The sequence below is a fragment of the Lycorma delicatula genome, chromosome 10, assembly GCF_047948215.1.
Source record: "Lycorma delicatula isolate Av1 chromosome 10, ASM4794821v1, whole genome shotgun sequence".
Classification (NCBI taxonomy): Eukaryota; Metazoa; Arthropoda; class Insecta; order Hemiptera; family Fulgoridae; genus Lycorma; species Lycorma delicatula.
Window position 1 is genome coordinate 7,915,812 of NC_134464.1, and position 61,921 is coordinate 7,977,732.

The 61,921-nt window shown below is 28.4% G+C and overlaps 1 protein-coding gene across 1 annotated transcript; it reads right to left on the minus strand.

Moving 5' to 3' along the window:
* Positions 1 to 6,845: 6,845 nt before the first annotated feature.
* On the minus strand, positions 6,846 to 58,295 carry LOC142331652 (dynein heavy chain, cytoplasmic-like). The gene is given in 29 exon segments (XM_075377675.1): positions 6,846 to 6,980; positions 14,335 to 14,536; positions 15,119 to 15,278; positions 17,447 to 17,658; positions 17,859 to 18,070; positions 18,590 to 18,770; positions 19,870 to 20,061; positions 21,709 to 21,970; positions 23,676 to 23,869; positions 25,547 to 25,822; positions 27,102 to 27,112; positions 32,327 to 32,450; positions 34,192 to 34,375; positions 36,616 to 36,841; positions 37,129 to 37,261; positions 37,958 to 38,091; positions 41,011 to 41,293; positions 43,275 to 43,484; positions 43,759 to 43,875; positions 45,712 to 45,877; positions 46,058 to 46,225; positions 46,473 to 46,645; positions 47,268 to 47,474; positions 47,996 to 48,155; positions 50,362 to 50,573; positions 50,774 to 50,985; positions 51,505 to 51,685; positions 52,784 to 52,975; positions 58,197 to 58,295. Coding segments are annotated over 29 exon segments (5,094 nt in total). The 3' UTR covers positions 6,846 to 6,969.
* Positions 58,296 to 61,921: the final 3,626 nt, after the last annotated feature.

The window sequence follows — 61,921 nt, forward strand, 5'->3', positions numbered from 1 at the left end:
TTCTTAATTTACTTAATCTTTACTTTAATGTAGAACTGAATAATATTATTCAATGTTCAATTCAATTTTCTTGAAAAAATGAAGCACATCAAAGAAAAATGCTTTAATAAGTACTAGGGTTGTCCATAATGAAATCAAACCATGAAAAAATAAAACTAAATATAGAATAGCGAATACATAAATATATAAACATAAATTCTATTAAATAAACCACCTACTACAGAATATTGAGTTAAGACATATCTTAGGAGGATATGAATCCTAAAAAGTTTAATTTTAGTAAAATTATATATATATATATATATATATATATATAAAACTTCATTTGTATTTGGTAACATACATGTTATTCTGGCTTAACTCTTTAAAAGTACTCCTTATTTTTCGTTAAAATAGTTCTTGCAATTCTGAAAAGGATGAACGAGTCCCTTCTTGTCAAACAATATGATTGTACTGGAGTGAGCGTCATCATTTTTTTCCATCATAGTAATGTTTCCCACTCATTGTAGTGATTGTATTTATTTAAGTTTAAATTTTTACACAATTAAATGGTGTATCCATGTTCCATCAGCTGAAACATGGGCGAGAAGTGAAAGAATGTATAAATAAGAAAATATTTAGATTAAGGAACTTTGGTTATCAGCAAAGAATAAAGAAAGTCAAAGAAACAAAAGCAATGCTTTAAGTTAAGGTTGACAAGGTAAAAGCTCAAAAGACAGATGAAGAGGTATCAGAATAGAGTTGTGGAGTGAAAGACAATAAGAGGTCATTGTTCCATAAACTCTTGATCCAAAATCTATTTTATAAAAAGAAAGAAAATGATTACTGTTGGGAGAATTAAAAGTATCATAACAGCAGAGATATACCTGGATCAACAACAATTGATACATAGCAGAACCAATTGGGCTAAGAGGCTTTTCTTCTTCCCATAATCGTGGTACACAATTTTCAGGAGTACTTTGTTGAAGCCATGCACTGAATTCTGGCATATCTTGAATTTTCTTTGTCAAATTTTTAAATATAGACAATCTGAAATAATAAAAACAAACAGGAATAAATCAAATTGGTTTTAAGTAGAAAAACAGCATTACATATAAATATAAAATACAACTCAGGTCTTGTCATCCTTCATAACTCTTTTACTGACAGCTGATTTGTAATTGAAATTACAAATCTGCACGTACTGTATAGTGTTGTTAAAATACACAGTTTAGAAGAAAAAAAAACTCCTAATTTAACTGACAGCCGAAACAGCAATTACAGAAAAAAATGAACTGTTGGAAAAATTGTTTAAATACTTTTGACTAAAATTTCATTCTTAATTATATTAGATGAGCTAGCTCTAACTGCAGTTATTTGGTATTGTCTTTAATGCTGGTACTGATACTATTGCTGCTATAACTAGCATTACTATTGGTTGTGTATGTTATTATTCTTGTCTACTGTTGCCAGTTGTAAACTGTTCATGCTTCGGTGCAATATAGTTTTGTACTTTGTAGCTGGTTTTTCTAAAATACTTTATTCAATTGAAGAAAAAGGATTGCTGAAGTGGAAGCTTATATGTGTTCTGGATCCTTTCAAGAAACATATCAAATGTTCACAGAAAGATTTACTAATGTCAGTATCTCAGAAAAGAGTAATGCGCATCATTTTTTACCATTTGGGTTCGGTTTCAAAAACAAAACAAAATAAGCAACCGCCTGCTAGGACTCCATAGGCCTTAGCCAATATTTAAGAATTTTTGCCAGTCAAAAAAATTTATATGCAAGTTACTGCAACAAAGTGATGTAAAATAACATTTTGCCAAAAAAAATTCTTTATGATTTAAATTTGAAACCATTATTGTAGAACAAGAGAATTGAACTGAATGTCTTATATTGCGACTGGTTTTTCAAAACCATTTTTGGTGGACAGATTGATCTGCTGCCATATTTCATGTTTACTTGTTAAATATATTTTGTCAAATAAATTGCAATCCAAGAAGAAAGAAAAGGAAAAAGTTTTTTAATGTCATAAAAATAAATTTCTACCAACTGGTTTATAACTCTTCAGACACAATTTTTTTTATGATTTATTTTTATCAGTTACTTATTCACAATAGATATACAATCATTACACAACAACTACTACATTTAAAGATAACAAAGTAATTATCCTAATTCTTATAGATATAAGTCAAATTAATATTAAACATATAGTAAAGGGTCAATCAATTTGAAATGTCCCAAAAATAACATAAGCTGGTTGCTTGACAAATTAAAATAAAAATGAAACATACCCTCTTGTTTCATTCATGTCTCAGGACCTTAAAACTAATTTTTTTTAATTTTTTATTTAAGCTGTTTACTGGTGACGGCCATTTTTGTTATGGTGTGCACACCTATTTTGCGATTGTAAGGGTTTACAGAAAAAAATATAACTAAACAACTAACTATTGGTTCTGGAAGGATAAAACAAAAATCAATTTATTTAAATTTTCTCAAGGTAAAAGATTGGTCTAGTGGTTTATTTACCCATCTTTCTTCTTTCTATAAGAAAATTACCAATAAAGTTGAACATAAAAATGGTGAAATTTCACTTTTGGTAATTTTTTTCAAGAGGCAGGGTTGGCATACACAGTTTGAATTATTTTTTTATATGTAATATACGATAGTAGTTTTACCGTAAATAATATTAATGGTGCTATACTTACCACTAAATTTTTACAAATTTTTTGAAAACTAATTTTTTTTTAAATTTAATTTTGGCTTCAAATAACTCTGATGGGGCTGGTGATAAAAATCTCAAATTTGCAAAACTTGCAGTGTTTTTGTAGACATTTATGGCCAATAAAAAACTTTCTTGTATGTAATACTAATTAAAAAGTTATAACTTCTCAAAAATCGTGAAAAATCTCTTAAAAGTGATATCACTTTGACTTGCTAAATAAGTGCTCCAAGGGGAGCACTTGTCTTCTTTGCACTTTACACTTTTTATATTTAGTCCCTATGTTGTTGAAGTTGACATTTTCAATATTTATAAAATAGTTTTTTTTAAATTATTAATGATAGATCATAATTTAATGTTAACTTAACCAATAAGAGGACCTAATACAATTTTGATTCAAAAATGCCACATCTTTTTTCAAGAATTCATTTTTATTTTTATATTGGTCTATTTTTGTAAACACTAACAAAGAAAAAATAAATTATAAAAGAAAAATAACAAAATAAAAATAAATAAAATTTTATTTATTCGTTAATGAAGTAGCCTGGTTTTATACCGAAGAAAGTTTATTATTTACTGTGGTTAACCAACAGCTATGATATCTCTTCTGATAATTCTCTTGAAATTGTGTGAGAATGACCTGTCACTGTAGTTAGTTCAAGTGATGTTAACTTTCTTAGGACTTCGGAGATCGGTACCCATGCTTATCCTGTTGAGACTTTTGAAATGTGGTACATGGCCCAGGTAGGTGGAAAAAAATGAACCTTCACATCATCATTTTTGAGGCTAATATCTACTTCTCCTATCCACCGCTGATCATCATACATATAAGCAATAGAATCTTTTTCCTTAAGTGAAAGTGGTACAATACTTGGACTTCAGAGTTCTTGGAGTCTGAAGTAAAGTAACATCTTACAATGCCTTCTGACACAGGAACATACTTGTGATAGCTTCTAGTATCAACAACTCTTTCACAGTAGTCAAAATGGTTTTTTAGAGTTTCTGAAATCTTAGCTATCTCATCTGATTTAACAAAAAAATACTCGATGTTTTTCAGCTTGCAATTACTAAATGAATACATTTCATCAATGTTTAGTATCAGACAGTTTAATAGGCTATGCAGGCTTGCTTTTGCCAACTGTTATGAAATAGCCACCTGAAATGGAAAGTTTTCTGCGAAGTCTGCCAACACCAAACATTTTTCTTCACCTAATTCTTCTTGTAAAACTGAGCTTGAGATTTTGACACGAAATGGTGGGTTTTCAGCTTTTCCAATTTTGCCACTAATGATTAAAAAAACTCATCTTTGGTCTGAAGAACAGTAATAATCTCTGCTCTATCAGTTGTTATCCACTGTTTATTGTATCACATTATTTTATGTTTATTGTATCCACATTATTGTATCTGGCAACATATATTCTTCGGAAAAGTTGAGCATGTCAAACACTGCCTGTTTACCTGGACATTTGGTACAGACATTAATCATACAGCTGTAGTTATCCTTGTCACAAACAAAGCTGTCTACTGAAATTTGTGTCAAACAGAATTGAAGATTCTTTTTTAATTTTTTAGATACCTTATTTATTTTAAAATTTAATCTTATAATCAACATTAAGTTTGGGACCATCAATCTTGCGTTTGATATTCTGGTGGTGGGGACAGACACAAACTGTATCAGTCTCAGATGCAACTGCCAAGATACACCATTTTGGATGGAGTTCGCAAAACTTTGATTTTCCAATTTTTTTCTCAGGATTTTCACTTTAAAGGAGACATACAATTCATTCAAGTTTATCAGAACAAGGCGCTTTTGCTTATGCACTTTGACACCATCAACACGTGTGCTAACGCAATCCTTTTTACCAGGACATAGCCTGCTATTATTGTCATCTTCATAAAATAATGCAACTTTTTTAATTGGGTCATTACTAATTCCTGTTTTATGACTTTTACCTACCTCTGGTAGAATGCTTTGCTCATTAACTAATTCTCTAGTAAATCTAACCAAACACTCACACATATTGAACTCTGATATTATTCTAGATCTAGTCCAAGATTGGCGAAGTAAACTGATAATTTTAACCTTATCTTCTTTAAAGCAAGAACACATTTTTCTTTTAGTTATAAAATAAGATCGTCATATTCACGTGAGGAAGATTGAGCTGGATTTTCAATTTCAGAAATTTGTGTCAAACAGAATTGAAGATTCTTTTTTAATTTTTTTGATACCTTATTTATTTTAAAATTTAATCTTATAATCAACATTAAGTTTGGGACCATCAATCTTGCGTTTGATATTCTGGTGGTGGGGACAGACACAAACTGTATCAGTCTCAGATGCAACTGCCAAGATACACCATTTTGGATGGAGTTCGCAAAACTTTGATTTTCCAATTTTTTTCTCAGGATTTTCACTTTAAAGGAGACATACAATTCATTCAAGTTTATCAGAACAAGGCGCTTTTGCTTATGCACTTTGACACCATCAACACGTGTGCTAACAGAATTGAAGATTCTTTTTTAATTTTTTTGATACCTTATTTATTTTAAAATTTAATGCTGATGGCCTTTGATCTGTACTTCAATTTTTTCAATTTTGATGGAGGCAATAACCCAAAATGCTACAAGCAGCATCCAATTGTTCAATATTGTGATGTGGGGCAATGTATTGTTCTTGGTCTTCGCATTCATATAGTTAGTTCTTTGTTCTGCTGAGAAAAATACTTTGAAACAGCTAACACAAAGAGACTTTTAGGAACTAAATTTAAATAAATGTGTTCTTTAAGAGCTTGCATTAATGTTATTTTTCTAAGTTTTTTTTAACTTTTTTTTTTATGAGTTCTCAAAGGGTCACAACAAAACTGTCCATACAAGTGACTGAATTTTGACAATAACTTTTTTCATGATATTTACAAACACTAGTGATATCTGAATTAACATGTAAAAAAATAAGTTGTTGATTTTCATCACTAAATTCACAAATTTTAATGAGTTCTTTTGGCATTGTACCACTGTTTTACTTCATAAAATAACACAACTTTTTTAATTGTCTCATTACTAATTCCTGTTTTTTGTCTTTTACTAACTCCGGTAGAATGCCTTGCTCATTAACTAATTCTCTAGTATGTCTAACCAAATGCTCAGACACACTGAACTCTGATATTATTTTAGATCTGGTCAAGTTATTTTTGACTTGGCTGGGCAAAGATGAAAGTGAAACAAGTGAGCTGTAGTCTATTGCCACAGTCACTTTTAACAGTTATCAGCTTAGCTCAATAATATTATGTATCAGAAGAATATAAATTTCTATGGAACATTGTTCTTCCATTGTTTTATGTGAAATTACTTGAAAATAATGTAAAAATTTAACAGATTTTAAAATTTGCAAATATAATATTATTAAGTAAAACTTATTTATTTAATAAACACTTTCAAAAGCAGGATGAAATTTGAGGCATTCGGTAAAGATGTGTACAAGTCACTGACTAATGTCAGACTGATCAGTCTAATGCAATGCTAAATGATACAAAAGGCACAAATGAGCATGTTGCAACATGAATTTTCCTGATGACTGGAAATGACTTCAAGTGCCTGTGACATGAAGCATACAGTTGAATGGTTCAAACAAGTCTATTTCAACTACAGTAATAAGTATAAAAATATTAAAGTGCCAAGAAGAAAAGAAACCCCCATGGAACAATTATTTAGCGAGTCAAAATATCACTTTTAATAGGTTTTTCATTATTTTTGAGAAGTTATAACTTTTTTTTATTGGTTCAATATACAAGAAACTTTTTTATCTGCCATAAACATCTACAAAAACACTAAGTTGTGTAAATTTGAATTTAAAAAAAAAAATTAGTTTTCAAAAATTCATAAAAATTTAGGGGTAAGTATATTCATCATTGTATACCATAAAACATCTATGGTAAAACTACCAACATATACCTACATATAAAAAAATAATTTAAACTGTGCATGCTATCCCTGCCTCTTATATGGACTGATCCCAAAACAATACTGAAAAAAAAAAAATAATAGAAATCTTACCGAGTAGTTAGTCTTAACATAGCATCTAACTGTTCCTGTGAAAGACCTCCAATAGCTGGTGCTCTAGCATTTAGTACACCTTCTTTACCACATAAGAAAAACTGAAATTCTTGATCTAAAGATGGTTCGCTAGGTACTCCCTTTAGATGAATACGACATAGTAGTATAGCCAATGTCAATCTATCGGTATGTAACATACCTCTGGCAACTCGTTCATAACAAACCTAAGAGTAACAGAAAATGAAAGAGTGAAAAGTAAGGTATATGTAAAAATGGAAAACAATATATGTTCAGATAATTATAATTAACATCAATAGAATCTTGCTTAATTGGATTTAAAGATTATTCAGATAATTATTTATTTTTGAAAATTTAAATTTTTGGCATTGCCTTTGCAAAATTGATTTGGAAATGTTAAAAATCAACTAAAATCAGGTTTTTCTTACATAGAAAAAAAAAAATATATATGTACATATATATTGAAGGGTGAATGCTTTCACTCCCAAGTGAGCTGGAGAAAAGAGATAATAGTACATGTCAGGTTCTAACTAATATGTTACAAACATATTTATGTTCAACCAAAATTATAAATTGATGTCCAATTATGACTGCCTTTTTTTTTTTAGAAGGGATGAAAACTTTGTAAAATATGAAAAATGCTAAGTCTTACCAGGATTTGACCTTAGACCATTCTAGATGAAATGCAGACAATGTCACTCTGTCAATGAGGTTGGCATATATGAGATGTGGCTACTAAATAATGAGACTAATGCTGTTAAATATTTTATTTTGAATTTATACATATTTAGTTATTATTCCCTTCAATATACACCCCTCCTGTAACCCTACAACGCAATTAAATTTGCAATTAAATGCATTTTGTAAAAATGTTTATTAGTTTTAAAATTTAAAATTTATGTAAAGAATTACTTAAAACAAAAGAATATTCTTTACAGTAAAACTTTTGGAATCATGTACGTATATACACCGAATATATTATAGCTAGGAGGATGAGGTGACTACAGCCTAACATGCAGCAGCTTAGAAACATATATATCTGAGAAGGGAGGAGTGTAAAATAAATTAAGTATATTTATTATCTATCTAATAAAACAGGCGTTATGATTAAAAAACACACTTAAGATCTTCACTATTAAAGTTGACGATAGTAGAAATGAAGTTTTCACGCATGATGACAGATCTTATTGTTTTCCAATCGGCCGGAGATGTAGTACCTTCCCCGAGTAGAAGACATATCGACTCTAATGTCACTTTCACTATTGCTGGCGGGTTCGCCATCGAACGAACCTCTACCAGATGTTGTTTCTTTATTGACTTGACAGCTGTCAATAATATGTACAAAACCAAAATTTAATTTAAAAAAATTATTAATTTAAATTTATTGAGAATGCTCAATGTAAAGGCAGGCTCTTTCAATTCTTTTAATGAGTAGATATTTCAAAAAATTAAAATTAAATTATTATGCAAATACCACAAAATAAAGAAATCCAGTTATGTTTAACTATGACTGAATTAAAAAAGTTTAGTCTTAAATTATATGAAGGGTAACAACCTGCCTGTATAAAACATATTTTAATTTATACTGATATACAAAAAATTAAATAAAATTTTTAAATTGCTGCCTACAAATGGTTTAGATATATCAGAATATATATATATATAAATTAAAAGTGAAATATATAATGAGGTATTAGGCACGTACATCTAACAACAAGTTAAAAAACATACGTCAACTTGTTGTACAGGATCATACTTGTTGTACGTCAACTTGTTATAAGAGTAAACGGATAAAACTGAAGGTTGAATGCACAGAGGAATGAAGAAAGTATTGTCTAATATAAAGAAAAGGCTACTACTGGAGGACTGTCTATTAACTTGCAACAACAAAAAATAGTGTCACTGAAAATCTACAGAAGTTTAATCCTGGAAGCAGCAACTGCTGATATTTTGAGATATAATGCATTTCAAACAGCGAAGTCAAAAAACTGACACTGGTTATTTCTACTAATATAAGTATTAGCACTTCAGTAAATGTTCATATTTTTTTTGTTAATTTTTGTCTTGACTGAACCAACTACTATTGATATCTGTGTTCTTATGAATGTATTAATATTTTGAAAATGTTACCATAACAGCTGCTCATTATACAAATTAATTTCCATTTCTGTACATTTCACTGTTTTTTTTTAACTTTTAGTTATGAAAATATAAAATTAATATTTAAAAGCCAATGAAGATGCATTTATATTACATGAATTTAGAAACATACATATTGAAATAATTCAGATTTCTAGTATTAGTGAAGTTGAGGATGGTAACTCAAATTATGGATTAGCTATAACATCTGCAAGAATTTCAGGTTATTTACTAAATAACAATAAGAATCTATGGGCTCACTTTTTAAATTTCCTTGTTACAACTGTTCAGTTTAATTCTAAAAACAAATTTTTGATTTGCCATATTTTTATCGCTTATCTTTGTACTTTCTCAAATTTAACAGAACTGATATTAAAAATTATAGCTATTATTAAAGGATAATACATAAATTATTAATAAATGATATGTAAACTATCTACACAGAACTTTGCCACCGCTGCTTCTAGAATTAAGGTAAAAACATTTAGGTGGATCAAAGATGAAAGAAAAAAAAACTGTCTGAAAACATGATATAACTAAGAGAAAGTCCTTGTTCAGATCTCAAAATCCAGTGAGGAAGTAAAGGTACAATCATTTATAGCTCCAAGTATAAATGTTTAGAAACCTAATTAAGATAAACTACTACTGTGAGAATCTAGAGATGAAGGAATGTTTTTAGGGGTTTTGAATTATTTCTCTTCAGTCCTTTTTGACTGTTACATATTAATTCAATCAGGAAGGTATGTAATATGCTATAACTGTGGCATTAAGATTGATAAGCAGTATAAGGTCATGGGAAGAGAACAAAATTCCTCATTACTGATGCACTTCACGTAAACTTACCTTTTAAAAGCCGAAATCTATATATGATAAAATTTAAAAGTTCACACTCAATCTAAGCCTGCCTTAACACCTATGTGGCTTAATTAAATGGATTTAACAGTAAAAATATACAAAGAACAATAATTATAGCAACTGATCAAGTTATAAAATTAATTACATTTAAATCACCTAGTACAGAATAACATGATAAGACATACTCTCATATCTTACATTAATTCTTCATGAAAGTACTTTAGTGGAATCCCACATCCTGTCATGATTAAAATAATTTTATGGCATAGTAAAAATTTAAAAATAAAAATACTAAATAATGAGAATTGCATATTAATTTATGAGTGCTGTTATCTGTTGCAGTTTATATAGGACTGTCTTCCTCAAACACTGTCTGATGGTATATCAAATTGAAATTTTGTTTGTATTTATATATGTAATTTTCATTGTAAAGTTTAGGATTGAACTTTTTTAACTTTTCTCCAAAATAACAACTTTAACAAAAGTCAGATTGAGCCTCCATGAGGTGCGCCTGGATATATCCGAAACAAATAGGAGAAATTTGTCCTGTGAACTGAATCTAAACAAATTTCATACCTTCATTTATCATCAAGACATACCTCACTAGATCACATCTAGAGTTGTAACTCAGCACAAAGTCCTACCACAGGTGACCTTTTGACAGTCAACCGTGAATATATATTTCAGGAATACACCACTGGCTGAATCAAGCAACACTAGAATTTCGAGAAGGCAGCACTTGGATACAGTAGGCTGCTACTTAAAAGATAACATGCAATGAGAAACATTGGAAAGCCCTAACCTAACATCCCACACGTGAACAAGAACAATAAAAAAATCCAAAATCAAATCAAAGCAAATCACCTACTCTCCACAAACAAGGTAAACTCACTCATGCAGACTGGTAAACTAAAAATAATAACCGACCTAATGGACCAACACAAAATTTTTTCTTCCACCTCAATGAACAATCTAAGACTGACAGAGTCCTGATAATCAAAAGAATTGGAAGAACCTGCATAACAAAAAGTACCAGAAAGACAGGCAGTGGTGGAGCGGGCTTAACTAAGTCATGTTTAAGTAGGTAGAATTCATCACTGATACCATGTGTAAAAGAATACTATGATTCTTTGAACACATCATGAGGATGCAAGATTCAAGACTTCTGAAACAACACTCAAAAATACCAACACAGAATGCAAATGGATTAGAGAAATAAGAGAGGATCTGAAGGAAATTGGCCTTAACGCAGAAGATACCAAAGACAAGATAAATTTAAACAAAAAAATCAAGACACAAACACTCGCATCACAATTATAAGAAAGAAACTGACAACATGAACATTTTCAACATCAGAAAGGGCACAGATATTGCAACATATGAAAAAGTACTGGGAGGACCATAAGGCCCAAGCAGTCCAATCAAACAGACTTGGATAATGGACTGGCTAAAAAAATCCATGCCGTCATAAAAGATGAGGAAAAAGAAGTAATATTTTTCTATTATAATAAATTTTTATGTAACCTTTATTAATTTCTAATATTTCTAAATTTGAGTTAATTTCAGAAATAGAATGTTTATGGTTTATTAGATGGTTTGCCATATTAGATAAGCCTAATTTAATACTTTTGTAATTTCTAAAATATTCAAGAAATTTAGTTTTAAAGGATCTATTTGTTTTTTATATATAAATATCATCATAATCATTACATTTCATTTTATAAATTCCACACAGATTGTATAATTTATTATTATTTGGTTATTAGGTTTCTATGCTAGTTTAAATACAGGATCATTGAAAAAGGTTGCAACAAAAAAAAACATATGTAATTGAAATAAAGTATTAATTGGAACTGCAAAATAATCGGGATATCATCCAAGTGTTTTTAGATGTGGCTGACCGTTTTTAGATGTGGCGATGCACACAAGAGCACAACTAACAACACCTCTGTGCCACTGTTGGTCAGTGCAATGGGGACAGTTCAGCAGTAAGCACAATGTGTTTTATGGTTAGCGTTTTGTGAGTATAAATTAGTTATAACTGTTCAATGGACTTTTCAGTATGTTTATGGCAATGATTCCCCTCAAACATCAAACAAACATCATTAGACAATGGTACGAGCAGTTAAAGGAATCTGGCAATGTGGAATGAAAGTCCCCTGGACAGCACAAAACAAGTGATGAAGCAGTTGAGCATAGACAATCTACAACTGTACATTTCCCCACAAGTTGACCAAACTGATCAAGAAAGTAATGCTGCTGTAATGTTTCAACAAGATAGTGCGCCCCCACACTTTAGCCTAGGTGTTTGATGCACTCCCAGTGAATAACCTAATTGTTGGAATTGATCAGGGCTGGTCCTTTGCTTTTGCCTCATAATTTATATCCCTAGACTTTTTTCTATGGGGATAAGTAAAAACATTGTCTAGAGTGAAAAAATCAGGGATGTACAACATTTAAGACAATAGATCACAACTCTTATTGCCACAGTTACAGCTGCGATGAACCAGCAGAGCTGGGCAGAAGTCGATTATTATGAGTAACCAAAGGAGCTCATATTGAAACATTTTAAGGTATGTACAAAAACTTTTTGACTTGGTGAATTTTTAAAAAATACTAGTTTTATTATTTCTAGTAGTTTCTGAGATAGATGATATTTTTAAACTGCTGCAACCTTTTCAATAACCCTGTATTTAAGTTTTAATAATGCTATCAGTGATGTTATTAGTGTACAAATACTTTTGTATATTTCATCTTTTGTATCATATATTGGTTGTAGATAGTTATTTCGTTTTTTTATAAAAATTATTAAAGTAGTATCATGTCCATTTTCAACCACAATATGTTTTATGATATTTATTTCCTTATTTAACTTTTATATATATATTTGATTGCCTAATTAATCATATTCGTATAAATGTTAATTTTATGAGAAGTAGGATAATTTGATTTTTGATGAATATTATTAGAAGTAGGTTTCCTATATACTGATTGTTTCAGTTTGGTTATCCTTGTTTATTTCAATACTGACATCTAAATAATTTAACATTCTATTATTTATCTATTTCAAATGTGAATTTTGAACTCTTATTATATAAATTTAATTTGTTTAATATTATTAGATGTTCACTGATCATCAACATACCATGCCCATATTATAACTAAATGTGTACGAGTGATGTCATGTACTAATTTACTCTCAAAATTATGTAAATATATTTCTGACATAATTGCTGATAGTGGACATCCCATAGGTAAGGTATTTCTTTGTATATAATATTTTTTATTAAATTCAATAACTATATTATTAAAAAAATTTAAATAAAAAAAATAAGAATTATTATTATTACTTATGTTATAACGAGCCCTTCTAGTGTCTTTACTTACATTTAAGCTACCTAATTTATTCATTAATTTGTAACCATTTTGAACATAAAAAATAACCTTTTTTTTAAACACCCAAATAAAGGAAGATCAAGAATATTGAACCAACCAAAAAATTGTTATTTCTATAACAAAAAGTAACCTTAGGATGTTATAGTCTGAAAGTATATGTACATTCCTGCCTTGATGAAACCAGTTAAAAAAAATTATGAGTAGATAATATTCTGAATTGTCTTTTTTTTATTAAACTTAAAAAAGAATGAGCCTATCATGTCAGCAGATTAACTATACCCCAGCCACTTGTTCCATTCATTCATGCAATTGTCAAGAATTTTTCAACTTTTATGATTCAGAATTTTAAATAGATGAGAATATAAATCTTAATAAGAAAAACTTATCTTTATCTTAGATGCAGAAACGGATTAGTGCTATTGAATGGTGTTTAGTTGAATGCATTAGATTATGCAAATTATTAGACTAACAGCACCAATGTACTCTGGATTATATAAGTTCTTTCATCTGTGGAATGAGCATTATGGATGATGACACTATCGTCATTCTGGTCTAGATCCAAATATCTACCTAGCAGCCTTGTAATAGCAAAACTGTACAGTAACCATGATGACTAATTGTTTTGCATCAGGAAAATAGCAAGCTTACACATGGATACACATAGTACAATCTCTTTTCTTCCAATATAACTGAATACTGCATGTTCTAAAATCACTTGTCCCAAAGTAAATTCTGAATTACAGTAATTGAGTTATGTACCACATTTTATATAGTTTAACTAAAGCACACAAATACTGAATTGAAATCATATGAAAGAATATTTGACAATGAAAATATGGGAAATATAGGTTATTCCAGATAATAAGTTATCAAGACAATTACTTTATTCCTGATTTAAAAATCCATCTCTTCAAAATGCAAAGGTCAATTTAAAAAATAATGGGTCGTAGGTTGACACATTACTATTCGAATAAAACATCACTAAATGTTAAAACAACAAAACAGATGGAGAACAATAATAATTATATCAGAATAGATCTATAAGCAGACATGTTTCAATGGTTGTTTGGATATATATATAACACTTACTGCATTATAATAAACTACAGAAAATGGTTAAAATGGGAATAAGTATTTGATAAAATATATTGTATTAAAAAATAGCAATACCTTGCTGAGCTTCAATAACAGCTGGCTCAACTTTATCAAGATCAGCCATAACATCTTCTCTTTTTTGTGCAATCTGTATGGTTTGCTTTTCTATTTCAGGCTGTATTTCTTGACTTTGAACTTTTTTCTTTTCAGCTTCTTGCTGATCTTGAAGCATCTGACGTAATTTTGCATTAGCAGCTTCATTTTTAGCTTGTAATTCCTAAATTAAAAATAAACAAAATTATTTTTTAATATAAAAATAATACAAATATTTAACAGATAAGAATTAAAAATAAATAAATAGAATTCACAGTAATTCATAAACATAAATCGTAAAATAAAACTGACAGCAGGTGAATGAAAATTTTTAAATAAACTCCTTTCCTCATAGCTCATCAATAACTTGAAATATTTTTCATTGTTATTCTGCATTCTATATAAAATATCAATGATATATTTAAAAATAAAGTAAGATTACTACGAGGAAATGAGGGTACAAGGAAAATTAAGGTATAACTAATGCCAAAAAATATAACAGATACCTATCACAAATTACCATCTTTTTATATTGCTTTAAATTAATGAAACAAGTAAATAACATTTACTTACATAACTACATATAAATGGTACAGTCCGAGATCACATAAAAAATGAAGAAGCAAACCACTTTTCTTTGGTTTGTAGATCCTTTGTTTTTGTTGGTTTTCTCTTCTTGAGGGAGGAAGTACAGTTGAATACAATACTAAGTAATAAAATTAAATCTAAAATGAAAACAATTACCTTCTACAGAAAATACAATTACCTGAGATTTTATGGCTAATGATTTTTGCATTTCTTCAACCTGTTCAACAGTCTCTGCAATTTTACCAAGACCAACATTGAGATGCAACTGCTGTTCCTCCAATTCAGAACATTTTTCACGATGCAATTTTACAAAATGATTTATAAAGTCCAAATAATGACTGAAAACAAAAGTAAAATTTTATTTTTTAATCTGTAAACACAAAAATATATGATACCGAACTTAACCTTGAAAGCCAAAAAAATTTATAATAAATGAATAAATATTACCACAGTAGTTTGTCAAAGAACACTGGTATCATAAACTGAAATAATACAATTTTTAAACAAGACACCAAAATAATTTGCATTTCTTTTGAGAGGCTATGCTTTACGTATGATAAAGAAACTTCACAAAAATTCATATGAAGTAGGATTTTTATTATTATTTTCTTTTATGATATCCACATAGATCACTTAGTGAATTATCCAAGTCTCTTCGATGGGACTGTTTGGGCCTTGCAGTTCTTCCAGTACTTTTTCATATGTCCCTATCTTTGTGCTCTTTCTGGTGTTGAAAATGTTCACATTATGAGTTTCTTTCTTGTGAGTGTGAAGTGAGTGTTTTTGTCCTTGATTTTTTCATTTAATTTTCTCTTGTCTTATCTTTGTCTGGTAGTAAGTCATTACCAAGATAAAAGTACGTGATCTTTTTGTCTTCAGATCCTCTCTTATTTCTCTGAACTATCTGGATCCTGTCTTGGTGTTTTTTTACACAAGATTGTACTGTAACAGCTGTTTCAGAAGTCTTGAATCTTACATCCTAATGATACTTCCAAAGAATCCTAGTCTCATCTTACACACAATATCTGTGATAGACTTTAACTCTTTGTACACGACTTTGTTGGTCATAATCCATCATTGCTTTTTTTCTGGTACTTTTTATTGATGCAAGTTCTTCCAATTCTTCTTCTGATTTTCTGGAGTCTGTTTGTTTTTGATTGTTCATTCAGGTGGAAGGATGTTTTTGCTGCGTAAGTAGCGTTTAAAATTATAATTAAATAAAAAAAATATTTTATTGCAGAAATCATTATTAAATTACAATTCATATTAAGACTATGCTTAAGATCATAAGTCCTTATTTATATCATAAAAAATGATATGATTTTTATTTATTCAATTCTATACAAAATAAAATTTTGCTGATTTAAACAGATCATTAAAAAATGCATGCATATAATAATTTATAGTCATTTTAGACAAAATCATTTTTTTTAATTTGGTAATTTAATTTCTAATAAGTAAATTGCTAATTAAAAAAAATAACTTTTTTCAACTCTAACTATAGCTTTCTTCTAATAATAATTTTGTAAAACTGGTGGCTCCTGCGTATTATAAACTACTCATTTACAAATTTTATCATATCCATTATGAGACACGTAGTACAAATATATTTGAAAGATTTTTTTACTTAATGATTTTAATATACATCAGCAAGATTGTTCAAACTGCATTCAACTAAATACCATTCAATAGATATTTGTAAATGACAATGGTCTTAGGATAAGTTGAATTGGAACAGTGGAAAATACAAAAATACAATTGCAGAAGTTTAGTATGTATAGTGGTACAGAATAGTAGGGTATTGACAGTTGGATGGAAAGAGTAAGTGTAACAACAGAAGAGCCTAAGGAGATAAATCTTTAAACATTTGTGCGTTACAACACACGCAATTCAAACATGTTAATATACAAAAAAACTCCTATAATGTATACGAACACTAATGTATCACAGACAAAATAACCTATGATGTGAAAGTACTTTCAAAAGCAAAATTAAAAGTACTTTCAGCAAAATTCAAGCTGGTGAAAAAAAAATTCTGCAAATTTCACACAATGAGTATATGTGAAGAGGGAACAAAATAATAAATTTGAAAATAAGATAGAAACTAAAAATGAACATGTTGAGAAAGAGACAGAATTTTACAAAAATTTACTGTAGTGATACAGTCATTAAAATATTGGAGAGTTTTTTATTTTATTTTCACTTTAGAACATGTCCTGAAATTCTTTCTTGGTGAGACACCTGTATTACCTAATATTTCTAATATTATATTATCTAATTTTACATTATATTATCTAATATTTCTATTTCTGTTAAAATAGATATATAAACATAGAAAACAATAAAAATATAACTGGTTTTAGAGTACCAGGTATAAAAAAAATCTGTATAATCGTCAAACCATGTTTTTCAATAAATATATTTATCATGAAAAATTTATTTACAAGTTTAAAAAAAACACTGAGCATTTACTAAAATCATTAATTAAAATAGAATAATAATTTACCGTGGTGTGATAGCCATTGTACGTCCACCCCGTTTAGCAAGACGAGCATTAGCTTTATGTAATGTCTGATGAACATAAACGCAAGCATTGATAACAGCATCACGATGAGTCGGTGTTGAAGGTAAACCAGCATAAGCAGCTGGAAAGAAATCGGGAGCTTTCCAATTTGGAGGACCATCGAGATCCAATTTGTTTGTAAATTCACTTCCCACCTGTAAATATTATAAAAATTAATACAAATTAATAAACTAAATTCAATAAGGCTAAATAGAAGACTAATCGTTTGAAATGTAGATACAATTGAAAAATATATCTGTTGCATCACTGTATTTATCAATACATTACTAATATTTAATTTTTTAAAAAACATATTTGATTAATCGTACACTTAAAAGATTAAAAATAAACACACCTGGTACAAAGCACCATCAGACCAATCGCCAAACCAATTAAGTACGCATCTGTTAAACAGTGCTGAAGATGGATTCATAGTGAACACGACATGTAAATTTTTCATAACTTGGCCGGTAAACCATTTATACAATTCTTCATTTGAATCCAACATTAAACCTTCACGTTGAGCACCTTCTTTGCACTGTGTCATCAAAGTAGTATACTCATCACCTTTAAAACAAAATAATTATTAAATAAATTTCTTATTTCACACACAAGCATGGCATTCCAGAAAACACAAATTTAAGTAAATAATTTAATAAGTATAAAAAAACCAGTATTAATGCACCTTATGCTGTTGAGAGAGCTTCTTAGCCTGTGCCACAACCTCCATTATATGCAGTAAGTACAGCAAATCTGGTAAATCTATGCATTTGTTTATTCATCAAACAAAACCTAAATATTTATAACAATATTGTATATATTACAAAGACAAACATTATTCTATAATATGAATAGAAGAAATTAATAAACAGGTAACTAGTAGTAAGGTACATGGATCTTCCAAATATTACAGCATGGGTCCACAACATAACATATAACAGTTTATGTAATATGAGTTATATGACAATATTTGACTCACATTATTTCTTCGAGATACTTATTAAAAAAGAAGAATAAAATATTTGTTTAAATGATCCTAACAATAAAAAAGGTATTAAAAAAATATTTTAAGCAAAAGAAATTTACCTTCAAATAATCCAGGTACTTCACCATTAGCAAGTAATGTATTCATTCTTTCAAGGAAGCCAGATTCAAGAACGTTAGATTCATCCAATATAAAAGCTATTTTCTCATTTTTACAGCCGGATCTTCTTAAAACTGAACGTAAATCTTCATCAAAGTCTTCTCCAGTATATTTATTATGTACCTAATATAAAAATAAAATAAAAATTATATAATTGATACTGACAAATATTACAATGGAGATAAAGTTAAAATATAAAATTAAAATGTTTTGTTAACAAAAGACAATTAACAAATTAAGAAGTAAATAATAAAAAATAGACTTAATTTTATTGAACACATTATTATTATTATTATTGTTACCATTGATTTGTATAAGACGTTTAATGAATTTACTTAACCAGAAAAAATTAAAAAAGAAATTCTTATATTAATAATAAATTGTTGATAAGTGTAGAACATGTTTTGGAAGTACCTCAACAAATTTTTCTTTTCTGTTTAGACTCTGGATCCACCATAAGGTATTACTTCAGAGGATGATATGTATGAATGTAAATGAAGTGTAGCCTTGTACAGTCTCAGGTCGACCATTCTTGTTATGTGTGATTATGTGATTAACTGAAACCCAACCACCAAAGAACACCATCTCGATTCCCCCCTGAGGGGAGCAGAGATCCCGCCTCATAGCGTGTCCGGTCACTACACCACCCCCTCTGTTCCTAGCCAGTAGTGGCTTTAACGGAGGACCAAAGAACACCACTATCCACGATGTAGTAGTATTCAAATCTGTATTAAAGTAACTGCCTTCACTAGGATTTGAACCTTAGAACTTTCGACTTTCAAATCAGCTGATTTGTTCCTTCCATCAACAGTTCTTTCATAGAAAAGAACTATTAAGTCTATGAGTCAATAAAATAAGGTATTTAAAAAAATAGAATAGCCACATTACTTTATCAAAAGTTCACGTACAACTATGTTAAACTATTGGCATTTATTAAACAGTGTAACCAGATCTTTTGTCATGGTCATAGATTTTACAGTCTTCCCCTTAGTCTGCCTGTAAATTCAACATTCAAATTAAGATTTATTTTTAAATCTACAAATATAATACTCATCTAACAGTTCTAATTTATTAATAATATTACAATTTCTTTCCCTCTACACTCATTATATATGGAAAATTTACACACAAAAAAATTCTGAAACATTGTGTAAGCCGTAATGAATAACATATATACCATTAATAAAAAAAAATTCATCTGTTACTAGAAAAAAAAACTTACCCTAATTTGAAATACAGATAATCCATTCATAGATGCAACAAATCTTGACAATGTTGTTTTACCAGCACCAGATACTCCAATAAGCAACAAATGCTCCTGAGGCTGTCGGAAGATACGATCAATACGCAAAACATGATCAAGCACCTCATCAAATAGAACTAATGGTACATCAAGTTCTTCATCATAAAATACCTATATTAACCATAAATCATTACCTATATTCATCATAAATTATTATTAATCAAAATTATCTCTCTCTAAAATTAAAAGTTTAAGAATAGATGAAGGGATATCAGTTTCGCAAATGGTTTAAATAATATAAGCAAAGAAAATAAAATAATTTAAATTTAATAAAATTTTGTTATGAGGGTTTCTTATAAATTAACCTCCAGTTAAGTAATAAAAAAAAATAAAAAAAATGAAAATGAATTTACTATAAGTTAGGTACACACTTATGTTATGTCTTTATATCCAAATTCAAGCACTTTTATCATGACACCAGCTTGTATATTTCTTTTTAAAAGAATGGTGCTGCCAAAGTACTCATCCGTTCAAGAGTTCATCACTGTGTTGAGTAGCCAGCCAATTCTTCAATTTTGTAAAAAGTTATAAATCAGATGGTGTCAAATCACGATTGTAAGGGGGATGGTCAAAAATTTGCCACAAACTTGTTAGTACATCCTTAGTGCTAGTGGCGGTATGAAGTTATGCAATGTCATGGAAAAAAATGAACCCCTTTGTTAGCTTCTCTAGTTGTTTATTCTGTACCACTCTAAAGCTTTATCAGCATTTCATAATAATTATTTGTGGTTATTGTTATATCCACCATTATATTATTCTAACAAAATCACTTTACAATCAAAAAACAGTAGCCAATCACTTTTTTGGTTTGAATTTTTTGGGCTTGTTCAATGTGTGTGCATGTTTGGATGGCTCTTTAAGCCTCAACATTAACGATCCAAATCCACGTCTTGTCCCAAGAACTAATTCTATCTCTTTATTCTGGTATTGTTAAAATATAAATGCCACCTTTTTTTTTTGTGGACATCTGTAAGTTGTTCTGATACCCATTGTGCACAGTACTTACAAAAACCCAATCTCCCTTTAATAATTCCAAGAAAGGGTAGATGATGAAATATGAGGAAAATTATCACAATGTTCAATATTTATGAAGTGACATTTATCACATATGCTGTTTAATTTTTTTAACAATTCATAAATCAATGGAATGTACAGCATTCTTTCACAGAACCATCACTCATTACTATCAACTATACACAGCCAATGGTGGATCTTGGTTACAAATGTTCTTCTGCTTGCAAAAAGATGAATCACACCAAGTTCCTTGCAACTGAAGGGAAATTTAATAATGGCCTCCATATTTCACATGTATTACTCGAGCGGTACAAAACGGAATGGTGACTGACTGTGTTTAACAATAAGCATAGGTGATTGATGTCTACTGTACATGCACTATGTTGCTATGAAAAGGATGTCCAAAGGCTAATCTATTAACAGTCTAAATAAATAAACTACATTAATTCTGAATTTTATATAACTTGTTATTGGAGGAGGGAGAGATGTAATTTAAATGTATCAACCTATTAAAAATAACAGGAGGAATCAATCCATAACTGATACAGATTTCAGTTTTCAATCCTAAAAAGAACAGTGACAAAATCAATGTGAACTCTAAAACCATAATATAAACAAAATACGCACATTAAGTCTTAAACAATAAATTTTTCACCTGCCATAAATTAATACAGGTCATGTCTTAAAAAATAACTATATTTTTTTGTTTAAAAAAAATGTAAAAAATTTTTAAAATACACATACCTTGAGTCTTGCTTTAACATAGTCTCTTAGTTCATTGCGATCCACTGGAACATAATCTTTTGATAACCAATTGCTATATAATATAGGTCTAGATAAAGCGGATTGTTTATCTACAGTAAGGAAATATTTCATTGCAACCAAATCAATGTTTTCATTTGTCCATCTTCTTTCAGATTCCTCAACCAACCTGTCTTGAAATAATCTAAGAGCTTCATGGGCCCACAAACGAACCAAACCTTCTACTGTAAGTGTTTCTAATGGCCTAAAAAAAAAGAAATAATTATACTAACAGTTATAAATATATAAAATTGTACATATAAATACATAACTCATCATAATTGCTGCCAAAATGAACTGACTAAGCAAAAATTCTATGAGATATATTAAAATGTTATAGTTAATCTTTAGTTATAGAATGTCACTTAATTTTATTTTTATAAAATATATAAAGGTTGAAGAGAATTGATGGTATTAATTAATTTACAAAGTAACATTATTACTCATTATTTGCTAGCCAAACGCTACTGCAGGAATAACAAAAAAACACAGATTTTAAACAAAAATAAATACCATCTCTGTTTCATTAGTAATGGGAAAATAAATATACAAAAATACTCTAGTATATAATAAAACAACACACAATCAACAGGTTGTTGTGCATATCTAAGAATAATAAAAGAACTTGTCACAGTATTTGCCTAGATCAGGCAATGGAAACTGTGATAAAATTTTGGTTAGAGTACTTGTCACAAAATACACAATTTAATTATAAAAAATAATGTAGAAGTAGTTAAGCACATACTAATATCAAAAATAATAAATTCATTAAATAATAGTTATGCAATCACTATGTAATAATTATAAAATTAAATTAAATATATAATGAAATAATTACAAAATAATAACAATTTGTATACAGAATTGTAAGGGTACATATTACTTATGCATTTAAAATAGTTGGCAATGAACTGCATTATACTTTCACAGTTGCAAGATGTATTATACTTGCAAGATGAAATAATATTTAAAATTTTAAACAATTTTTTTTTTAATTTACAAAAATATTTTTTGTTACCACATACCACTGGAATGGGATGGGCTTATATTTTTTATAGCAGTTTACAGGGCTATTGAAGCAGAAAATTTGGATCTAAAATAACTCCCATTAACTTCTTTTCAGAAGCAAGATATAGCAAAAAAAAAATACAATGTTTTTTTGGAGAGGGGGTGAATATTAAATAAATGTTTTTGGTAATTTGTGATCTTTATTTTAATTTTATTTATTTTCTAATGTGTATGTTGTAAATCTGTTCAACTAGTGAACAATGTAAACCAACCACGGCCCAATGAAAAGAGTATGTATAACATAAATGTGGTGTAGAGTCTTGTACAAACTCAGGCTGATAATTTCTGAGACATGTGGTTAATTGATCCCCAACCACCAAGTACATCGGTATCCACTGTCTAGTGTTCAAATCCATATAAAAGCAACTACTTTTTACAACGATTTGAACCTCAGAACCTTCAATTTCCAAAAATCAGTTGTTAAACAACTGATTTGGGATAATGATATAACCACTAATCCAGCCCAGTGGGACTGAGATCTTGATAAATAAAAAGTTCTTTTTTTAAAAAAAAAAAATACGACTTAAAAAAAAATAGCCAAGGTAGCATAATTGTAACTACACAAGTGAAGCAAATATCCAACTATTTAGGTGGATTACCATAAATAATGTACAACACAAATGATAATGTAATAAACTATGAAAGATTTACCAAAAAAAAATACAACCAAAGGTATTTATTTTATGCAGTTTTTATGAAAAATCATAACATTATATCAAGCATAGTATTATGTAATTTTTATGCTCCAAAAGAAGTATTTTTATACGATTACACACAAACCATAATTTTTTCTAGAAATTATTAAAAAAAAATCATTTAAGAAATACAAATTAATAAGTTACCTAATAGCCTCACAGATGCCACGTACCCAACGTGTCATTTCTCTTGGAGAATATACATAATGCGGTTGCATATCTTGTGTAAATCTTTCTTGTGATGCAAGATAAAATTCAACCATAGCATTAGTTAATGGTTCAGCATAACCTCGTAATGGTGGGATTAATCTCAACATAGCTCTACTGAAGGTACCATAAATCTAGAAAACACATATAAAAAAAAATCAGCAACAAATCGCGTAAGTTTCCCCCAAAAAATTATAATGAAATATATATATATATATATATGCAAACTATGCTACTATAAAATACCTGTAATGATTACTTAAATATCTATATAAAATATTATTCATAAAATAAAATATGTAACATTTTAATAATCTTATTAATACATTAATAATGTAATATGTTTAAAATATGCCAAAACATTTTTGGCCAACTTTTGTAGATCACTTGATACACCCCTAACCCCCAAACCACTTCCTTCACCTCTTGTATCATTACAAAAAATAAAAATAAATATATTATTTATTTTAAGGATAGGGTTGATTATTTATTTGAAAACTAATTTGGGTAACTGTGAATGTTTAGACTAGTATTCAAAATGTACTGCAGTAAGCTTTTCATCAAATTTTTCTCAAGATATGACCCCCTCCCCAACCATCTGGAATTTCTTCACCCACTTAAGATAGTATCAAATTTTTATTTCATATATAAAGGCACCATGCCAGATCCAGTTTTTTGGGGGATCTTCTGGTGTTGAGATAAAAATCAATTTCGGGAACAATACACATATATACATGCATTCCATATATGTGGGATTTTTCAAAAAAAAAATTTTAAAGTCCTCATTTTGATACCTAGAGCTCAAAATATGAATACCTGAAAAGGGTTTTCTTTTCTTTTCTTTTTTTTGACCAAAAGCAATACATTTTCTCTTGTAATACAATATGTGTTTGAAATGTGTTAAGGTGTATTTTTATACACCTGTACAAACACAATTATATATTGTGAGTTTGAATTCTGTGGGCTACAATTAATGGTTCTGCAAATGTTGGTGGTAATCCTGCAACGTATGCATGCAGTTTGCTTCCATGAACCAGTCAGGCTGGTGATATTGACAAATCAAGATAAGTCTGCCTCTATGTTGTTCACTGTTGTGTTCGACACCTTAAAAGATTGACACCATGTCTTACTGAGTGTGCTCAGAATGGTGTATATTTCTTGTTGAATACATCTTCTTGAGCATACTGAGTATACATAGACAGTGAAAGACCAGTTTTCTGTTAGTTTACCAGGCACACCAGTTCTCTCCCCATCGACATAGTGTAACAGGGCTACTAAAAAAATTTAAGGAGACAGAATCTGTAATGGATTGTAAGTAAAGTGGTAGACCATCAATACTTGATGAAGAAAAACTTCAAGACATATAAGCTGCTACTTAAAATTGGGACTAAGTTGTTGCTGCTGCAACTTAGTCCCAACAAGTCCATGTGAATGAGCTGGCCTGACAGAAAAACATTGGTGTTGGAACTACAAACAAGACAGTTCATAAAAAGCTATCAACATACTAATTTTAATTAAAGAAAATAGATTTTATTTCCCTGCAACATTTAATGATGAGATTTACAGTAGCATATGTAAATAAAGATGAGTAAATTCTTCTTAATGATGTTTTTGCTTATAATGGTCAATAAATAGCTGTAACAGGATGAGATGTGAGTAAAGACAAAAGAAAGGCGTATGATAACGCATCTCAAGTTGAATTGGCAGTTTCTTTACATTTATTTAACTGTCAATTTATGCTAACTTCAATAAACACACAGAATAATATAATTTATTGATTCTTTAATTCAATAAATATTATTATTGTTTACCTGTTTTAATGATGTCTCTCCAGGATAATCAACATAAATAACAGGTACATGTCGAAGAAAACGATGTGAAAGCGGTTTTCTTCCAGGGTCAGTCGGCGGATTACATGCTCCAACGAACTGTATATGTTCTAACGTAACCCAGGCTTGATCTGATGTACAATAGAAGCCACGATGTTCAACTAATTGACGTAGAAATTATATAACTCTCTGAGTACCGTACTGATCCATATCAGTTAAATTAATCTCATCACAGAATAGGACTAACCACTTTCCAAGCTATATAGATTAAATAAAAAAAATTCATAAGACATACATTAATTATAAACTAATCATGTGATTAGTTTAGATGACATGGTGAAATCAGAAAACATGTTCAAGATGAATTCTAAGACAGTTGACTTAAGCCTATTAAAACACCTGGATTCATATTTGTTCTAAGATCAAAGAACGGTTCGAAGTAGAAGGTAACTTTCTAGATCGTACATGAAACATGGATACACCATTTCGAACACAAATCCAAACGGCAAAGTCCTGAGCAAAAACATCCGGATTTGCCCACCAAAAAAAATTCAAAACTCACACATCAGCCAGTAAAGTGATGTTGATGTTCTGGGACTCGCAAGGCACAATTTTTAGTAATTATTTAGGACATCATACGATGAACAGCGAGTACTTTTCTAACATGCTCTAACAGAAAGTGAAATCTGCGATAAGGCAAAAACATTAGGGTACACTCAAAAAGTGTGATTCTCTTGCATGACAACCTGCACTCCCACATCACTCAGAAAACAGGAGAAACATTCAAAAAGTTGGGTTGGGAGGTGTTGTCACATCCTCCTTACAGCCCAGACCTCGCCCCATCCAATTTTCATTTGTTCGGCCTGCTTAAAAACATTTTACATGGTAAGAAGTTTGACAACAACCAACGAAGCAATCAAAAAAGCGGTACATGAATGGTTCAAACAGCAAGGTAAACTTCTACACTGCGGAAATCAGAAAGCTTAGAGAACAGTGGGACAAGGGTCTAAAAATTGTTGGAGACTATGTTGAAAAGAAGCAATTTTCATTGTCATTGAATAAATAGTTTTTTCTCTACATCAATTTGTCTTGTTAATTAATGAATGTCCCTCGTATGTTATAGAAAATGTTAATACTAACTTGCTGTTTAAACAAGTTCAAACTTTATTGTTTGTAAATTATTACAACTCAAACTCTGGTATCTTTGTTAATCAGATGTTAGAGAACTGATTTTGTGTAAAGTCAAGAATTGATAAGTTAACTGATGTTTGAATTAAAATTCGGGAATACTTATTCAGTTCCTATATCTCAGCTGGTCAGTTCAACATCTGATTCATTTCAATTTAACAAAAATTGATTCATAAAAATATAATAATTAACAAAATACATACCTAAAGGTTTATGTTCAGCAAGCCAAGTATACAACGATTCATGTCGTACAGTATCCAATGTTGGTACAACCACATCAGGAGCAGCTACTTTGTGTGTTTCTACTTTTATCTGAGGTACTTTATTTGACCATAAACTCCACTCTTCATTTATGCTTACCTTTAAAAAAAAATAAATTTTAATTTAATAAAATTAAACAAGACATGATTACATGTTTCTAATAAAATATTATAAATCAAAATTTAGTGTTGTAGCTTAGTTGGTAGTAATACTGACTGGTCAACAATAGTTCCACAGTTTAATTTTCAGTTCAAACTTTACAAATTTTAATTTATTATTTCATTACCTCAATAGCAAAATGAGTCTAAATGTTTAGATTTTCTGCCAAAGTTCTCTAAAACTTTGAAGATCCTACAGATCCTAAAAAGTGAAAGCCAACAGCATACATTTTTAAAGCCCAGCCAAAACAAATAAGACAATGCAGGTTTGTCCACCTATCTGCTCTAAGTTTTTGTCAAGAAGAGATCTCTATTTTCAAAAACTACATTTATTTGATATAACAAGTATAAAAGTCAATGGAAAAAATGAAATCTACATAGTGTTTTCAATCTTCTACATAAACTGAGAAAGCATCACTCTGAATTGGTGAAATTTAAAAACACGGGATGTTTAAAATCACTATTTAACTAAGAAATCTGGACAAACATTTCTGGTGGCAGATTTGAGATAGACATTACTTTTTAAATATCTCTTGTACATTGCTATTTTCAGGTAGATAGTATGAAGACAAAATTCCATTGTTATCATTAAGCGATAACAGTAATACAGAATTCAGATTACATCATTATGAGTCTAATATTATTTTATCATAATACAAAGTCTTTAAAAGACCTTTAACCAATGTATAAAAAAAAATGTATTAAAATATATTCATATAAATTACATATAGATAACAGCATTCAATTGTTCAGTTAGGACTTAGTTACATCTTTTCATTTCATTTATAAGTAGTTATAGATCATATTCCTATTTCTCATAAATGAAATAATGGTAAAATTGCAAAATATTTTTATGTTGCTATAATCCAAAACACTGGGTGATTCAAAAAGGACTTCACAACTTTAAAAGCATATACAAATTAGTGAGATAACTTACAAATTCAGTTGAGGTTTCATTTCATAGAAAAACAAAATCAAATTTGTCACCCAACATTTACTTTGATTCGATATGGCTTCCATTAATAATCCAACATACATACCACCTGAAGTCAATTTCAATTACACAAGCATTTCTCAACCTTTCAGTATTTGCGACCCAATTTTCGATCATAATTTTCATCGTGCCCCCCTCTCTCACATAATAACAATGTATACAATAATAATGTATTTTGAAGCTAAAGCTACACTATGACCTTAATTACAAACCTTAAAAATTACCAAGAATAAGTCAATTTATTAATATTTGGCAACATCAACCCGCTGCAAAGAACCCGCTGTAGAGAGAATCGCTGTCTCTCTATTGCTCTCTGTCTTGTGTCTACCATATTGGACATTCTCATGGTTTCGCGAGAAGTTACGATTTGTTTCAAACATTCTGGACCATCTGTACAAATGTGTATAAATCCTGCACTTCATTCAATTCCAGCCAGTCTCAGTCAAGTCGATCTTTCTATTGCTATCGAATCTATCGTGAATGTGTATGTTGTAATTTGCGTGTTAGTTGCATGTTAATTACAATTCACAAAATTAAATATTACGGCAGTAGGTTTATACAGAATCATGGATAAATATTTAAGTGGGTGTAAGCGAGCATTAGACAATAGTGAAACATCAACAAGTGCACAGACAAGCATGGTTCCAAAAATAAAATCAAGAAAATATTCTCAACAATACTTAAATTTTGGGTTTACCAGAACTGAAGTAAATGAAGAAGAAAGGTCTCTGTGGGTCATTTGCTCAAAAATTTTGGCAGCAGACAGCATGAAACCTAATAAACTTAAACGACATTTGGAAACGCTTTATAATGAGTACGTTAACAAACCCTAACAACTCTTCGAATTAAAATTAAAATTAAAATTATATGAAAAGCAAACACCATTTTTAAAAAACCTTTGCCTGCAAATGAAACAGCTTTACTTGCCTCCTATAAAGTTTCATATAAAATAACCAGATGTAGAAGTTTCACACCATTGGTGAAGAGCTTATTTTGCCAGTTACAATTGAGATTGTAGAAACTATGTTTGCAGATAATTTTGTCAAACAATTGCATTCCATACCTCTATCAAATGATAATGTTGCCTGTCAAATTGGTGATATGGCTGAAGATGTACAGCATCAGCTTTTACGGAAGTTGCGTGACAAATTGTTTTCAATTCAGCTTAATGAGGCGACAGGTAACAATAAAGATGCTCATTTCATTTCCTATGTTCAATTTTGTGATGGTATGTCAGCAATAGAAGAACTACTTTTCTGCAAACCAACAGAACTCAAAGCAACAGCACTCACATTATTTGCTATCTTAAATGATTTTATAAACCCCTAAAATCAAGAATCTTTTCTGTACTTTGTAAAGACATGGATGCATCATATTTGGCGTTATTACTTTATTGCGAGGCAAGATGGTTATCACATGGGAAATTTTTGCAATATGTTTATGAATTAAGAGATGAAATTACCATTTTTCTAGAAGAGGAAAAACAACCGGAAGCACAGAAGTTTTGAGATGGTTTATTTGTGATGGAAATGAGCTACTTGGTCAATATATTACTAAAATTAAGTACCTTGAATCTTCAACTCCAAGGAGCAAATACACATTTGTTGGATATGAGGGAAATTAAACATTAAGCTTTTTTCTACAAAATGTTTAATGCTTTTTGTAGAAAACTAGAATTGTGGAGCAGAAATTTAAAGCAAAAAACCTACAAATGTTTGCAAATGTGTTAAAACTTACAAGGCTGAAGAACAACATGTGAAAGTTGTTTTTATAACCATTGAATATCATTTAGCCTTGTTGGCAAACAATTTTAAAAAGTATTTTCTTGCTGATGACAACTTGGTAGAATTGAATAGGGGTGGATGATGAATTTTCTGCACAGAAACAAGAGAATATGAAATACTATACCATTTATTAGCATATTACCATTTCTATTATACCATTACCTTTGCGAAACTGGATTTTCTGTGATGGCTGCTTTGAAGACAAAATATAGATTTCAGCTAAAAATAGAAAAAAGAACTCAAGAGTGTCTATTTCTAATATCAAACCTTTCTTTGAAAAACTTTGCTCTGCTAGACAGGCCGAAGGGAGTCACTAATAATAATTAAACTTGCTTTTAATTTAGTATTGATAAATTAATTATTAATAAATACATTGTGCAGAACTGACACAAACCTCTTTAGAAGTGTATTATATCAGTATAAATGTGTATTTTATTATTTATTATGTCAGAATGTATTCTGTTTTGCTTTCCTTTAAGTAAATAAATTATTTTAATAATACTTTCTTTTCAATATTTTCACACCCCTCATTTAGTGTTATCATAGCCCCTAGGAGGGGGCACCGCACAGGTTGAAAAACACTGATTTTGACTGTATTTAGCAAGTCAGGAGTTACCTCTGCAGCTGTGGTGTTAATTTGAAGTCAGCTCACCAAGATGAGTAAGCAAAGGTGGTACACATAAACCTGATCTTTAATGAAACCCCACAATAAAAAATTTGGCAGAGTCAAATCTGGGAACAAGGTGGCCACGCATTGGATCATCATGAATACTCCACAGATCTGGGAATCGAGTATCTAGAAAATCTTGGAATTCTAGGCAGTAGCGTGGTGGTGCCTCATCTTGTTAATAGTAATGGCTTTCATCTTGGTCATCATCTAACTGAAGCATGTCCAGAAAAACATTACCATTTACGGTTGCCTCTGGGAAGAATGGGCCTTACAATCTTTATTTACAAAAAAACCACTGACCTTAGGATACAAATATGCTGCAAAGTTTCATGAGGGTTTTTGCTACCTCATAATTGGCTGTTACACCTTGCCACTAATGTGAAACACTGACTCATCACTAAAAATTACATTGTCTAAAGATGTATTGTTGTCTGCAATTCTATCCATCATTTCCACACAAAACTGTAGCCAGGTAACTTTGTCATCATCTGTAATGTGTTGAAACATGGTTAGTTTGTTTGGCTTCAAGTGCTATCATTTGTATGATATGTACCAAACATTTGTTTCTGGAATGCCAGTCTCATGTGATGCATGTCAAGGTGATTTTTTTGGATAATGTGCAAAGCTTTCTCTGAGTTATATAGCAGCTTCAGGGACATATGAGCATCCTGATGATTTTGTATGTTTAACAGAACAACCAAGAAAGGTTTAGTGCCAAGAGTAAACTATATGCCTACTAGGAGGCTCCCTATCATACTTTCTATGAAAATTATGCTGAACTGTAGTTGCCGAGTGCAAATCGTGAAACAAAAACACACAGCAACAACCACATTCTGCACCAGTAAATGTAGCCATTTTAAACAACACTAGTGACAGTGCTGGTGGCCAGATTCAGTACTAATGAACTACATGAATCAAAACTTGTTAAATTTTGCTATGAAATGAGACCTCACCCGAATCTGTAAGTTTATCTAAATAAATTTTTATATGCTTTTAAATTTGTTAAGTCCTTCCTGAATCACTGATATTATGATTAAAATACTAAAAATTGTAAAATACATAAGATCTAAAACTGAGGAAAACTTTATAAAATAGTAAATGAGAAAAACAAAACAAACATCTCATAAGTATTATAAGACATATAAACTTAAGCAGTACAGAAAGAAAGAATTATATACCTAATCAACATGTTGATATAACGATGGATGTAAAAGAAATTCAACTATAACAATGATGGGAGAAAAACTTGAGGCTGTGTTAAAAAAATTTGGATGTCTTACAAACCTATTTTTAGACAGAAGTACCCATTTTCTTCACTGAAAATTAAAATGATGTATAACAATTTCATTAAAACCTCTCCTTAAATTTTTTTTGATGTCTATCATAACTCAGGTGATTTTAGGGGTACAGAATTTTTCTTGGATGAAATCAAGGAATAAATCAAAAGATAATTAAATTTCAGTACATTTTTTATTGTAAGTCACTAACTTACAATTTGACAAATTTTTTGATGATCTGATGTTCTTATGTGGTCCTTACCAAGTTCTAATTATCCAAGTTTCACAGTAATTAATTTCTGGATTAATACATCGACTTAATTGTTCAAGATTTTTTCTAAATATATTCATCAATGTATACATGATGTTAGATGACACCTCGATGTAAATATATAACTATAAAAACTGAAATAAATAATTTTATTGTTACCTGTCATTTCTGCTCTTGTGTACTGAACTTGAGGGACAACATCATTAAGCAATGAAAATAATAACGGTATATCTTCAGCAACCAATTTAGGTACCATTGTTTCACAGACTGACTGTATCAAAATCTGAAATAAAAGAAGATACTCACAAATATAATTAATAATTAAACAAACACACGTAAGAAAAACCTTGACTAGTAAAATTTTATTATTAAAAACTACACAGTAAAACTTATATGAGTAAGATCACAGCCAGTATTGATTTCTCATAAAAAAATTATAAATTATACTTTTTAAAAAAATCCCATAAGAATCAATCAGTTTTTTGCTGTAACCTTTAATTTACTTTATTTCTATAAATTTGTTATGAATTTAATTTTCTTCATATTTAATATAAAACAAGTTTTTATTTATTATTTTTTGACAATTTTACAGTAATTCAATTTTAAAATAACAATATTTTTTTGTAGTTGTTTTTCAATAAAAATTGGTATTTCTTAACGTAATTTCAGCTCATATTAAAATTAAAATTTATTATTTAATAATTATAAATAAAAAACAAAGAAACTTTCAGACCTGCACATTATTATTTTCCTACACACTACCCATTTAATAGTGCAGAAACATAAATTTAAATAATATATCAAATTAATATAAAGACAACCAATAATGATACAAATAATACAAACTAATAATAACACTGTAATAATACTATTTCCACTGAAAAAATAATTATAAATAGCATAATTAAGAAGAAATTCACAATTAATTAGATCCTCCGTAAATTTTTATCACAAATTCATAAAATTCAGATGATTAATAAAATGAAAGTAATGACAGCAAACAATGAAGTAATAATGCAACAACCGCATAATTTATAAAAACAAAAATATAACTTAAACTTTTTATGAATAGATACTAGATAAAAATAAAGTACATGATTATTTACTTCTGACCTTATTTATTAAAAAATAAGAATTGCATACAGCTTATTTTCAATCAAGTCTTCAAAGGATTAATTATTTCTTATATATCATTGTTTTTACTTCCTTGTATGAAGTAAAAGAAGTATAATCGCGAAAAAAATTTTAGTTTTCAGATTTCAACAGAAATATCCATTTTCACCATCCCTGAATCCACTGACTATTTTCAGTGTGACATCTGTACACATATACGTACGTACCAATATATCTCGCATAACTCAAAAACGATTAACCGTAGAATGTTTTAATTTTGGATTTAGGACTGTTGTAACATCTAGTTGTGATCCCTTCCTTTTTGATTGCAATCAACGACCAAAAATGTCCAAAAAAGCCGAAAATCAAAAAATTTGGATTTTGGACTTTTTCTTACCTGCAGTAATTTCCTCATTGAGAGCTTTTCAATGATATATCATAAGTGGTACTTATTTTCAATGATTCCAGAGTTATAGCCAAATAAAATTTTAATTAATGAAATATTTAGATCTTACAAGGGGAAGGCACATTGGTTCGAATCGGGCTTAATTTTCTTTTCTCTCTTTTTAATTGAAATATATTAGTTTATTAATAATTATTAACCTCTAACTGTAAAAAGTCTTAAGTCTTTTACAATAGATATAATCCAATAAAAAAAAAAAAATATGAAAAAAATCTGAAGTTATTAGTGAAATAAAATTTTATGTACTTTTCATTTTAAAAAAAAATTGTATTTGTAATTTAATTGGCATACAAGGAAGTCATGTGGTGTCTGTATCAGATTACTTACTACTGAGTATGGTTTCTCTACACATAGACAATCACAATCTGTGCATCATGATCAATCTGTCGATCATGATCGTACCAGCTAATCCTATTTAAAAAGAAAAATTATAATTGCTAGTTATTACCTCTTGTTCAGGTAGATTTTCAGCAATAGATGCTTCATCAATGAATTCACCGCTGTTCTTTTTATGTTCCTTTATACGCTGTATACGATCACGTTTAACATTACCAGCTGACACAAGCACAGATTTCAGAGCTCGTAAACCGAAGTCATAATGAGACTGGTTTGATAACTGTTCATCACATAACCTATGTAAAGTATTTTAGAAATATCAGCATCATATATGTAACAAAACTAATAATAAATCAATGAAATAACAGAATAATAATATAAATTTAAAAATAAATTACATAACAAAGACAATAAAACTGCATCTTTATGATAAAGATGTTATGTTACAAAACCCAGACTGTCCTCAGCAATAACATCCTGGAAGTTGATATATGATGCAAGATAAAATACTAAAAATCAAAGCCTGTTAGTTCAAAAAATGAGTTTCTAATACAATTGATTATATCTCAAGTTAAGAATGTTGGATGCAGTTAGTTCCATGATTTTTCAGCATTTTTTTTAATCATTATCACAGTAGTTGATGCCACTTAAAACAAAATAGAAGAAAGAAAAAATACTAATTTCTGAAGAAGTTACATAGATAAATGCTAAAATATTCTAAATTCTATTAATATAAACCACCTAGTATATAATAAAGAAATATGACATACCTTATCTTAATTTTACCATATGTACTTTCATGGGATCCCGCATCCTAAGTCATGATTGAAATATTTAATTAAACTCCTCATTAAAAATAGTAAAATAATAAAAACTGCTTATTAATTTAAAATATGAGTGCTGCTATCTGTTGCAGTTTTTATAAGACTGTCCCCTCAAGCACTGTCTGTTTATCAAGTTGAAATTTTGTTTGTAGTTATAAATATATAGTATCTTTCTAATATATTTCATTTTATGCCATCTTCATTAATTTCTAATATTTCTAAAATTGTGCTAACATCAGAAATAGAATATTTTTACTGTTTATTATATGGTCTGCTGTATTAGATAAATCTAATTTATTATGTTTGTAATTTTTATAAAGATCAAAAATCTAGTTTTAAAGGATCTGTTTGTTTTTCCTATATAAATACAGTCACAATCATTATATTTAATTTCATAAATTCCACACAGATTGTTTATTTTACTATTCTGTTTTTTTAAATATGCTATTATTTTATTTTAATAATAATAAAATAAACAATCTGTGTAGAATTTGTAAAATATATCAAGGTTCAATTTGATAAACCATCAGAGCATGTTTGAGAACACAGTATTACAAAAACTACAACAGACAGAACTTGTATAATAAATTAATGCACAATTCTCATTATTTTTGGATTTTTAATTTTCAATATCAGTTTAATTAAATATTTCATTCATAACTGAGAATGTGGGATCCCTGAAAGTATTTTAATGGTAAAATTAAGTTAAGATATATCTTATCTTAATATTCTGTACTAGGTGGTTTATATTAATAAAATTTAAAATATCATTTAACAGTACAGAGGAATAATGCTAACCTTGAAAAAATTAATTTCATTAAAATAATAATAAATAAAAAGCTAAACTATATATTTAGGATGACAACCCTAAAGAATAAATTGAAATATGACAATCTAACGAGTCATGTATGCTAACATCAGCCACTGGTATGTAAAAACAGAACTGACAAAACAAGGGAAATGAACAGCTTGAATAAAACTTAATGCAACTTACATATTATGTTATAACATATCCATTAGAAATTTTGCAACAGTAAAAAAGTACATAATAAATAATATTAATCCTGCCACCTTGATTATAAAGTTGTGCACCTTCTTAACCTAAATGTAATAAGTAAGCTTATTGCCTTGTAACTATATTTTAAATGCACTACCTTTTTTTTGTGTAAGATGAGCTAGCTATACAGTATTTATATATACATTTTCTTAACAACAAAAAGCTGTTTAAATTTATTGAAACACTACTTAAAACCAGTAGCAAGATTAATGATACTTTCTGTAACATGTCAGTAGTGTTAATGACTGTAATAAGATTAATATGAACTGTTATAAAAAGAGATTTTTGTAAATTGATTGCTTAAATTGAGTAAAACATAAGTTTTTAAAGTGCCAAATCAATTTAAACCATGACAATAGTCCATGTAGTGAAAAAATATGTAACTCTTCATGACAAAGGATGCTCAGTATAGCACTAAAAATAAACCAAGATTATTTTTTTTATCAACGTTCAATTATTTTAAATATTATCTAATTAGTAACCTTATTATTTCTATGTCTTGAATTATAACCATTAAACAAATTAATAATAATAATAAAATATCAATTACAGTTACATACACAATGCTTATTTTAAAAATGTTAAAAAATTTTAATTACCTTCAATCCCAATTAGTTTATATTACTGATATATTTCAATTTAAGTTATAACTTACTTGAAAAATGGTACAATTTTGCACGCCAACTTTTCAGCAGATCTGAAGCCCTGAGAGAACAACATAACCTCTGCAATAAGCTGTCTATCAGGTTTTGTCATAGCAAGTGAACGGAACAGCTTTTTCAAATTATCTGGCAGATTGGAACGACCAGCATAACCTGGATTCACTGTAATAAATATGGCCATATCTGTTGATACTTTAACTTGTTTACCCACAAGTTCGACTGTAATCGCTGTAATATTAAAAAAATAATAAATTAATGACAAATCTTTATACTGTCGCTTAACTACAATCTAAAAAATCGAAAAATTTAACAATAGTTGTGGTAGCTTTACAATGAATATTCTCAAATTTATTTGTATTATTATACTAAAAAAATATTTTTTTTAAATTCACACATCAACCAGAAAAAAAGTCTAATAAAAATAACAAATTTTATAGATCATCATTTATTTAATTTAAATTTCACAAAAATAAAATTATTTATAAAAATATGTAAAAGAGAAAAACTTACAACCGTCTCTCTTGCAATCAGTTTGAGATTTAAAGCCTCTTGAATAGTCTGAACTTGTTGTGAAACAGCAGACAGCATTCTTTCTTCCAGTCTATTGAATTCATCAAAGCAACCCCAACAAGTACCAACCTAATTCAAACAGACATTTAAAAAACAAAATTTAAATGTAAAAAAAAAGCATATCTATATATTTCTGATAAAAATTTATAATAGAGTAAAATAAATGATATACAATAGGATAGAAACAATGTGTTTCCAAAAAAAAAATATTTTCAAGTTTTGATTTTATGTAAAATTATGCATGATATATATATATTATAAAATTATGAGCATCAATAAAAACCACAGAAAAAACATTAAATAATGAGACTTTTAAAGTACATAAAAAAAAATTTTTTTAAAGATAAAATACATCTCAGAATATAATAAAAAAATAGACTTCATATATAAAAACTTACTGCATATGTGAGTGTATTATACGCTTACTACACCACCTGGTGTCACAAAGGAAAATAACTAAATATTGTTTAATAGTAACAAATTGCTGTTCTGCAGTCTTAAACAATAAAGAATTTAGCAATTTTTTTTTTTATAAATGCAAATATTATTTCATTTTTTAAAACTACAAATACACAAAATAAGTCTGACAGTAACACTAATCCACATATAAAACAAAAGTTTAATATAGTTTGGTGAAACAAAATTTTGAATTTTTTTAACCCAATAATATTCAAAACAAATAAAACTTAATACTTAATCCCAAATATAAGTCATAAAAAAGTAATTATAACACAGAAATACATCTATAAATGTACTTTATTTTACCTGACATAAACCAACGAATATTCTTCCCATCGCTTGGAAATCAAATGTTTCATCACAATTGAATACTAAAACAAATCTACCCATCTGGTGACCCAGTGCTTTAACAGATTCTGTTTTACCGGTACCAGTAGGGCCTAAAAAATAACAAAAAATGTATTAATAACAAACAAAATAATATAACTTCAATAACAATATTTTAGAGACAAAAATGTAATAAAATACAATTGTAAATTTAAGAAAACCTCACACTGTATATACAGATTTATATATAAAACATCTGCTTTTATAATGTCATTAAGCTCATTTTTTGTTTTATAACATCTATTTTTAAGTCTATTACTGAACACCTTTCCACACTAGTCTGCACAACGAATGAAATAAACAATAACCAACAATTTTACATATATTAACAGGATAAGGTAAGCAAATAACTGATTTCTTCTATCTTTTTTTTAATTTTTGGATATTTATTTTCTTATGAGGAATATATATCCAATAAAACCTTTAGCTCAAAATCAATGAAGTTTTGTTACGAAACTTCATTTGAAAAATAGTAATAATAATAATAATAATGTACAGAAAAATTTCAATGTGACAACCAGTATAATTTAATCCTGGTTGAAAAATAAGTTTTCTAATGTCTATTTTTATCACACTTTAACATTTCTTTTGTAAATTGTAAAAATAGTACAGGTGGTAATGATAGATGCAGCTACTGCAAATGATATTAAAAAAGGGCATTATGATTCAGTGTGCATACACACACGCATGTGCGTGTGCATGTGTGTATGTGTGCACATGTGTGTGTATGTAAGAAGAAAATTTTCCTCTAGTTATTTCAACTCTCTCTAAAAACAAAAAATTTGAAATTATATAAAAAAAAGAAAAGAAACACTTTCAAATATTTAGGTTTTAAAATGGTGTAATTATTATAAAATAAAATATAAACCACAATCAGTGATAAAGGTAAACAAACTTAGCAAACATTTTTGTGACTTCAGTCCAAATTAGATGTCATTGAAAAAAATAAAATTTTGTTATGCAACTTCTTCATAGAATAAAATTATGTATTACTTTTTCAATTTTTTTTAATAAATTAATTACAACCAAAGAGGATGTATAAATTTTAATTTTTTCCAAATTCAGCTAGCGTAGAGGCAGGCAGTCAGTCATACTCTAGTTAACTGAGAAATTTATTAGTTATAATTGTTAAAATATATTACATATATATTATTTTATTGAAATTAATCTTTCTAAGATTCATATTAGCCCTCTGTACTGTTATATGTTAAATTCTATTAAATAAATCACCTAGTACAGAATATTGAGGTATGATATATCTTACCTTAATTTTATCACATAGCTATTTTCACGGGATACTGTATCCTCAGTCATGATTGAAATATTTAATTAATTAAACTGCATATTAAAATTTAAAATAATGAAAATTGTGTATTAATTTATTATTTGAGTGCTGCATCTATTGCAGTTTTTATAACACTGTCCCCTCAAACACTGTCTGTTTATCAAATTGAAATTTTGTTTGTATTTATAAATATATTTTTCTAATATATTTAATTTTATGTCATCTTTATTTATTTCAATCATTTCTAAATTTATGCTAATATCAGAAATAGAATGTTTACTGCTTATTGGATGGTCTGCCATAATAAATAAATTAACCTAATTTATTTTTTTGTAATTTCTATAATTATCAGGAAATCTATTTGTTTTACCTATACAAATAGGTTTGTATGCTGATTTAAATATTTATTTTTTTAAGTTTTAGCAATGTTTTAATGATATTATTAGTGCATAAATACATATATTTGTTCACTCTCTTGTCTTTATTAAGTATTGTTTTTAAGGAAGTTCTTTTTTTATTGTGTTTTGATAGTTGTTTTTTATAAATATTATATATATATATATATATATATATATATTAATATGGATATGATATTAATTAAAATAATATCATATCCATTTCAACTACTTGTTTTATGATGTTTATTTCATTATTTAACTTTTATGTATGTATTTGATTGCCTAATTAATCATATTTGTATAAGTGTTAATTTTATGAGAGCAAGGATAATTTGATTTTTGATGAATTGTTATATTATTAGAAGTAGGTTTCCTATATATTCTTGTTTCAGTTTGGTTGTCCTTGTTTATTTCTATATTGAGATCTAATTAATTTAATACTCTATTATTATCTATTTCAAATAAGAATTGAAATTCACAATTCTTAAATTTCAAATTTTCATTATACGAATTTAATTTGTTTAATATTATTAGATGTTCACTGTTTATTATCGTGTTATATATAATCAGAATAACATCAACATACCGTGACTTTATGTGTAAAGTGATACCATGTATTAATTTACTCTCAAAATCCTGTAAAAATATTTTTGACACAATTGTGATAGTGGAAATTCCACAGGTAAGGTATTTTTTTGTATATGATATCTGATATTAAATTCAAAATAGTTTTGTTGACATATATTTCTTATAATGGTGATGATACCTTTAATAAAATTTAGATCTTTGTTACTTTTGAATTAATTTTTTTATTATTTTAATGGTATGGTCTATAAGTATGCTAGGATACATGTTAATTATATCACAACTAACCATTCTAGTGTCTTTATTTACATTTTAACTGCTTAATTTATTTACTACTTCATAACCATTTTTTATATTAAAAATGTAATAATAAATAATATAAATATAAAATTGTCTTATCTCAGTATTCTATACTAGATAGTTTAGTTAAGTTTATTTAATAAACTTAAAAAAGTATATATATATATACAAAATTTCAAAATAGAAAACATATTTTCAAATAAAATGACAACTAAATAAGGTAAGTTTAATTTAAATTACTGTGTTTTGGTTATTTATATTTCATACATCTAGTGTGTGTATATATATATATATATATATATATATATATATATATATATATATATATATATATATATATATATATATATATATATATATATATATCATTAACATACTGACATATATATATATCATTAACATACCGAATGGTGAGCCACCCAATCTTGCTTCTAAAGCTTGAGTCATGGTTAGATAACATCTATCAGTTAAAGGTGTTTGTACAAGTCTATCTTGTACACCAAGATATTCAAATCCATATAAAAATTTTGCATTCGCCATATGTATTGTTAGTTGTTGCAGTACTTCACTTTGTTTTGGATCGAAGTAAAATCTCATTTCACATAACCATTCAAATGCTTTAGGACTACAAATTTTATTCGAGATTAATCTTCTGGTGACGGTTCTTTTATGAACAAATTCATTAATCTGAAATTAAATTAAAAACATTATAATTAGAAAAAAATACTAGTAAATTTATCACACAACATATATCTAGAAGGCACATTTATACCATCACAAAAAAATTATGAATGGGAAACACCTACATAAACATTGCCATCCAGGTCCATAGCTGGCTTATTTACCTTTTTTTTATCATTTGATTCTGGGATTAATTCATAACAAAATTTTATTTTAAAAAATCCTAAAAAAAGTGAGTTTAATATTATCAGCTAAGATTTCTGTATCACTTTATTAAGATGATTTTGATGAAGGGTGACATTTTGTGAGGACTTCACAATTTTTGTGAAGCAGTGTTTTTCCTCATTTCATTACCTTTTTTAAGTATATTCTTACTATCAAATGGGGAAGCTGACATTTAGCTCATTATGAATATCAGGCTTTTTCTTTAATTTACTCAAACAATATCTAAACTACGAACATTCATCATCCGTAAAAAATTACTGTTCAGGAATCAATCAGTACTACTTCTAAACTGAAAATATTTCAATTTACAATATATACAATGTGCACATTATACTTGTTAATAAATAAAATATAATTAATTCCAGTAGACTTACTTGATTTCATGCTTGTGGAAAAAGATGTTTGGGCAGTTTTAAATAGAATCAACCAGAAGTGGGCCAATTTTAAATTAATAACATAGAATACTATAAAATGACCACTTTGTATATATATATATTTATTACAGCTTAATGTTTCTGATTTAAACACAAAAATTCAAGTGAAACAGATTAGAAAAAGATTGTATATTTGATTCAAATAAAAAATTGTAATGTTAAAAAAAATATGAATAACATCTATGTAAGTTTTTACTTCAGGATAGAAATAAAATGACAACTCATGAGAAAATGGTACATCCAAACTGTACAATATTACAATTTTATAAAGAAAACTTTTTAAGTTTCTGCTGCTCATTTGGCAGAGACAGATAATAGCTGACATAATAAAATGAAGATTCAATTCACAAGTTGAATATCACTTCTTTTTTCATTTTATTATCCTTCTTAAAAAAAAAAAAAAAACACACACAATAAAAGAACTTCTTAAAAGTTCTGAATTACTTAAATTTTTTTAATCCTGCAATGGATGTACCTAAAAGTTTTATACTAGCAAGTTTTTGGTGGGCTCACAAAACAGCGATCGTTATACTTTTAAAAAATGTATAAAAATGATTACAGTAAATCTTTAAAAAAATTTGTTCTAATAAAGGGAATACTAAAATTACTTTTTCTATTCCTTTAACAAATTTGATATGATAATTCAACATTTATCATAACCAAAACAGTACTGGTATACCTAAGTACCTAACAATTAAAACGTTTTTACACCTAAATTTATCATGGTTGGTCCATGTAGTGAAATCCTGGCTGTAAATATTCTAATAAATATACAAAGTTCATATAAAATAAAAGGGTTGCTTGTGTTCGTCCGAAAAAGAAAATAAACAGTTGTTTTTCTGAATGAAACATCATACAAAAACCAGCAGCAAAGGAAAATTAATTTATAATTTTCTTTAAACAATTATAAAAATGCAATATAAATCAATAACAATCCAAAATAAAAACATAAAATTAAACTTCAATCAAATCCACAACACAAGGTATACACAAAATACAAAAATATCATTATTAATGATATAATAAGCCTTTATATAAATGCTTAATATTTTTTTTTAAGGGGTACTATTAATATATTATTGTATTCTCAAGGACATCTTTCAAAAATATAAAAAAAAAATTAAAATAATGTTATTTTTCTAAATTTGGGGTTAATCTCCATATCGTATGATAAAACTTCAAACAATAATAAAATTTGTTATGGATTTTTTACTATTAAAGGAGGGTCAATGAAATTTTCTGGTGTTTCCAAAATTATAATTTCATTTAAAAAAAAAAATGGGAAAAAACATTTTAAAAATTAAAAATAATTAACAATAAAAACCAACCAAGTGTTCAAGTTTTTTTCTGCGCAACGGAGGTTGTTCTTGGAGAACTGAATCGGCTAACACATTTAATGTATTCTCAACTTGTGCCAAAACCTTTTCAAGAGGAGCCAACTTGTTTTCAGCATCAGCATTTGGATTTACTATCTATTGTAAAGCTGATTCTACATCTTCACTCCAGAGAATCTGAGCTGCCAATACAACAATTTGTGCCTTTAATAAACATAGAAAAAAATATACTCAAAATTTATTCCTTTGTAACATGGTTAAAATATAAATATTACATAATAAGTAGTTTAATATTAAATTAAACTATAACAATATTATTAATTATTATTTCTTGCATAAGTGCTCTTTTTCTTTAAAAAAAAAGTAATATTTTATTGTATTCTAAATACTTTAAAAAAATATCCTCTTGTTTTTATTATTTCATTTCTCTCATTATTATCTCATTTAGAAATAATAACACAAATAAAAAAATTTATACCTGATATTTATCACACCAAAGCATGAATGCATTAGGATCGATAACACCATCTGCTAACTGTTTAATATCTTGAACTGCTTGTGCTGCTGTGCTCGATACAGGTGTACAGAACTTTACCTAAAAAATAAAAAAATAAAACTTAACATAAAAAATTCACAACTGAAATCTTAAGATACTACTATATAACAACTTAAAAAAAATGAAAAATGAAACATCTTCAAAGAAAAAAATATGACGCAGCCAACACCTAATGTCCATCCAACAAATGATGAACAAATATAACGCATAATTTAAACCAGCGACTGTTTAGTAATTATCTTTCTTCCAGTTAGATATGTCTAATAATGCAGAGTATTTTGTATAAAACTAAAACTTCATTACACTATTTCACTGAACAAATTAATTTTTTTTAAAATAAATAAACTGTTAATTAAAAGCAACACTAAACTGTAGAGATTCTGCTTGTTAAGGACATCTCTAAAAAAAGTAACATCAGTTTTCTGTCAGGTATATACTGACAGATGTCAGTATACCAAATATTGAGATCAGCATCTCAATATCTCTACAACCACCAAATCAATCTTTAGTTTTATAAAAGTTTCTTAACTATCTCTTCAGAATAATAAATGAAGTTACCTGACTAATTACTGCAGATAATACAAAAAAGGAAAAGAGATAAAATTAAAGAAAGAGAGAACTTATTTAAGTAAAATAGTAACAATTATAACTCGTTATATAATGATTTATATGTCAACTTCCGTAAAAAAAGAATTCATTTGAATAGTGTTGCAATCTTTCTTTAAAGTTAATTAAAGAATTATACATGAGACAAACAACAGCAGTAAAAGTAAGTAAGAATATGACCAACTGGGTGAGTCTAGATCAAGGTGTTATGCAAGGATGCTGATTCTCACTAACATTGTTCAACATTTATATTGAAGATATTATAAAAATATATTACACGAAAGAAGTATATGAGGACAAAAATAATATCCATAAAGTTTGCTGATATGATAATTCTAGCTGGTGGCACAAACATACTACAAAGATCAGTGATAACCCTGGAGGAAGGAATAAAAGAATATGGAATGAAAACAAACATAAGAAAAACTAAAATAATGAAAGTAAATAACAGAAAAAACTTAAAGGTAAGAAAAAATGAAGGAAGAATAAAAAATGTGAAAAATTACAGATATCTGGGAAGTATGATAAAAAGAGGACTGGAAGAGCATAAAGAAATAAAAGGAAGGATAGTGATGGCAATGAAAGGCATCAGCAAGAGGAAATTACTATGTAGTAAAAGTTGGCAATTAAGGAAGATTTTAGCCAAAAACTAAATGTATATATCTTATTGTATAGAAGTGAAGCATAGGGGTTGAGAAAGAGGTAGAGGAATGGATTGAGGTTTTTGAGATGTGATATGGAGAAGGATGGAGGAAGTAAAAGAGACAGACAAAGTGAGGAATGAGGAATTAATGGTAAAGATTAAAAAAATAAGAGCATGCAAGAAGTAATTAAAAGGAAATGGTTATGTAGTTAGAGGAAGTGGAATCTTGATAACTGCACTGGAAAGATCAATAGAAAAAAGGAAGAAGAATGTAGTTAATATATGAAGTGATGCTTGTAAACAAAGATAACAAAGGAGAAGGCTTAGGAGAGATTGGATGGAGCCAATGGTGACCTGCTGCCAGATAGAACACCAAATGATGCATCTCTTTAGGGGAAAAAAACATTTTATAGAACTAAATACAGTCTACAAACACAATTGGTGCATCAGTTTCATTTCACAGCATGCACATATATTCATCAAAAGCTTCTTTCTTTCCTTTTTTCTCAAAATAAATCTATGTCATTCGATTTATTATACTGCTTTTGTAAAAATTTCAGAAAAAAAAACACAAATCTACACTTGTTTTATAACTGGGGATGACTTATACAGGGGACAGAACTTACCTCTTCACCCTCCCTTGATGCTATACCAACAATAACTGTATTATCTTCATTTAGAAGAATGGCAGCAACCCCAGCAAACATCTTCTTGAAATGTTTTTGTAATCTTGCAATATTTTTACTGTTACCAATAATTTCCAAAAGATCTTCATCACCAACAAAGTAAAATCTAACAAAAGAAAATAAATAACGACATTTAAATTTATATATCACTAGTAACTCATTGATAAGCAAATTATATTAATATTTTTCATTTTAGCTGTAAAATAAACTATCAATTCTTCTATAGATATATCATAAATAAATAAATATATCTAAGAATATAAAAGACACACACAAACAAACATACCTTGGGAATGAAGTCCTTTCTCTTTCCAAATATTCACCGAGGGCTTTTTGAATTTTTCCTAGGAGATCAGCCAATCTCTCTAAAACACGTTGTACACCTTGAATATTTAGAACATCCATGACCATTGGTGATTTTGATACTTTCTTCATGAGCCCCAAGAAATCTGAACTTCATGAAATAACAAGAATAAACTTTTAAAAATCTATCATAAAGAAAACACATCTCACTAATGTAAACAGCAGAAAAAAATTTATTGTAACATAAAAGCAAAAATGTATTGAAATAAATTTTATTATAGTTGACATGTCAACAGTAACATACACTTCCTTCTTATGAACTGATATCAATGCTGGTTATCAATAAAATATAATGAACATAATGTATAAATTATTTTTTTAAATGTTTTAATTTTTACCTTATGTTATGAAATCTTGAAGTTTCCACCAGAAGTAAAGTTTTAATATCAGCACTACCAGAAAATATACCTTCGAGATACACTCATCGGCGTTGAACATCAATCCATACATCAAACAAAGCATTGATTCTATTTAATTTCTCTTCCCAAGTCAGTGCCTCTTCTTCAAACACCTAAATGTATAAAGATGAGTAAAAATAGTGTAAAATTTAATTAGTATATTTAATCAACTAATTAATTAAATTAAACTAATTTTAAATTTAATTACTCAATTCTTTTTTAAAAGATGACTATAACATTTGTGATGGAAAGATGCCAACGACTATTGGTGGATATGACACTCCAAGGTTGCTACTGTCCATAGAACTGCTTAAGAAGACATGAACAGAACATTATTTTATTGTCACGAAGTAAGCATTAATTACAATACAAGAGCAAGCAGTACAAGAGTGTGTACAACAATGAAGGACGCCCCATGCTTAAAGGAATTTTGTTAAAAAATTCATTCAATACGCATTATTAAAATTAAATGTAGCTGAGATGTGTAAAAAATAAATTTAAAAAATAATGGGTCGTAGGTTGACACATTACTATTCGAATAAAACATCACTAAATGTTAAAACAACAAAACAGATGGAGAACAATAATAATTATATCAGAATAGATCTATAAGCAGACATGTTTCAATGGTTGTTTGGATATATATATATAACACTTACTGCATTATAATAAACTACAGAAAATGGTTAAAATGGGAATAAGTATTTGATAAAATATATTGTATTAAAAAATAGCAATACCTTGCTGAGCTTCAATAACAGCTGGCTCAACTTTATCAAGATCAGCCATAACATCTTCTCTTTTTTGTGCAATCTGTATGGTTTGCTTTTCTATTTCAGGCTGTATTTCTTGACTTTGAACTTTTTTCTTTTCAGCTTCTTGCTGATCTTGAAGCATCTGACGTAATTTTGCATTAGCAGCTTCATTTTTAGCTTGTAATTCCTAAATTAAAAATAAATAAATAGAATTCACAGTAATTCATAAATATAAATCGTAAAATAAAACTGACAGCAGGTGAATGAAAATTTTTAAATAAACTCCTTTCCTCATAGCTCATCAATAACTTGGAATATTTTTCATTGTTATTCTGCATTCTATATAAAATATCAATGATATATTTAAAAATAAAGTAAGATTACTACGAGGAAATGAGGGTACAAGGAAAATTAAGGTATAACTAATGCCAAAAAATATAACAGATACCTATCACAAATTACCATCTTTTTATATTGCTTTAAATTAATGAAACAAGTAAATAACATTTACTTACATAACTACATATAAATGGTACAGTCCGAGATCACATAAAAAATGAAGAAGCAAACCACTTTTCTTTGGTTTGTAGATCCTTTGTTTTTGTTGGTTTTCTCTTCTTGAGGGAGGAAGTACAGTTGAATACAATACTAAGTAATAAAATTAAATCTAAAATGAAAACAATTACCTTCTACAGAAAATACAATTACCTGAGATTTTATGGCTAATGATTTTTGCATTTCTTCAACCTGTTCAACAGTCTCTGCAATTTTACCAAGACCAACATTGAGATGCAACTGCTGTTCCTCCAATTCAGAACATTTTTCACGATGCAATTTTACAAAATTATTTATAAAGTCCAAATAATGACTGAAAACAAAAGTAAAATTTTATTTTTTAATCTGTAAACACAAAAATATATGATACTAAACTTAACCTTGAAAGCCAAAAAAATTTATAATAAATGAATAAATATTACCACAGTAGTTTGTCAAAGAACACTGGTATCATAAACTGAAATAATACAATTTTTAAACAAGACACCAAAATAATTTGCATTTCTTTTGAGAGGCTATGCTTTACGTATGATAAAGAAACTTCACAAAAATTCATATGAAGTAGGATTTTTATTATTATTTTCTTTTATGATATCCACATAGATCACTTAGTGAATTATCAAAGTCTCTTCGATGGGACTGTTTGGGCCTTGCAGTTCTTCCAGTACTTTTTCATATGTCCCTATCTTTGTGCTCTTTCTGGTGTTGAAAATGTTCACATTATGAGTTTCTTTCTTGTGAGTGTGAAGCGAGTGTTTTTGTCCTTGATTTTTTCATTTAATTTTATCTTGTCTTTGTCTAATTTTCTCTTGTCTTATCTTTGTCTGGTAGTAAGTCATTACCAAGATAAAAGTACGTGATCTTTTTGTCTTCAGATCCTCTCTTATTTCTCTGAACTATCTGCATCCTGTCTTGGTGGTTTTTGACACAAGATTGTACTGTAACAGCTGTTTCAGAAGTCTTGAATCTTACATCCTAATGATACTTCCAAAGAATCCTAGTCTCATCTTACACACAATATCTGTGATAGATTTTAACTCTTTGTACACGACTTTGTTGGTCACAATCCATCATTGCTCGTCTTTCTGGTACTTTTTATTGATGCAAGTTCTTCCAATTCTTCTTCTGATTTTCTGGAGTCTGTTTGTTTTTGATTGTTCATTCAGGTGGAAGGATGTTTTTGCTGCGTAAGTAGCGTTTAAAATTATAATTAAATTAAAAAAATATTTTATTGCAGGAATCATTATTAAATTACAATTCATATTAAGACTATGCTTAAGATCATAAGTCCTTATTTACATCATAAAAAATGATATGATTTTTATTTATTCAATTCTATACAAAATAAAATTTTGCTGATTTAAACAGATCATTAAAAAATGCATGCATATAATAATTTATAGTCATTTTAGACAAAATCATTTTTTTTAATTTGGTAATTTAATTTCTAATAAGTAAATTGCTAATTAAAAAAAATAACTTTTTTCAACTCTAACTATAGCTTTCTTCTAATAATAATTTTGTAAAACTGGTGGCTCCTGCGTATTATAAACTACTCATTTACAAATTTTATCATATCCATTATGAGACACGTAGTACAAATATATTTGAAAGATTTTTTTACTTAATGATTTTAATATACATCAGCAAGATTGTTCAAACTCCATTCAACTAAATACCATTCAATAGATATTTGTAAATGACAATGGTCTTAGGATAAGTTGAATTGGAACAGTGGAAAATACAAAAATACAATTGCAGAAGTTTAGTATGTATAGTGGTACAGAATAGTAGGGTATTGAGAGTTGGATGGAAAGAGTAAGTGTAACAACAGAAGAGCCTAAGGAGATAAATCTTTAAAAATTTGTGCGTTACAACACACGCAATTCAAACATGTTAATATACAAAAAAACTCCTCTAATGTATACGAACACTAATGTATCACAGACAAAATAACCTATGATGTGAAAGTACTTTCAAAAGCAAAATTAAAAGTACTTTCAGCAAAATTCAAGCTGGTGAAAAAAAAATTCTGCAAATTTCACACAATGAGTATATGTGAAGAGGGAACAAAATAATAAATTTGAAAATAAGATAGAAACTAAAAATGAACATGTTGAGAAAGAGACAGAATTTAAAAAAAATTTACTGTAGTGATACAGTCATTAAAATATTGGAGAGTTTTTTATTTTATTTTCACTTTAGAACATGTCCTGAAATTCTTTCTTTGTGCGACACCTGTATTACCTAATATTTCTAATATTATATTATCTAATTTTAATGTTATCTAATTTTATATTATATTATCTAATATTTCTATTTCTGTTAAAATACATATATAAACATAGAAAACAATAAAAATATAACTGGTTTTAGAGTACCAGGTATAAAAAAAATCTGTATAATCGTCAAACCATGTTTTTCAATAAATATATTTATCATGAAAAATTTATTTACAAGTTTAAAAAAAACACTGAGCATTTACTAAAATCATTAATTAAAATAGAATAATAATTTACCGTGGTGTGATAGCCATTGTACGTCCACCCCGTTTAGCAAGACGAGCATTAGCTTTATGTAATGTCTGATGAACATAAACGCAAGCATTGATAACAGCATCACGATGAGTCGGTGTTGAAGGTAAACCAGCATAAGCAGCTGGAAAGAAATCGGGAGCTTTCCAATTTGGAGGACCATCGAGATCCAATTTGTTTGTAAATTCACTTCCCACCTGTAAATATTATAAAAATTAATACAAATTAATAAACTAAATTCAATAAGGCTAAATAGAAGACTAATCGTTTGAAATGTAGATACAATTGAAAAATATATCTGTTGCATCACTGTATTTATCAATACATTACTAATATTTAATTTTTTAAAAAACATATTTGATTAATCGTACACTTAAAAGATTAAAAATAAACACACCTGGTACAAAGCACCATCAGACCAATCGCCAAACCAATTAAGTACGCATCTGTTAAACAGTGCTGAAGATGGATTCATAGTGAACACGACATGTAAATTTTTCATAACTTGGCCGGTAAACCATTTATACAATTCTTCATTTGAATCCAACATTAAACCTTCACGTTGAGCACCTTCTTTGCACTGTGTCATCAAAGTAGTATACTCATCACCTTTAAAACAAAATAATTATTAAATAAATTTCTTATTTCACACACAAGCATGGCATTCCAGAAAACACAAATTTAAGTAAATAATTTAATAAGTATAAAAAAACCAGTATTAATGCACCTTATGCTGTTGAGAGAGCTTCTTAGCCTGTGCCACAACCTCCATTATATGCAGTAAGTACAGCAAATCTGGTAAATCTATGCATTTGTTTATTCATCAAACAAAACCTAAATATTTATAACAATATTGTATATATTACAAAGACAAACATTATTCTATAATATGAATAGAAGAAATTAATAAACAGGTAACTAGTAGTAAGGTACATGGATCTTCCAAATATTACAGCACGGGTCCACAACATAACATATAACAGTTTATGTAATATGAGTTATATGACAATATTTGACTCACATTATTTCTTCAAGATACTTATTAAAAAAGAAGAATAAAATATTTGTTTAAATGATCCTAACAATAAAAAAGGTATTAAAAAAATATTTTAAGCAAAAGAAATTTACCTTCAAATAATCCAGGTACTTCACCATTAGCAAGTAATGTATTCATTCTTTCAAGGAAGCCAGATTCAAGAACGTTAGATTCATCCAATATAAAAGCTATTTTCTCATTTTTACAGCCGGATCTTCTTAAAACTGAACGTAAATCTTCATCAAAGTCTTCTCCAGTATATTTATTATGTACCTAATATAAAAATAAAATAAAAATTATATAATTGATACTGACAAATATTACAATGGAGATAAAGTTAAAATATAAAATTAAAATGTTTTGTTAACAAAAGACAATTAACAAATTAAGAAGTAAATAATAAAAAATAGACTTAATTTTATTGAACACATTATTATTATTATTATTGTTACCATTGATTTGTATAAGACGTTTAATGAATTTACTTAACCAGAAAAAATTAAAAAAGAAATTCTTATATTAATAATAAATTGTTGATAAGTGTAGAACATGTTTTGGAAGTACCTCAACAAATTTTTCTTTTCTGTTTAGACTCTGGATCCACCATAAGGTATTACTTCAGAGGATGATATGTATGAATGTAAATGAAGTGTAGCCTTGTACAGTCTCAGGTCGACCATTCTTGTTATGTGTGATTATGTGATTAACTGAAACCCAACCACCAAAGAACACCATCTCGATTCCCCCCTGAGGGGAGCAGAGATCCCGCCTCATAGCGTGTCCGGTCACTACACCACCCCCTCTGTTCCTAGCCAGTAGTGGCTTTAACGGAGGACCAAAGAACACCACTATCCACGATGTAGTAGTATTCAAATCTGTATTAAAGTAACTGCCTTCACTAGGATTTGAACCTTAGAACTTTCGACTTTCAAATCAGCTGATTTGTTCCTTGCATCAACAGTTCTTTCATAGAAAAGAACTATTAAGTCTATGAGTCAATAAAATAAGGTATTTAAAAAAATAGAATAGCCACATTACTTTATCAAAAGTTCACGTACAACTATGTTAAACTATTGGCATTTATTAAACAGTGTAACCAGATCTTTTATCATGGTCATAGATTTTACAGTCTTCCCCTTAGTCTGCCTGTAAATTCAACATTCAAATTAAGATTTATTTTTAAATCTACAAATATAATACTCATCTAACAGTTCTAATTTATTAATAATATTACAATTTCTTTCCCTCTACACTCATTATATATGGAAAATTTACAGACAAAAAAATTCTGAAACATTGTGTAAGCCGTAATGAATAACATATATACCATTAATAAAAAAAATTCATCTGTTACTAGAAAAAAAAACTTACCCTAATTTGAAATACAGATAATCCATTCATAGATGCAACAAATCTTGACAATGTTGTTTTACTAGCACCAGATACTCCAATAAGCAACAAATGCCCCTGAGGCTGTCGGAAGATACGATCAATACGCAAAACATGATCAAGCACCTCATCAAATAGAACTAATGGTACATCAAGTTCTTCATCATAAAATACCTATATTAACCATAAATCATTACCTATATTCATCATAAATTATTATTAATCAAAATTATCTCTCTCTAAAATTAAGAGTTTAAGAATAGATGAAGGGATATCAGTTTCGCAAATGGTTTAAATAATATAAGCAAAGAAAATAAAATCATTTAAATTTAATAAAATTTTGGTATGAGGGTTTCTTATAAATTAACCTCCAGTTAAGTAATAAAAAAAAAAAAAAAAATGAAAATGAATTTACTATAAGTTAGGTACACACTTATGTGCGTACACTTTATATCCAAATTCAAGCACTTTTATCATGACACCAGCTTGTATATTTCTTTTTAAAAGAATGGTGCTGCCAAAGTACTCATCCGTTCAAGAGTTCATCACTGTGTTGAGTAGCCAGCCAATTCTTCAATTTTGTAAAAAGATATAAATCAGATGGTGTCAAATCACGATTGTAAGGGGGATGGTCAAAAATTTGCCACTTAAACTTGTTAGTACATCCTTAGTGCTAGTGGCGGTATGAAGTTATGCAATGTCATGGAAAAAAATGAACCCCTTTGTTAGCTTCTCTAGTTGTTTATTCTGTACCACTCTAAAGCTTTATCAGCATTTCATAATAATTATTTGTGGTTATTGTTATATCCACCATTATATTATTCTAACAAAATCACTTTACAATCAAAAAACAGTAGCCAATCACTTTTTTGGTTTGAATTTTTTGGGCTTGTTCAATGTGTGTGCATGTTTGGATGGCTCTTTAAGCCTCAACATAAACGATCCAAATCCACGTCTTGTCCCAAGAACTAATTCTATCTCTTTATTCTGGTATTGTTAAAATATAAATGCCACCTTTTTTTTGTGTGGACATCTGTAAGTTGTTCTGTGATACATTATGACCGTTTGCAAATATTGCTGTCAAAATAAACAAATGGGTAAGGTAAATAGGAATAAGTCAATTTTGGGTTAAAAAAAAAATTTCATAACAGAAACCAATAATTAGTACAACAAATTTATGGCTAAATTACATTTCAGGTAAGCCAGTTTATGATACTATATATGTGTATTTCTATTAGTAGTAATGTTGGATTAGATCTAATGCATTGTAATGATAGTATTAAAAACAGTTCTAAAGCAAAAATATTAATACCTACTTTCCAAATGAGAATGATTGGATGAATTTATGACCGATAACATATCAGAAATCGGTTTTGTAATTGCTGTATTATAAATAACATCATTTAAAAAGCGCACACAACTAATACAATAAAATATACTAATAAATAAAACTTATACATAAAATAATAGTCTCATACGCAGACCAAACTTTAGACGCAACGTAAATGACATACATAACCTGAATAAACACGTATCTTGTTTTCAAAAAATATCCAGTAGAATGCGGTAAAAAATTACCGCGATTTATAATAACCGAGCATACGATTTATAATAAGGGGCATATAACGTTTAAAATAACTAAGTAATAATGAATATTAAGAATAATGTTATAATAAGTAATAATGAATATTAAGTAATAATGAAATACTTAATTATTTTTACAATAATGGAATATTGAAACGGTACAACATCCTATGTAATCATGATTGTTTTAAGAAAATCTGACTACATCCCATCGTTGTAGATCCCATTACATAATTTTGTTATCTTCTGAAATCCTATTTAATTCTTAAGTAGTTCTGTTAATGCTGATAAAACTTCCAATTTTGGTTTGCTGGTCCTACTTCAAGTTTTAATTTTATTCCAGCCTTTATAAGATCATTTGGCTTCCTTTTGAGGAATGTTGTTACTTTATACACTTATTCCACCTTTCAAATATCTTTCCCTCTTCCTATAACACTTTACCAGTTTTACTGGCAATTTCTTTAGTGTGTGTACCATTCCTATGCTTATCTCATGTTACTGTTTTTACGTTTTATCACATTAGTTCATACCAAAATGTTTTTTTCTGAATTTTTCACACATGGTGAGACAGAGTGTACAATGAATAAACATTGGAGTCATGTTTGAAGCAAATTTGAGACCAATGTTGGACACATTGTAAGGCAGTGCCTTGATCATGACATGGATTCTAAATCTCAGAGCTATATACAATCACAATTTGTATACAGAGGGGTTGTTATAAAAGTATACTAATGTATATTCCCTTTTAAAAATTGACCCCTCCTTCTATTGAAGCCTAGACATCTGTAAATGAATAATGAAATAAATTTCAAAATAAATCCAAAATCTCTTGCATTATCAACATGGGTTAGAATATTGTTATTAGTCGTACAGCTATGGTAAGGAGGATTCCTTTTACTGATTGAAGAAGAGAATTATTCTCTTCTTCAAAAAAAAATATAATTATTACATTTTCCCTTATTCATATCTAGATCACTTTAAATTCACCAATTAAATACACAATCTGCATGTTCTCAAAACATAATGTAGTCATTCAGTTCAAAAATGTATATATCATTCACAAAATTAAAAACTTTAATTTTTGATAACTGATGACAATTATTTGCAATTAATAAAAACAATGGAGTAATAATTTACTGTGATGTATTATTTTCAATCAGGTAACTATGACAGAATCTCTTGGTGCATAATTTATACACAAAGATTTTGATTTATCTTCAATTAATGATATGGTAGCTGTACTAGCTGGAATCCTATTCTAAATTGATTTATTTTGTCTGTGTCATATTAACAAAATTATGAGGTGGCAGTGTACATATCTCATGAGCAAAGTCAGGATCCTAAATTTTCTTGAATGAATCCTACCACTTTTTTTATCTTCAATTCCCTACCTCGGTAATTATCAATTACCATCAGAAATATTTAAAATGATAGTACTCAGTGCAATCTGACACCTTTATTTACTCTTAACCTCTTGGTCAAATTTCCTGGGTGAATGACTTGAGATTTATATTTCTCTTTAGCAATGTTTATTATGTTTGTTGGTAAATTATATTTTTCATGGTTTTCCATATATTAAAATTTTCTTAAATTAAATATTTAACCAAGATTTTCCTTCTATCTTCACATTCATAAAGCCTATTCTAAATCTCACATCAGCCAACTCTGACTTTCTCACCCACTACATCCAACTTTTTATCTCAATTACTGAAAATTATAATTATAAACCTCTCATTTGACAACCTTTCTTTCCATAATCTTGAGGTTTTATGATCCAATTTAGATGTTAAAAACTGAACTACGATAAATAAATTATGAAAGCATTATGAAAAGCAATTACATATTTATTGTCAAACCGTACCTTTAATAATTCTAGAGCAACAAGATAATTTTCATTTGTTATTGGAAGATCTTTAATTTTTAAAGAATGTAAACAGTGTCATTTTTGAATGTTAGTTAAATCATCGCTATTACGAATTAAATTAATAAATACAAGATATATTAATATAACACTGTCATTCTAAGACATTGCCTTTAAATACTGGTAATTTATAGGTTGTAATTGAGTTTGTTTAAATGATGTATTTGTACTAACTTCTTGATTAGATGATTTTTGATTAATATTATTTATTAAATGTTGCAATTTGCATTCTACAGTACACTAGTTTTCCTTGACCTGTTCATGATGCAATGATAAAACATCATCGTCATAATCTAATTCAAGTTTTGATTGAACGAGGTCATATTTGCATTGTAAATCAAGATTCCTTAATTTAATTTACAAGGCATGACTATCACCTTGTGATGGATCAAATTTGTCAGTAAATGTGGCAATTCTAGTTATAGAGGCCTTTATTGACTCCCTTTGTTTAATTAATTGTTCCTTTTCCATAATAGTGATTTAAATTAATATAAATTATTGATAATGTAAATTAAATGTGAAATAATTTAAGAAAGATCTTACATAAATGATATAAAATTAAGACACTGTGAATCCCTTTATGCAGTAGATTTTTGAATATGAAGATTCTTAAATAATTTTTGAGTTCTTTTGATTATAATTATTTTATTGTAATTGTAAATATCATTTATACGTAAAACATTAATAACTTATAAATCTTTATGTATGTTTATCGTATTAATAAATGTAATCAATGAGATAAGACTAGATGAGTCCTTAGAGACTTGTAATAGTCTCTTAGAAGACTGGAATAGGAAAGTTTGCGTGATCCACTTCTCAGTAAGAAATATATAAATATAAATATAATTGTCAAAAATAGTAAAATTTCTGTTATACATAATGTAAAATGTTTGGACCGTCTAATTAGATAATAAATTTTCATTATAATAATAACCCGATTTCATTTACAGTGGGTCAAATCACACTGTGTTGCTTTGAAATATTTTATTAAACGCTAATCTTTCATCATCGTTATCTAAACGATAACGATGATAGGGCATACATAAACGTAATTTATCATTACGTTTATGTATACCCTATCTAAAATATAATGCTGTTTTGTGATTACTTGAAAAAGTAAAAAAAAATATATACTAAAATAGACTATCAAAACTTCGTTTTGTACCGGTAAATGTGATTCGTGTAAATTATTTCGTAAATTAAAAATTCTGATGTTTCCGTGCATTTATATTTATGAATGTATAACATTTGCAAAGAAGTAAATGTTATTTATTATTTTAATAAAAATTAAAAAGCGAAAATTGTAATTATCTGGTAACAAATTAACAAGCGATTTTCCCTTTGCAAGCGTGCATGTACGTGTGAATTCTTGTATTATGATGAACCTATGTTGTACGCATGTAGTTCTATCAAGACGGAACATTAGATTTGATTAAATTAAATAAAAATCTTTATCAACCCCTAGTGTACCGTTGGTATATTAATTTAATCTAGTTTTGAAGGTACAGTTTTATTTAATTTATTGTAAATACATCGCTTGCGATATATTATTAAAATACATTTTAAAAAATCTAGATTGCGATTAAAACAAAATGTTTATAAATAAATGTAATAAAATATTTTTTTATACTAATAAATAAAAAAACAAAATAGTTCAATAGCCGATGACAAATATAATGTATAAAATTCTATCGGTCATAGCTGATAGAGGACTATTTTACAAAGACGAATTTTAGAGATAATTATTTTTTCGTTTAATTTTTTGATGATGCGTCAAAAGAAAAGAATTGTCAGACGGTTACTGCGAGGGTGGAGTGAGACAGTGAGGGGAATCACCCCCCTCACTGACCCGCTCGCCACTGTCGCGCTGTCCCTCTGTTAAACACGAACAACAGAACGGCCAGCTGTCTTCTTTGGCGTCTGATTGGCTACCGTCGGACAGTACTGATCACGCCACAATTCAAATACAACCGTTAACGTAACGGTCATCACTTCTAAACGAGTAACAAAGTTAATAGCAATCACTATTTCTTATATAGACGTTCGATATAATTAAATTAAATCAAGATTAGTCCATTATTTTATATTGATTACATTTTATTTAAAATAATAATTAATTTCCTTTAATTTTAATAAATACATTAAAAATATTACGATAAAGTATATTCGTTTTGTAAAGTAAAAAAAAATTTAACAATAAATTATAACAGATCAAAATTCTCCTGTTTTATTTACAATACGACCTCGTAATATCCTACACGTGTAGTTTAACGAGCGAGGAAATAAAGCATTAAAGGATAAAAAAAAAAAATAATCAGTAAAACTTATAATTAAATCGATTATTTATGTTTCTAATAAATAACGTAACAGACGGCCAGATAAATACAATGTTGCGTTACACGCTATAAACAACCTACATTCCTACATTTATGCAATTCTTTAATGTTTATAAGAACATAAAATATAATGTTATTTAATAGATCAACAAACATCAACTAAACCGTTTGCCGACCGACCTCCTAAGTAAGAAGCTTCGTCCGGAGGTCCCGGGTTTGAATCTTAGACACGGTTGGAATTTTTAATTTAATTTATATTATTGACTCGTTTAATTATTTATCAAAATATGAATTTATATTACAGAATATAAGGTATATGTTTAGTGAAGGCTGTTTGTTCAGTTTTTAGTCAAGGTCACAGACACAACGTTGTTCGAAAAAAAACAACGCATTAAACGGACTAGGTTTTGTCAACAAATCAGTGAATGGTGTTATAAACAACATAACCCAAGCTTGTTTATTATTACAATACTGACCTGTGTGCGATGCCGTTACCAGCTGTCGCCAGTCTGCTCTCTGTGTGCGTTGGGTGTGTTAGTGGGCGCGATGAAAATTATGATTGAAAATCGGGTCGCAAATACTGAAAGATTGATAAACGCTATATTAACCCACTATATTATACCCTCCATCGCATTATTTAATCGCGTACTATTTTTCTTAATATTAAATATTATTATTCAAATTTCTTACAGTTTGTGTAAAAAAATAATTTTCTATTTTGTTTTTGTATTGAAGTAAAAATACTTGTAAAACACGAGACAAATTAACTGCAAATAACCGCTTTAAACAAATACGACATCCTTTGATTCGGTTTTAAATAGCCGATCGCAGTACTGTTAATCCTGATGAAGTTTTAGATATTATGGCGAGAAAGAAAAGTCGACGAGTACCTTTATAATATTGATAACTTTTATTGGAGTGTAAATGTGGATTATGAAAAAAATGATATACTAACATTATGATTCTTATTTTCGTAGTAAATGATGTATTAAATCTAAGCGTATGTTTTCTATTTTTCAAGTGCAGTAAAGTATAAAAAACCGTTTCAATATAAAATGATTTTCATTATTATTACTATTATCTCATCATCAGCCCCCTTAGCCGCCCCCGAAAAAACTCCTAGCTACGTGCCTCTCTGTCTGTGTGTGTGTGTGTAAAATCTCTCAGTCACTCTCTCTCTCGCTGTGTGTGTGTAAAATCTCTCAGTCACTCTCTCTCTCGCTGTGTGTGTGTGTGTGATCGTTATTTTTCTCACCACGGTCTGTCCTTTCAAACAGAAAGAAAAGAAAATTCGGAAACCTAACTTGTGTATATTAAGACAAAAATAAAGCAAATTTTTTAATTAATTTAAATGGGTTAATTGAGTATTTGTTTTTCTAACGCGAAAGATAGTAACAATTTTTTTCAAAAAAAAAAAAAAAAATTAAAATGAGACACGATAATATTTAGTTGCACTTAATGAACACTAACATTTTAGCCGAGCGGTAGCGTCTCGGTCTTTCCTTCGAAGGTCCCGGGTTCGAATCCTTGTCAGGCATGGCATTTTCACAGTTTACAAAATTCAAATTTGTATAATTTTATTCTATCCTCTGAAGCAATACCTAATGTTGGTCTCAGAGGCTAAAAAAATCTGATGAGGACATCACTGTCTTCATTTTTTACGCCTATTAAATTACATATACGCATTTTTTTTTTTTTTTAATGAAAAGTACATAAAATTTTATTTCATTAACTTCTGATATTTTTTCATTTAAAAAATGTTTTTTTATTGTTATTGAATTATAATTTATTGTAATTTTTCTTTTTAAACAGATGTTAATAATTATTAATAAATCAATATATTTAAATTTAAAAAAAAAAAGAGATGAAGTCTGATTCGAACCTAGGTGCCTTCCTCTTGTAAGATCCAAATAATTCATTAATTAAAATTTTATTTGGCTATAACTCTGGAACCGATGAAAATAATTATCACTTATATCGTTGAAAAACTCTCGATGAGGATTTATTATTGCGATTAAGAAAAAGTCCAGGATCCAAATTTTGTTGGATTTTGGGCTGTTTTGGACACTTTTAGCCCGGTCGATTGCAATCAAAAGGGAGGTGCAAAACTAGATGTTATAACAGTCTTAAATCCAAAATTTCAACATGCTACGGCTAATCGTTTTTAAGTTATGCGAGATACATACGTACGTAAAGACGTCATGCCGAAACTATTCAAAATGGATTCAAGAACGGTCAAGATGGATATTTCCGTTAAAATCTGAAAAACGAAATTTTTCGCGATCACAATAGTGTAGTACTGTAGAACTTACCTAATTTACATGTAGAATTCTTTTCTAAATGGTCGTTTAGATTCGTGTAAAACACTACTATATATACTGAAAACAAATAACATATAAGTAAACAAAATTTGATACGGTTTTAACAACACCATTAGATCGGAAAGAAAGAAATATCATTTATTGTACATGACAACGTTAATAGTTCGTTAATACTACTTATATCAGATTAATAAGTTATCAGAAAGAAAATATTAGATAATATTACAATCCAAGTTTTCTTTATTTTTACTACATCGCTGTATATAATGGAAGCAGCTAATAAATAATATTATAAACAAATATTTTGACACACCCAGTTGTTTTGACTAATTGTAGCCGAACCACTCTGTACACTCTGTATCTGTACACTCCCTTTTACAATCACCAACACGTACAAGTTACCGCAGTTAGTAAATTTTTTTCTCCGCTCTATCCGTAGTTCAGAACCCATCTTTTTATTTTATTCTGTTAGGTTTTTTTTTTACTATTATTTTCTTATTAATCTGCATAATTAATTTTAATTTTCTAATTAATGTTTTTATATTAAAATATTTTTAAACTTTTTTTTAAATGTAATTAATAATTTTTTCACAAAAAAAAACAAAAGGATTGATTTCTAACAGACATTCGATTTGGTTTGCTTTAATTCTTATTTTCTATTAGAATCGCATTATCTTAAGTAAATTTCAATGGTTTTCTGAGAAAAAGAAATTTTGACTATAAAAAAGTAATCGGGTTTATTTAACTATGTTGCTTTCCAACCTGTTAACTGCCATCTGTGATCGGAATTAAGTAACGTTTAATGATTTTACAGTCTAGGAACTCTTTATAACCGTATTTAAAAATATATAAAGTTTCATATCATTAGTAAATATCCTCGATGAATCGGGAGCTAAATTAGACGGTTCTGAAACTTCTTCAAGGTTTGTTATTTCAAAAACAAAACGTTAAATTTTTC